This window comes from Helicoverpa armigera, chromosome 1 (assembly GCF_030705265.1).
Source record: "Helicoverpa armigera isolate CAAS_96S chromosome 1, ASM3070526v1, whole genome shotgun sequence".
Taxonomy (NCBI): Eukaryota; Metazoa; Arthropoda; class Insecta; order Lepidoptera; family Noctuidae; genus Helicoverpa; species Helicoverpa armigera.
Genome location: NC_087120.1, coordinates 10,025,259 through 10,082,354, shown reverse-complemented (window position 1 = coordinate 10,082,354; position 57,096 = coordinate 10,025,259). Strand labels below are relative to the sequence as shown.

Genomic DNA, 57,096 nt, shown 5'->3' with positions numbered 1-57,096 from the left:
AATATTTTTGGGCGGCTCCCATACAACAAACGTGATTTTTTTGCTCGATATTGATAAAGGCAACAGGTAGATGTTTGAAATATTCACAGAAGATGGAATGTATTATAATTATGGAACGTTTTATAAATAATAGTACGGAACCCTTCGTGCGATTATTTTTGGTATATAGGTACAGCTGTATGAAAATAATACAAAAAAAAACAGTTATTAAAATCCTATTTTTTATGAGTGGTGTATTTACGCTATGTCTAACATACACAGAACTATGACAGTGTCTTAGGCACTTAAGAGATACACGTGGTGCGAGACTAACACGCTAAAGCCCTTTGAAGGCACGATGCTATAATGAAATGTTATGGTGACAGATCATTGGCGATTCTCCCTGCATAATCTATTGAAATGTAGGGACAATCCCTGACATATGCCAGACGATTGCCAATAATGGAAAAAAACTACTTGGGATGATTAAGATTGTATGTTGGATACTTAGAACCTACCAATTGCAAAAAAAATATTTGTAAAAAAATTAAATTGAACATAAATCAAGCGATTCCTGCAAGTCCTAGCATTGCTACGTATTTACTTTTGAAGGAACAGAACTTTTGATTTTTTTAAAGTAGTTACTTAATTCTGAATGTCTGAGGTAATGTTAAGTGTAGCCGAACCGTCTTTCATTGTGTTTTTCTCTATTTGAGAGAAAGTTTCTTCTCTTTGCAGCACTTTAAATATAAGCACACGGGTCGCTACTCTCGAGCATCCAGCTTACTTGCCCTGCAGCCTTATTAAATGTTCCTTTATTTAATCCGATCAAGATGAAAAACGAAAACAAAATCTAAGTGGATGGTAAATCATGAGGCAGGCCTTACATTGTTCAAAAGGAGAACCTAGTTGATATTGAGTTTACCCATAAAACTCATACATCTAAACTGTTATACATAGACCAGGGCTGACGCTGTTAAAAAAAGTAACAAGAAAAAAAGTGGGACGCAGCCTATTGGAAAAAGAAGAGAATTTAAATAGGTATCGAGATTAACTGATTTTAAACCCAGATCATGCGAAAATTATTTTTTTACTTTTGTTTTTGCTACTTTTTCCTCCTGTTCCAATGGTTTTCATCCAACTGTCAATTATATCGACACTGCTAACAAACCAAATGACAAATCGAAGTCGTGTTTTCTTCTTAATAATGAATAAAGAATTATTTTGTGGTTTCCAATCTTCGTTTACGCTACAGTTAGCCATTACAATAAGATTTTCTTTAATATTATTTCAGGAAAAAATCTCTCAAGGAATATATTTTAGAATTTTGGCTTGAATGAAATAAAATACAGATTTAATTTAAGATAGAATCGTGATAATTGAATATAAAATATTGAGTTGTTTCTATCTCTATTCAGAAGTTGGAACTCAAACACAATAAATGAGTATTAAATAAAACAGTTCGCCTTGTCTCCAAAAAAATTGTTGCGTGATTCTGATCACAATTTTGTTCGTTTTAACTCTATTTTTTACTCTAATTTTAGCCAAATCAATCGGTTTGCTTAAATATGTATATTTAAGTTCTATTACATAATACGCTAATAAATTTAATTTGAAGTGAATATGAAGTGATAAGCCGGATCAATGTCTGCGAAACGTGCTTCCGAACCAAGCTTCTAAGCTGACAGTTCGCTTAAAGTTCACTAATCTAAACTATTGTATTCATACGCATAACTTATTAAGTCTGACTACTAACTCTCTATATTTTACCAGAGTCAATTCATTTTTAAATAACTTCCTATGAAAAGAATAGGCATGTTTACAACAATACCTTCAGTCTACCTGAAGCATAGACACATTATACTTTGTCAATAGGTATGACATGAGCTAATGTGCCCATGTTGACGCCGTATTGTCCTAATAGATTTCTTATAATCGGTACAGACTTACATAAACCTTTTAAAATATCAGATTACTGTTTTAAAGGCATGTTTACTTACATACTGTCTTGTTGTTGTTGTTGTTTACCAACAAGTCATTGCAAGCTCTTTTTAACATTATATTACACAATATTACATTAATTCTTTTGTATATCTTCGTTTTCAAAAATTGTACACAATTTTTAAGAATGGTCGCTCGCTTAATATAAGCAATCAATGTAGTCAATTGCTTAGGGCTCTCATGCGTGTTCACTATAATCAGCATTCATTCAGCTCGTCTAATTCATCCTCCTCAGCCTCATCCTCCGAGCCTTTTCCCAATCATGTTGGGGTCGGCTTCCAGTCTAACCGGATTCAGCTGAGTACCAGTGCTTTACAAGAAGCGACTGCCTATCTGACCTCCTCAACCCAGTTGCCCGGGCAACCCGATACCCCTTGGTTAGACTGGTGTCAGACTTACTGGCTTCTGACTACCCGTAACGACTGCCAAGGATGTTCAATTACATCCGGGACCTACAGTTTAACGTGCCATCCGAAACACAGTCAATGGTGTCTAAGATATACTTAGAAATCAGCTCGTCTAATTTTTTTTAAGCAATTCTAAACTCTGGAATCGTTTACACCAAAAGACCAGGAAATAATGCTTTTGTTACATGTTCGTTGAAGCCGAAAATCGATCTCAGTGGCGTGCACTTGGAGAGGCCTATGTCCCGGAGTGGACTGCGATAGGCTGATGATGATGATAAATATGTTCGTTAGATCTACTCACACCCTCACACATTCGCATCATCTAACTTCAAATTTTATTTCCCGTAATATTAGGTACCCGTTTGGTAAGCAAACTATCATTTTCATGATCCTGGTGATTTGATGAATCTTTCTTAATGCCTGATCTAGTATTTTATAAAATAATATATCCTTATAATGTACTCGTATAATATAGAAAAAATTATATGAGTTTTCTTTCAAAGCCCTAAGTAAATCTTTGTTTCCCCTAAATGCTTAAAAATATTACTTTATGAATGTATCTTTATGTCAGCAAAGCTCTACTTAGTCAAGAATATTTATGCGATTATACGGATTATATCTATTTTTAGTCGGCCTTTTCAGTGCCCTTTTGAAGTTTTTACATAGTAACTACGTACCTATTATATCGTTTAAAAAGTAGACTCATCGCCTCTCAGTTTAAGATACTCGTCACTAGTGAAGAGTATTTTAATTAGTCAGATAACTATATTATGTACTAACTACAAGTTATAATTATAACATAGTGCATACTACAGTAGATCGGGTGTGTCGTACCTAATCACATTAAATCCTGTCACATATACGTTATGATATTCTATGGCGAATTGTAAAAAAAATAACTTAATTCATTCAGTGGTTTGGCCACAGGAGTCATGTTTCGTTTTCATAATTTACATTATGTAAAGCAAAGATAAAGTTAGGTGTATCGAATGTTTTTTTTATTTGTAATGACTGACTCTTATATGGTGTTCTAATTCTCGCACATTTTTATTATATTTACTTTGTTTGAAAAAATCACTTTGTTTTTACGTATTTTATTTTTTTCTTTGTGCTATTCAACATATATTAACCAGTACCTACCTATATTAACCTATTTTATTTAATGTGATTAGGTACGACACACTCTGTATACATATGTTACAGTTCCTGAGTATTTATTTATTACTATAGTAACACATTTTCTGTAAAAGAAAGTAATAACAAAAATAATTATATAAGAGCCATGTGTATTTCAGTTGAAAAGGTAAAAATACATAATTATGTGACACCAACGAGAACTACTGTCAACATATCATTTTAAATAATTACACCTATTAGCAATTAATACGGACAGTTTACAGCTAACAAGGTTACTCTTGTATAAGCTAATATTTTCCAACAATGTTTATACGCCAGCCATAAATATTGAACAATTTGTAGGGCTTTGTAAGGCTATAACAAAATAATCCGCTACATTAATGTGTTCTACAACAATTATAGCAGGCTAATTGTGAAATGTTATTTATCTGCATTGACCATAATAACAAGAAATAGTGTTGTTATCTAGACACACGGCAGTGTGTCCGCCAAGTTCGAGCAAAAAAGACACACCGGCCGTGGGTTATATTACACGAACCATTTCGGGCCAAATTCGACCCCCCCGTAACTCAAAATCTATTTTATTTACGCATATCAAATTTCTAGTATCTGTTGAGACCCCCTCACTTATCTAAAATACAAAATTTCATTAATATACCTATTGTAGGTCTTGAGATATTGACGTCAGAAAATCGCTATTTTTACTATACACTCACTGACTGACTGATTCACTGACTCACTCATCAAAAACCTAGACCACTTCCAATGGTCGTATTGACTTGAAATTTGGCATGGAGGTAGGTCTTTATGTCAAGGTAAAGGGAAAAATCTGAAAATGGCCAAGTGTGAGTCGGTTTCAAAATAATGAAGGTGTTTTATACCCGGTGTAAATTTATACCACTAAGGAACTAAAACGAACTAAATTTATCTATATATTTATATAATATATCTTCGAATGGTACAAAGGTTTGTATTTAGTCAAAGTAAAGTAAAAATCTGAAAACGGCCAAGTGTGAATCACTTTCGAAAATAACGAATGTGTAACTTTGATCCACGAACATAATATATGATAACATGTCATGTTAGTCAGTTGGTAAATCTAGTCCATTTAGTTAATCTAGTTCATTTCTTTGTAAGAAACATAGTGCATATTAAAAAATCTAAAAGATAGTATAAATGAGACATTTCTTTAACTAACTTCATCATAAGAAAAAAATAAAATAAACAACCTTACAAAAATAAATGAAATCCCACCCAAAACAAAAATGTGAAAGACTGCCAAGTTCGATAATATGGGAATGCTTCGCCTATAAAAGAAGTGAGATCTGAATAAGTACCAAGTTCCATACACATACCTCAGTTAAAAATAGTTACTTTTTAATGATGATTACTTGGCAAGTTTTAATAGAAAATTAAATACTTGATTCATTGCGTTTAGTAGGTTTATAACAAGGTGTATGAAAACTTGCCAAGTAACATCATTAAAAAGTAACTATTTTTAACTGAGGTATGTGTATGGAACTTGGTACTTATTCAGATCTCACTTCTTTTATAGGCGAAGCATTCCCATATTATCGAACTTGGCAGTCTTTCACATTTTTGTTTTGGGTGGGTTAAAACGTTTACGGCACACAAAATTAGACTTCTTCATATAAAACAATTTATTTAGATAGGTTTACACAATGATCTTATTATAAGGAAATATTAAAACTAAGTATCAAAATATTCATCCGCATCGCTGTCAGCTGGGATCGTGCCCAAAAGGCTGGCCGCATTGCCACGCTGGATGGCAATGCATATCCTTTGACCGAAGTATAGGCCAGCCCTTTGGTCACGAGTGGACTCCACTAATCGCTTACTAATTTCTCGAAAGAGTCTATGGGCACTTTTTATATTGTGTTCACATCTTACTTATTTTTTTGACGACAACCTTAATTATTGCTCTAAAATCTGATAGATATTTTTATTTTCTAAAATAAATTATACATTTAGAATATCTTTTAATTAACAATTTTGTGTAATTCTTCAGCTGGTTATAAGTACCAGTCCTCAAAAGGATGCAGAGGGTCTGGCTTTCCTACGTAAGTATGAACTTATTATTAAAAGCTACAGGATTACCGAACAATATTTATGTGGGTTATCCATCAAACCTTCTTGGTTCTTGATGGCATTTTTGTCGATTGATTAAGTCGCAGCAATTTTTCAAAGTTGTGTCGCTTACAATATTTGTTATGTTTTCTCAAAGTAGGTAGTCTATCATTATAAATTAGATTTGTATAGCTTTCGTTTAGGCTTCTTATCCATTAATCAAATGATAACATTATGTTTATTCGGGGAAAGGTAAGGTTGTAGTAGATCGAGAGTCACTGCAAGACCTTTCTTTTTAGGTTGTTCTGGTTAATCACTTTCTGAAGAAAATATATGTGAAAGGTTGGCAATAAAGTTAGCCTTTTTCAGCAATCAAACCCATCTTGAACAAAACACGATGTACTTGGGCACTTAAGGTAATACCTGCTTATAACGGGTGATTTTTTAAGAGGTATAGGATTTGATTTTCAAAAAAAGCACACAAAACTTGAAAAATTTGATGAAATCTTTATTGGAATCGATGGAACGATCAATATAATTTAATGTTTGAAGATGATTTCATGCAAATGCTGGCCGCGGCTCCGGTTTAGATGGCCCATTCGCAAGGCCCAATTTCGGCACTCTCTCCAACATATCAGCCGGTATATTACGAATAAATGCTTCAATATTGGCTCCCAGTGCGTCAATCGTTGCTGGCTCCACAAGAAATAGTCCAAAGGCGTTAGATCACACGACCTAGGCGGCCAATTGACGAGCCCAAAACGTGAGTTAAACTGTTCACCGAAGCCTGCTCTCAATTAGGCCATTGTTTCGCGTGCCGTGTGGCATGTGGCACCGTCTTGTTGGTACCACATGTCAGGCATGTCCAATTCTTCCATTTTGGGCAAAAAAAAATCGCCAATCATCACACGGTAACGCCCGCCATTCACAGTAACGTTTGACCATTGTCGTCTTTGATAGTAAAATTCAATAATTTGCAAGCGTTATTCGTTCGTAAGTTGATTCATGGTTAAATTATAGACCATACTGAACAAGTTTCACAATGACACAAGACACGATTCACGCGTGATCTACCAAAAACAGTGTTGCCAAAAAGATACCAGCAAAAAAATCACCCTTTACACAGCTTCCGTCTCACTTAAAAAGACTGGCAGTCACCAGCACTCACTACAGTTTTATCATTAAGCATATTGTATACCTACTCAAGCTTACAACAATGTATGATACCCTACACATGTTAGGTGACACGTGTCAGTTATACATACGTATCTACTTATATAGTGTAACCTATATCTAGGTACTTGTCTAACATTCCATTCCTCAACACCCACGGCGAGGAGACATTTAATAAATTTCCCATTTAAAACGCCTTGCTTGTAGGTACTATTTCAGCATTATTGAATGCTAATCAGTCTTCGTAATAACAATCTCCAAGAATAAAATGAACCTCGAAACAAAATAAAATGAATGATCAGCAACAAGAAAAACGGTCCCAGAAATCAAAGCTTAAAGCTACCAAGTATCCGTCACGATGACAGAACATAAAAACCTGGTCATCAGATAATTTCAAGACACTGCTTTCCTGTTTGACATTTTAGTGATCAGCTGTTTTGTAATTTTGACTGTAGTATACATTCGTTGCTGACTGTCCCTTTACGTCTATAGAGAGAGGTCATTGCCCAGCAATATGACCAGATATTAAAATATATTATACTTCCCACTTCCCAGACACGTATACTCCATGTCTGAAGCTCATTCAATATTCACTATAACAAACTTGTTTATCTAGCTATAAGAGTTATTTTCATACACGAGGAAGCACTGCAGCCGTTTTTATTTACCCGACTTGTTTTTTATCACTTAGCACTTATAACTTCTGTTGTTTATTTTATTTTATTCTGTACTAATACATGACACAACTTTTGTCGGTCCACATACGTATTTTAGTAGTAGGAAAGTGTGTCAAAAATTTATAACGATGAATTAAGTACCTCGTATTGGTCTAGTGGTCGCAAGCGCCGCTGCTGTGCTCGAGGTCTCGGGTTCGATTCCCGGGTCGGGCCGAAATCGCTTTGTGGGTTTTCTTAAACTTTCATGAAGCAGCCCGTAGTCTGGAAGTTGGTAATTGATTCACCCGTGCATCGGAGAGCAAGTAAATGTCGGTCCTGCGCCTGTTCTCTTTCCGGTCACGTCGGATTGCCGTCCCATCGGGTTATGAGAGTGAAGGAATAGGGAGTGCACCTGTGTTTGTGCAAATGCTCGTGCACTATAATATGTCCTGCGCAGCTGGCTGATCTCCTTAAGTGAGAACAGCCACCGTGGCCGAAATCGGCCGTGATTTTATTAGTATCTTATTTCCGTGAGCCCTGTAATAGTACTCTAAGTAAAATTATTCTGTACTTATAAGATTTTCCATTGGACAATTACACCGACCTTTTACGTAATTTTAGGTTGTAGATTTCCTATTATGTAGTAAACAAATGACTGTAATGGGCATCCAACACATCACTCTTGTCTTTACACTGGCGCTCGTCTCCGCGCCGTCACCGCGTCGTCGCCGCACCGCCACCACAAGCCAGTTGATACCAAAATAAATGATTTATATTGGTACCTTGCAAAAATCATTATAAAAAAATGGACACAAAAATATTCCCCAATATTTAAATAGTTTACGTTCTAAATTTAAAAATTAAATTATTATTTGAATTTAAAAGATGAAGAAGTGATCAACTATAGCATGGAAAATTCTTTAGTGACACTCCCATGCTCCACGTGGATATGTAAAGGACGAATTATCAATATCACTGTCGGTAGGTCGACCTGTCGCAGGGGGTTGTTGCCGTTGCCTCCGAATTCGATTTACTATAACATCGATAAAATAATAGTACCGATAATATCGGGTGTGTCATTCATAATCACATTAAATGAAATGCGTTAATATACTGGTTGATATATGTCGATTAACACAAAGAAAAAAGAAAAATACGTAAAAATAAAAAATACATTTTTCAAACAAAGTAAATAGAATAAAAATATGCGAAAACTAGAACACCATATAGAAGTCAGTCATTACAAACAGCTGAAATTCTCCCTTGAAAACTGACAGCAGTCAACTGATCAAAACATTCGACACTCCTAACTTTATCTCTGCTTTACACATGATGTTGTAAATTATGAAAACGAAAAATGAGTCCTGTGGCTAAACCACTGAATGGATTATGTTATTTTTTTACAATTCGCTATAGAATATCATGAAGTACATGTGATAGAATGTAATGTGATTATGAACGACACACCCGATATATCGTAACATTCAAAATTATAATAAAAATATTTTCATTCTTATCTACGATCTCAAAACAGTACAATCTAGAATGATCTCGAAAATGATGTTCTCCTTGCAAAAGTTGAACTCAGAACTATAAAATTAGGCGTAAGTCACACCACTGACAGTTCTGTCAGTCGGACTAACGCTGCCTGCGGACCATGGGAGTGCCACTCACGAATCCGACAAACTATCGCAAACAGAACGCGGCAAAAAAAAAAAAAAAATATTTTTTGCATTTTTTATTGCATGGAACCATCATTCGGCCATCAGACATTCGGCCATAGATATTTTCACATTTTGTTGATTTGTCTAAAATGATATCATTATATGATCTTATCTCAGTTGTGCTCAGATCTGGTACAACACCTTTTTTTTCGAATAAGAAGATTTCTTTTTCCTTAAAAAAAAACCATTTTTACATTCTTTATTATTCCTGTCAAAAAAATATCGTACTTGAATAAAAACTTTTTGTGTGACCGTTTATAACTGGTTGGATTTAAATTATCTATGGTCCTCAGTCAGCTTAAAAAAAAAACAAATAAATAAAATAGCCATAGCCATGTCATTTTAGTCTTTGTTATTTTTTTCTGGGGATTGAAACCCAAATTGATAATTAGTTTAAATAATATATAAGTATTTGTAAAAACAGCAAAAATGTCGGCTTCACTCGATAACACTTTGGATCCTATGGAAGAAATCCGATTCCGAAAAAAACATGGTGCCAACTGGCTAGAAATACAAAAAGATACTCACTTCACCTTTAATGAATTAGAACGTAAGTATTATGTAAGTAATATTTATTTAGCCCTAATACTATGTAATGTATTTTTTGATTATTAAATGTTTAACAAAGTCTTATAAGTTAGAAGTAAGTACCTAGGTACTTATCGCTGGTGATTTTTTACTTTCAGATATTATGGTGATATTTTTCAAAATCCAAAAAAGAGACGAAAGATGCCCTGGTACAGATCTTATAACAAGGTGATGTAAATATTGGTACTTCTTTACGATTTTCAAGTTTGACGTGGTTATAGTCAATGGTCTTAGAGGGAATTCGTGTAAATAGTCTTTTCTGCATATTATGTGCGATGTTGCGTGTGAAAAATCTTACGCGCGTAACTATGTGCGTGTTCGCTAGTTTTGGTACTATTCTATTTTAAGTTCTTTTTTGTAATGTGGTACTTCCACCCACCTACATAAACATTCTTGCCGTCATACCAGTCGTGGCCATCTTGATTTCGGCGCGTCGCGTTGCCGGGATGTTGTATTTTGCTTCCTTGTAACATGTATGATGTGTAAATGTGTTATCTTTTCAACTAATTCGCAAAATAAATGTCATTTATTATTCTTCTTCCTAGCATTATTTCAATATCATGGTGGGGTCCGCTTTTCGCATCCTTTTCTTCCATTTTGCTCTTACCTAAACCAGACAGTTTTATTTTTTGTATTTGAGTACACCTATTAGCAACGAATAGTCAGACTTGAGTTTCGTCTTAGCACAGTTACCCATAACATGTAGTAGTGCAGCATTATAGTAATTGCGTGTGGACATGCAATGCATGTTTGATGTCAACGTTACAAATGTCAAGCTTGGCAGAGCACAGTGCTCTTGTCTAGAATTACCTGAAATTTTCTTCTAGTACTATGGAAGCCGCGTGGTTGTTTGAGGTTTTATTAAACAAACCCGAATGCAGTAATTAGTGGTCGCGCGCAACTCCTGCAATTCACCTGTTCTTAAATGACGACTTAAATGTGTATATGTGTTCAATCCTTGAATAAACGACTGAACTATTTTGTGTAGGTATATTCATACAATGGCGTTGTTCTTACCTAGATATCTTGATTCGCCTTTCAATAAATTGCTGTAGACTGTAATGGGTTCTTTAATAGTTTATTAACGATTATATTTTAGATTTAAACTCTGGTAGAATACAAAAGGTGAGTTGAAGATATGTAGATTTGCAATCATACTAGCAAGTCATAGTGGTGTTAGAGAAGTGACAGCAAAGCCAGACTTAGTGCTTTGTCTGGATACTGAATAATGTAATGTGTAACTACAGACTGAAATGGTTACACCTACCACATATATTCAATTACCTGTTCTCGTATAGATGTCGGGGCTGTCTCTCACCCTTGCATCAGCTATGTTGCTGTTATGGAGTCTCTGAAAGCACTAGCTTTGTTAGGTATATAGAACACCCTTTTGCTCAGTACTTATCGTAGCACAGCCCTGCGTATATTTAGAAGCGTCTACTATAGCTGGAAAGTCAAATTATATGTTATTTCAGCAGTCTTTATAAAAAAAATGTTTAATTCATTGTTTTTTGTTTAGCATCAATAGGTATATTGAACAGATTAAACAATAACAAAATCAATCTATAAGGAAATCAATTTTGTGTAACGTTATCCACTTCAAAGGATTAAATATTACTTTAGTATCGGCTTATATCGGCCCCACTATTGGCCTAAGGGTTCTCTTCTTAATCCCTTACATTGGGTTATAAGAAATATTGTTATGAGTTGGCTAAAATTGTTATTATGCCCACGGTTCATAATCATCTATCTGGCCTTTTCCCAACTAAGTTTAAGTCGGCTGCATCTGGACAGATTTTCCAGTCTAACTGGATGCAGCTGAGTACCAGTGTTTTACAAGAAGCGACTGCCTACCCTCCTTGACCCGGTTACCCAGGCTACCGGTAGGACTGGTTGTCAGACTTACTGACTTCCAACTACCCGTACCGACTGCCAAAGATTTTCAAATACGTGTAATAATTTAATATAATTTTGATACTACCTCTAGATAAATTTAATCATTTTCATAGACAAATATCGCAGTAGATAGGTACTTTTCATTACTGGGGTGCTGTGTGTAGCAAATGTTTATTAAAATCCTTTATTTTACTATTAATATGCTGAAGATATCGATATTAAATCAGACTGATCTTTAAACGTACTATTAATTTTGATATTCATATGCTAAATATTTGTCTGCCAACAGATTTGAAGTCAGTCTAAAGTATTTTGCAATTCAATTGATATGACCGACCACACATTACAAGCGTCTAGGTTATCGAACCTAGTAGTATTGTTAAGAAATGGCGGGCAAATGACAACAATTTGTGAATATTTACGTTCTGACCAAATCTGCTGATTACACGAGAAAGGTCACGGAGTTATCACATTTCACAAAACAAACATTAAGATTATTAATAGCAGATTAATATTCACGCTTATAGTAAATACACATTGAGGTTATGAATTGATTTTGTAAGATTCCGAAGTTTCTAAACTTGTCGTGTCTAAACTCTAATAGGTCACAATACATAGATAGGTACATATTCTTTTCTTTAGAAACACTATTATTATACAGATATACGAAAATTTCCAAATATAATCATCTACACGTGATTGTAAGAAAAACATTCCAGTAAGATCCATTAGATGTTATGACATTTCTCTAGGTCACATGAACTGCATGAAACACTGAAGTGAACTGTGGTATGCCCTAGACAGAGACTGAACTAGTTTTTCACTGCGCATCCTCCATTGCCCCCAATAACAGCAACGTGGAAGCGGGAAGGTAGCATTTTAAAATATTATAAGTAGGAGCGGGACAGAAAAATGCATTGCTTCTTATATCTCTTAGATATTCATGCTCGCCTAGTACTTCAAATGCAATCGTTGCACAATTTATGTGACATTGTTGCATATCCTTGCGTTTCAGTTGATGTGCGGGAAGAAACTTTGGTATTTTGTGATGTCCATGTTTATTTTAGTATATTTTAGTATGTTATATAAATAAAACAAACATCATTGAGTACTTAATATAAACTCGCAGTTTAAATAATAAGTACTGATACTCGCCTTTTTTTTACAAGGTGGAGGACCCAAATGGAACTTTTGTTAAAAAATAATTAGTATTATTATTTATTCTACAGCAGACATAATAAAATTAAAATTATAAAATATTCATTTAAACTGGTTTCACCAGGAGCACATTCAAACATTTGCTTTAGCAGAGTGAAACAACCATTACTGCGGGTCACGTGCATTGTTCACAGACTTTGTAGTTTTACTTTCTGCTTGCTTGCATTCGCTGCAAATACTTTTACACCTAATACCTAACCGGCTTTCGCCAGCGGTTTCACTCGATCGCAATACAACTTCAAAATCTTATGCGTTGAGAATTCTGGTGAAAATTTCTTTTCGATTCTAGATCTATTTTGCCATGAGAATTTCTTAGTATTCGCATGTCAAATTTTCAGGTCAATTGTTGTACCTGCTTTTAATTTGACTCCAAAAGACGCATCTTGACGAGCTAGGTTCAACTGTTCTTCACCTAGCGTTTCTAAGGCTGTAATAACACCGTCGTATAGAGTAAGTGACGTCAGTAGTAGGTAAATGTAATACTTTATCCATTTCAACCAATTTTGCACCGGCCGAGATTAACTCTTATTACATTATCAAAATTGTTAAAATGCTAGAATAATGTCGCATCTGGGCCCAATTTTAAGTTGAGTAATTGTTTACGCAGTGCTTTGATATTGTAGAATCTTTTGCAAAATTAAAAAACGCATCGCCTAAATACTCGACAGTTGTACTTTTTGCGAGCAGGTTTTTCTTCAACCGTTTTTCATCTGGGTTTGATGGCTGGACTTCGTCAATAACGCTTCGCACATATACCTGTAGTTCTCCTAATTGTTTAGGAATGTAAGTGATATATTATGGAACTTCCACGTGCTGTAACGGTTGCCATTAAACTGTTGAATATTTCTTTTGTGACCATTTCCATCCATTTTTGGAATTAATATTTTACATACTTTTAATGAAAGTCATATTATTATGACTGCACCTTATTTAAACTGAATAATACCTTATAGTTACGTGCCCTGGGCCCATAACCCATTGGAATATGACCGCTCAAGAGAGAAAAGAAAAACTTGTCTTCAGATCGACAGTCCGTTTTAAAGTTAAAAGATCCATGTCTGACATTCAGTACAATTGACAGTTAAAGAAAATATAAAAAGTATTAGTCGAATTCGTCACATACTTATTCGTGTAGATTTTTTGTTACATTTCAACAAACAGTACTATTATAAGTTTTGGGCTTAGTCTCTTATCCTCCTACTGAATATTTTAAATCCCTCGCTGGAATAACATAAATATGACTGGTTATAATTAACAGTTTGTCGAATAAGTTTTTTTTTACAGAAATCACTTCAGAGACGTGCTTCACAACGGCCTGGGGATGACAGACGCCTATATGATGGAGCGCGTGATGGTAGCTTTGGACCGAGGAACCTCGCCACATGTTACCATGGCAACCTTCGCTAAAGCAATGTCCCTTTATCTTCGAGGCGATCTAGAGGAACGGATCGCATATGCGTTCACTGTTAGTATTTTTAATCGATTTCCCAAAAAAAGAGGTTTTCAATTCGGATGTTTCTATTTTTTATGTTATTTCGCACATAACTCCGTCGTTTGTCAACCTATTTTAACAATTATTTTTTGTTAGAAAGGATATAAGTTTCCCAAATGGTCCCATAGTCACCAAAACCCTGAGAAATCGAAGACACCTCTCGAAAATTATAAGTTACACGAGTTTAACAAAATGTTTTTTCCATTTTTTTTCCTTACACCCAGTGACAATCGTATTTTTTTTTTTATAAACCCTGTTTGTTTCTAATATTATATTTGTTTAAACTACCTGGAAAAAAGAAATCAACTGGAACTATACTTGAAGTAAAACGTTCAAAAATCGTTCGTCGTCTTTTGAAAATGTGTTTTTGGTCTTTAATTCTTTTCGATAGGTTTTAAGAACAGATTTGAAGCGCTGTCTAGAAGTCGTTTTGCGTAAATTAGCTTTTCAACTTTTGATCGTTTCATTTACCTCGGCAACATCTTCAAATTCATCAAAAATAAGTATCATCACATCACATAATAATATCATCTCACAGAATAAGTATCATGTACGGTAAATATCGTCATCGGCTTTTTAAAACCATTAAATGAAATATGCACGTCAACATCTTCCTCATTACGCTCCGTACTTATCATTCTTTGGTGGCATCGTATTTAACTGTTTACAAGCATATCCCAGCTTAAACGGTTTTCTTTCCTTCCTCGTATTACAGGACAATCTTCTCCTTAAAATCATCATTCATGTGCATTGTAACTTGCAGGTACCTAAAGACTCGTTTCAGACACCTAATATTAATTAGTAGGTTGACTATTGTATCTGCTTAGTTAATTTACTACATTGGATGTTATTTCTGGTCGAGTGTGTTAAGTATAATAAGCAAACAATTATTATTTTAAAAGCAAAACGAACAGAACAATATAAATATGATTGTCTTATTAAAATATAATAAAAACTTAAAACGAATGAAGGTTGTCGAAAAATTGGTCCTCGCTGTCACCCGGCAGTTCTTTATGTTCATCCTATCCTTGTACATAGGTCTTTATTTCCGCCGAAACATAACGCTGTCGGTAATTATTTTGGCGATGGAGTAATTTAGCCTTTTTCTGTTTTATTCTTTTATTTGCATGCTTTACAGGATTATTTGCCTTTGCCTATAATCTGAAGGGAAATTCAGTGAAAGAAGGTTCTATGACAAATGGAATTTTATTATTTGCGTGTCTCAATCACAATATACACCATTTTCATAATATTAACAAAGGACACATTACTTCTACCTAAAATCAATACATATTGTAGACTAATTAACCATGTAGGTATTACATTGTACCAAGTAGTTACAACCTTTTCCAACAATATATTAGCATATATTAGTAAAACGTCGGTTGGATAGCGAATAAATTCATTTAGGTATTTATTATTTCTTCTTATATAAATGTCACATGTTTAACATGCCTATCAATCAACACATACATACATCCTACTTGCACTATTTTGATACAATCTCAACACATAAGTTTATGTGTTGTATCTTGTATCAATGTGTGATGCGTGAAGGGAGAGAATACATTTTTCACATTTATTTACACTGCTACATAGATCTAATATGAAACAGTCTGTCAGAATATTGACTATCCAAAATTGTATTGTATTCGGGTAGAGCATTATGAGAGTGTAGAAGAAATAAACTTTTGGTATTTACAACATTTATTGACATAAATTTAGTTGTGTTGTGTTTTTCTTCGTGATATCTTTGCGAATAAACGATAGTATATGTATATAATAAAATAAATATTTGGGCATATGAAAATATATGTAGAATTTTTCATCATCGTCATTCAAATGTCTAATATTCTTCCAGTATTCACGTTAGTCTTTCATTATGAAAACGTGCAAGTCCTAGGCGTGTGAGTTTGCGGTGACGGCAAGCTTACACCTCGCGGCCACCGCGCGGACTGTGAGCTTACACGTCGCGGCCGGCGCGCGGACGTCATGATTTCTTTGTTGTTAAATTTTTGAAAGCGGCCTGGAACGGGCGCGCAGTTGGATTATTATTAGTCCTCTCATGTCCCATGTGCTCCCATATTGCCAAGGAACAGTTTGAGACGATCTCAGCTAAATCTTTAAAGCAATTATTTTTATTTCTTTTCCAATTTGTTGTTTGTGCCGATTACGCTTTCGATGCAAACAATGATACCAAGGAATCCTGTTTTTCTTTGAAAAATTGATGATATTTGCGATTAACCTATTTAGGTATTAAAAATGAATAAGTTTTGTAAAAATTGCCTTTATGAAGCGCTTTCTTGTATTTGTATTGTACCATCAAATAAATCGTTGAATTTTTTTTTAATAGAATAGTTACGCCTCTCTTTGATTCTAAGGCTTTCGCAACACTTGTGTTAAAAAGGTTGACTAGCCGATTTTACTTTAGTTTTTTTTTCTATAAAAGTAGATATTAATTTGCCTATTTGTTAATTTCTTTCCCAAAGGACAATGGGCAGATTGGTATACCCCACCAATAGCAATGTCATATATATCATTGGATAGGCCTTTTTATGTAGAACAATATTTACTATGACAGCTTTGCTGAAATGTTTGTCCGTTCTGAGATATAGATCAAAAACTGTGCAAAAGTTAGAACTAAGTAATCTATTGATAACTCAAGTTTTTAAAGGAAAATCTAAGAACTACTAAGTGTAAGTCTTGTATGAAAGAAAATCAGATTACAGTATTGATTAGCATCAGTTTTAAGATTGTTTGTTATCTATATCTCAGAACGGACAAACAATAGAACAAAGCTGTCATAGTAAATGTTGTTCCAGTTAAAAAGACCTATCCAATGATATGTATGACTTTCCTATTGGTGCGGTTTCTCACTACGCCCAACATCCAGTTGGTACAATAAAAGGTTGAAATGCTACATAATAGTAACAATTTATGGATCCTAACGGGCACAGTAGTACTTACAAGACTTAAAGTTATTAGTACTTAGATTTTCCTTTAAAAACTTGAGGTATCAATAGATTACTTAATTCTAACTTTTGCACAGTTTTTGATCTATATCTCAGAACGGACAAACATTTCAGCAAAGCTGTCGTAGTAAATATTGTTCTACATAAAAAGGCCTATCCAATGATATATATGACATTTCTATTGGTGGGGTATACCAGGTCCCATATATTTGTGCCCATTGTCCTTTAGAATATGTATACAATTTAATCCTTCAATTCCTTGAAAATGGTGTGAAACTCCCTATGAATTAATCGATTCTTCGAAATATTTTTTTCCCATATTTGTTTTCGCTTGCGCTTTTTCATTATGTTGTGTTTTGCTTCTAACAATATTGCTAAAAAATATATTTATTCATCGGAACTATCTAAATCCATGTTCCGGAAAGCACACGACACCACCGAATACAAAACATGGCTTGCGTGGAATACTAGTACCTTTGTAGTGTAGGTATCTACCCGACTCCGAGCGCATTGGACCGGTTGCAAGTGCGTCCGATCGGCTCGGAGCGTATCCGCTTCCAGCCGGTCTATGTGAAAAAGTTGGCGACTCCGCTCCGACTATATACAATCCGGTCTATCTGAAAAGAAAATGCGCGCAGATGCTCACCGAGTCGGTTTGTCTGAACGGACCCTTAGTCCAGCATCTCATCTTCTACAGATTGGTTGGTTAACCATATATGATTTTAATTATTTATGTACTTATGTAAAGATTTTTAGTCATGTATCAAATATCAGTACCTACCTGTATTAGTTAAATGCAATTTAGGTAGCCCTCCGTAACGCAATTTCCTTAAACCTTTTTTTGTTTCGTAGAAATCATTCAAAATGTATGGGACATTTTTTGGAATATTTTGTTGGTGTCCAGTTAGGTTTATTAATAATGTGCATCCATGCAATGTTTCTTAAACCAGTTGTCGATGATTCTGGGAAAAAAATAATTCGATCGTTAGCTGGATATACATTTCTTGATCTACCGAAGCCCTACGTTTCTAAACGTTTATTGCATTTCCATAAAAAAATGATGGGACCTGGGCCCATAACCTAATTGAAGGAGAGTTTGGCAGCTACTTAATTTTCATTTATTTTAGTATTTCCTATTTAGGGATTCTATTCTTCTATTAGTAGGGATTAGATTGCCAACAGAAGCTACATAATAACCTACTTTTGATATTATAGGCGACCACATCATTCATACATAATCATTACATGCTAATAAAAATAAAACTATACCGCATTAGTGTCTGAAAATGTTCACATTTAAAAGTCACCCCGGATCAGGCCGGTCTCAATATCTGACAAAAGGATACATACATAATACGTTCCCAGGTTAGATTTAACGTTAACGAGTTGTCTGTAAAAATTATGTCTTAAAGCGAACAAGTGGAGTCGACCCCAATCGAATATGTGATTAAAAACAATTCTATTGATTTATCTAGGCCAAAAAGTATATCCGTGTCAAATATCATACAAATCCTTTTAGCCATCGTGCGTGATTGAGTTTCGTAACATCAAAAACAAGGCATTCATCGTACCTAGTATGTAATAATAAATCTATTTTGTTACACAAACCAACTTTTCGGGGACCGGATCAGTGTCCTTTTCAACTTTATGAACGTTCATACATCCATCCTTACATCAGTGTAATGTAGGCTGGTTTAGGAGGTGCCCTCATTTTTACGACTTGCAAACGTTCATATAACCTCAGATATTTTATGTATAAGAATTCCATAGAAAAAGTGCATAAGCATGTTTTTAAAATTCTTAAAGCGCACTGTCACATCCATAGAGGTAATGACAGTAAAAAAGCAACAAACCTGACAGAATTTTTGCGGCAGCCTACCATCTACCGTTACTTAGAGTCCCAATAAATCAATATCTACAGGAAATCAAAGGCATCGAAAAGCCGTAGTGAATACCTGTGTTCAAATACTTTACCCAAACAATGCGAGCAGCCAAAAGCCTGGAAATCTATTTCTGTGACATTCACTTCTGTTTTTGGTTTCATGCAATCAATAGAGAAATAATTGAGCCGTACTGAAGAATAGTTTTAGTTTTTAAACAAAAGACAGGTTCTATTGAGGATTTGAGAATGTAGAATATTTCCATTGATGTGAGGATTTATTTGAATGAAAGTGCCTGTCATTATTTTTGCCATCAAAAATTAGAAACCGTGTGAAATGAGAGCCATCAGTTTCTGGAATAAATGTTTGATTTCTTAATCTTAATAACAGTGACAATGGAAATGTATAGTGTACTATAATTGTTTGCCAATGTACTGAGGATCTTGTTCCTCACAAATATTTTATTGCAGTGCTACGATTTGCTGGGTGAAGGGCAGCTGAGGCGAGAGACTATGTACCAACTGATGAAGAAGAGTATCGCCAAGGCTTCTAGAGACGACGATGTAGAAGAAGCAGTTAAGGTATTATCCGTAATATTGATCATGGTCATGAGTCATTTCTATTTTTCCATGGCAGTATTTTGACTTTTTTTTTTTGGGTGGGTGGGAAATCTTCAAATTACCCCTTGAAGTGCTTTTACTGTCTTTGAAGTACATATGCATATAAACTTTTTAGAGGCCTATTCTATTAGGGTCATGATATCTCTTTCGAACATGAGAAGGGACTTGAAAATAGTAGGTAATTGGCACCAAAATTAAGATTTCTTATAAAAATATTGCAGTAAGTCGCAGTATTGTTGTAAAAGTGTTCTGGGATTGTTGTAGCGTGATTTGAAATCAGGATTTTGAAAATATTTCGTCATGTCATGTTCTCGGTCTAAATGAAAATGATTTGTTTTTTTTTACGATTCGGGTGTCATACGTAATTTATTTTATATTTCAGTTCATTTATTTAGCTTTGTACAAAAGTTTTTTCTCTTTTGAGTGGTGTAGGTAAATGTAATCATATAAATCTTGATCCGATTATTTTCTCTTTTGAGTGATGTAGGTGTTATCATATAAATATTGATCCGAAATATTTATCAAAACAACAAAAAACGAATGACAGATTATTATTATATATGTATCATTGCAGCGAAAGCTGAAAAGGGTTTTTTTACAAACAACTTATACACGGCAGTCGTCTATCAATAAAAGGTGAAATTATAGATTGTCGATAAGTTCGAAGTATATCAGTGGTGTTTTTGGTGTATGCTTTGCTAGTTGTCCTTAAAAAATAAATGAAATAGTGTTTCAGTAGGATTAAATACATTATCCTAACAGTTTTTATTACATCATTACCTACATGTAAACTTAACTAAACTTGGGATGCTTGTTTATTCGTTGTTAAGATTGTATGCAATATTCTGGTCATAATATTTTGTATACGCTTTAATTCAGTTATTGTTTTTTCTTCACCTCGTTATTATTATTATTTTGTTGAGTATATTTTAAGCTCCGTCGCTAATTATATGTTTGATCGCTATTGTTGTTTGTCTGTCTGTGGCAGGGTGGCTCATATTTTACAGGTAGCATCTTACTTGGTACTTGGTACTTGCATTGCAAATTAATTAAGAGAGATACCCAAATTCAAAAGAATTGAAGTGACGTTGAAGAGCTAGTTTGCTGTAAGTAAGCCGTATTTCGGAAGGTTTCAAGAGTCGCAAGTTTCATATCTCCCAGCATCGGTCAAATTGGTAAAAAAACTGTTAAAATGTTTGATTGTAGAAATAATAATTTGAAGCTTGGTTCTAGCGCCTGTAACTACAATAGCGCTTAAATAGACCCCTACTTCAGATTTATCTATCTGATTGATCTTGCAGAAAAGGCCTTAACTGATTAGTCAAGGCCTAGCTTGCATTTGTTGTTTTTTCTAAGACTTGGGGCTTGAATTGCAACTGTAAGTTATGATGATCATTTGATACAATTAAATAAAAGTTAAGAATACCTGCCTGTGCCTACATAAAAAAACGTTCTCTATGCAAACGTAGAGAAATCATTTACAACGGCTTTCTTTTTAGCCTTGCAAAGTAACAGCGCGCCAAGCGGAAAACTTTGGAATCTACATGTAAACTGAAAAGCAATAGCCTGCTAAATTTACTCTCGATTACGGTAGAGGGCACTACGGGACATACTGGAAAATTACAGATTGAAAAGATAATAAACCTATGTTCCTCGATATAAATGTTACTGGCAATACGAGGGAATTTATTGAATTGCATCGTACTCAATCCGAGTACCAATAGTACAAAATAGTCATTTTTTATTTCAGTAATCCGTGATTTTACATACTTTTAATGTCATATTATTGTTTGAATTAACTGATTGAAAATCTCACTTATAAGTTTCAAGCTTTTAGCTCAAAAAATTATATTACGATAAAATCTTTAGAACCTTTACAACTCCTATGTTCTTTTACAAGGCACTAGATTATTTGTGTAGATGTCTACGTTGCAAATTTATTTCGATAGCTTCAGAAGTTTTGGCGTAAAAGTACGACAGACAGCAAAGTTTCTTGCACATTTATAACTGAGGACTAATAATTATGATGTATATTGATGCAATTATTCACTCGGATTACTATCGATATTCCAGACAAACAGGCAAGCAAATAATTTGAGAATATTATCGTTTGTGATAACTATTTTGTCGTGTGGCACTTATATGAAACTCTCCACTGAATTTTTTTGGGATTAAGTTTGGAAAATTGTAATCTCTAAGTTCCTTCAAGATTGTAAAGAAAACTCCTTCGCCTTTTTCAACTTGTGTATTTACATCGTTGTTACATTGAAATAATAATATAAAACATAAAATTCGTATTAAAACATATGGAAAAGAAAAATCAATATTTTGAACAAAAAAACCTTTCTTTTTTTGACAACTGTCATATATCGGGTGTGTCGTTCATAATCACATTAAATTCTATCACATGTACTTCATGATATTCTATAGCGAATTGTAAAAAAAAATAACATAATCCATTCAGTGGTTTAGCCACAGGACTCATTTTTCGTTTTCATAATTTACAACATCATGTGTAAAGCAGAGATAAAGTTAGGAGTATCAAATGTTTTGATCAGTTCACAGCTGTCAGTTTTCAAGGGAGAATTTCAGCTGTTTGTAATGACTGAATTCTATATGGTGTTCTAATTTTCGCACATTTTTATTCTATTTACTTTGTTTGAAAAATCCATTTTTTTATTTTTACGTATTTTTCTTTTTTCTTTGTGTTGATCGACATATATCAACCAGTATATTAACGCATTTCATTTAATGTGATTATGAACGACACACCCGATATATATTCTTTTTATAATTATTTCTTAGAGCTAAAGAGGTTGCATACTACATACATATACTTATTTGGACAAAGTTCTTATTGGTCATATTAAGTGTTTTGGTACATATTTGATTCGCGTAACGTATAACGTTACGTTATAATAATAATGAACCAGGTTTCTCCTTTCAATAAATTGTCTCAAAGTCAATATTTTATTTTGCTTTTAAACAATGCGTGTCGATTCTTTTTCTCATCCGACCAGGTAATGCGTGTTTTGAGAATTTTCCTGTACCTTCTCTACCCACATATTTTTATCGAGACGAAAATAAATATTTCAATCTCTAAACATTTACGGATTTTTTGATCGAAAACTAACTTCTTCCTCGTTCCGATATCAAGTTGTAGAGAAGTAAATCCTTCTAATATCTGCATAGGGGCTCTCACATTTACCTACATAATAACAAACTTCGAGACTCCGTCTTCCGCATATGTTCCGATTGAGATTCAATTTAACATGGTACATTTGAACCTATGCAAGTATTTGCAATTTCAGATTTATGTATTTCCTTTTTTCTTGAGGCTAGCAGTGATTTCAAAACTGACTTGTTTTTGGCTCGCTTCGTACACGTATGACATAGTCCGAGTACAATCGACGATTTGGCAACAAAAAATGGTTCGGTTATCGTTATAGAAAAGGTGCATCTCACCGTTAAAGTTGATCAACCAACAAGACCTATAATAGGTTCTATATTGTCCACATTCAGTGTTTCCTTGGGACCTAAACTAGGTCACTCTATCTTATGAGGCGCCATCCACGCTGTGTCGTAATCACATTTTGCGCTAATTATTTCCAGTGTAGTGTGTCTTCTGCAAAATAGACCTTAATTAACCACTTTATCTATATTCTTAGAAGATCAGACGGGTTTTGACATTAACAGGATGATCAAAATAAGAAGTGTTATTTCAAATAAGGAAATTTGTAAAACAGAACAAGGAAACACATCCCATAACCCAACCAAGATAGAAAATACTAAAGAAAAGGGAAATTATGAGAATTTATTAATTAATTGTAATGCTATTAGAATTATTGACAAAACATCGTCCGTCGTAGTTTTATCTTCTATATGGCCGCAAGGAGGATCATCTAAAAATAAAAAAAACCGGTCATGTTAGTTACACTGTTTACTACTTAAGCGGTACAGAACCGTTAAAAATTTTAGGAGAGTAGCTCAGATCCAAGAGAAGGATATAGGATTTTTGTCACCGTCCGGCCACATGAAGCAGAAGCCGCAGGCAAAAGCTAGTTCTAAATATAACCTTGCTTGTGTAGGCAGGTTTTCTTTGCTACATAAAGTATTTTTAGTCCTAAAAAAGTTTTCAATTCAACACCCTTTTTATGCAAGATAAAAACCATAAAAAAATTTACTATTTAATAACTAGCTTCTGCCCGCGACTTCGTACGCGGATAAAGTCCCTTATGCCAGCGACTACGGGGTCAGCAAAATCAAAGATCTGAACCGTCTGATATTGAATTTTAAGGGTCCGTTGACTTGAAAACAACGGAATATGCATAGCCATTAGAAACGTTCCATATATTTAATTTTTGTACTTCAACGGCAAAAGCACAGCAGACTAAACAAAACGCTGAGAACTGAACCGCAAAAGACGTGACCATAGGGATAAAAGTAGTGATTCTAATTAGTCCGCATTTAAGTTGTGTGTGGCAAAAATATTTCACGTACCTATTAATACGTTAAAAAACATTAAACGTTTCTGAGATGACAAAGTCGTGATGACTTAGTGGAAGTCGTGGTAGTTTAGTGGGTAGAGAACCAATCTCTCAAGTATGAGCGTACGTCTTTGATTCCAGGTCTGGCAAGTACCTGCCAATGCAACTTTTCTAAGTTCGTATGTACTTTCTACGAATATTTTGGATACCAATGACCGTTATTTGAAGGGGATGTTAAACTGTAGGTTCCGGCTGTCATTGAACGTTCTTGTCAGTTGTTATGGGTAGTCAGATGCCAGTAAGTCTGACCAGTTTTACCAAGGAGTATTGGGTTGAGCGGGTAACTGGGTTGTGGAGCTCAGATCAGGCAGTCGCTCCTTGTAAAACACTGGTACTCAGTTGCATCGTGACTGGAAGTCGACTCTAACATAATTGGGACAAAGGCTCTTGAGATAATAACGACAATAATAATGAGATATAAGCACCGCAGGACATCTGAGGCTGATGACGGGGAGTAGCGACCCCGGTGGGCTAAATATACTGAGTTCTCCAGGGAGAGTATACTGTCCCCCATCTCCAGCCGGTCGGAGTGAACCATGACGGGGGTAGGTCTCACGCCTCTGGCTTGGCTTGGCCGTCCAGAGTGGAGTCGCTAGAGCAGGGTTAGTAGCCCTGCTCGGAGGATAGGTGCCTCGTGGTAAGTGACCCACAGGGAGCGCGTAATCTGCGTTTAAAATCCGCCGAGGTATCCTCACACTTCAGCCGCTCATGTCCCTGTTGCCCTCTTGTTGCTATTCAGTGACTGATTCCCGTAGTTTCCAAATTCCTAGTCCATTAGCATCCCATCACAATAGCCCAAGTAGTTTTCATCAACAGTTAGCAATGGTATAGCACAGAACCGGGGATTGTCTTTTTTTTAATGACGTTCACCGGAGATTGTCCTTGGGTTCATTTCTATAGTGTATAAAGGAATAATCGTCGGGTTTGTTTCACCATTTCAGGGCTTCAGAGTGTTGCCTCCCAAAAATTCGGAACTCAATACTCAGAACGTCAATAGAGATTGCTTCTCAGGTTGAACCACTTTTGCTAAAACGTCATATCTTTATATGCTATAGTCTAGCTGGGCTCCTGGCGTTCCACATCAGGTGTTTTACATCTTCAATTTTTATAAGTCAACAGAGAGTGCTTATCGGATTGAACAACTTTTGCTAAAACGTCACACCTCTATATGCTATAGTCTAGCTGGGCCCCTGGAGTTCCACATCAGGTGTTTTAGATCTTCAATTTGTATAAGGCAATAGAAAGTGCTTATCAAATTGAACAACTTTTGCTAAAACGTCATACCTGTATATGGTACAGAGAAGCTGGGCTCTTGGGGTTCCACATCAGGTGTTCAAGGTTCAGGTGTTCCAGATCTTAAAATGTATTATCTCAGCTGAAAATGCTCATCATATAAAACAATTTTTGCCATGGCACCATTTTTGTATCTCTTATAGTTTTGTTGGTCTGTTGGTGTTCTGCATCAGGTCTTCAAGTTTCGAAGATAAATTATAGCCTATATGTTGACCAGGCTTAATACTGATACAACAAAGAAAAAATCATTGAAATCCGTTCAGTAGTTCCGAAGATTAGCGTGTACAAACAAACAGATATACAGATATACAGACAGAATTTTTTTTTTGGATTTGTGCTCCATGACTGTTCCTAAACCCCACCCAATTATTATTTTTTAAATATATTCAATGTACAGACACAGTTTTTTACAGATTTATTATATGTATAGATAAACTCTCAATGAAAGAAATTATCAACTCACCTATTTTAGCTTCACTAGCTACTTTATAACTAACAAACGATGTAATTAAATCTTAAGAGCTAATATTATCAAAGGAAATATGAAGGTGTAGAATCAGTCACTTAGCGTGCTTCGCGAAGTCCATTTCAACGGGCCAAGCAAATATGCACTTTGCGAAACATACGTGAATAATTAACCTGACACGTAAATGTAGCTCTTTGTTGTGAGGCCAACTCCGGGGAGTAATTAAAGCAAAGACTTTAAACTAAAAGCACCTTAAGTTGGTACTGTTGTATATAGTCCACCCATTCAACTCTTCCTACTCACAAGTTTGGTACAGACACAATCTGCAAACTTCTCAACGTTAGCTAAATAGTTCACTGACCGAAAGGGTCATTGATGTCTTCGTGTTTAGAATAAGAGGCAATGACTTCAATACTGTTATATTGTATCTCTTATTCTAGGATTTGTAATAACACAATTGGTTAATTATAGGTACCTTATAGTTTCGAAGCGCCACGTGAATAGATACACGTGTATTAAGGAGTTCATTAAATGTTTAATGTGATGTCATTGTCTGGTACAGTTGGTGTTATTGGTGTTATTCTAATCTGGTTTTTGTTATAGTCAAATGAAAAAGAATGCTGGCGCTACTCATATAAAATACCAAACTTTTAACGTACCTACGCTACGTGCGAAATTCATGATTAATTTCTTCTAAATTCCAATATCAAAATGTGCATATGACAAATGCATTTTTTTATGAAGAAAGGAATCATAGGTTTAACGAAAGAGGTGAACGTGCGTCGCCTAAAAGGCGGTTTACATGCGTCGCCTATACATATTATATGTATGTATATATGTAGCTGATTTTCCTTCGAGTAGATTAGAGACCTAACCCACGGGTTATTGACGCATAACAATATGATAATGTTATGCGAATAAAATATAACGTTAAAACAAAACAATATATACGCTTTTATTTAGACGTGCGCGCTGATAAAGCTTCAGCATAGGTCCTGCTATCATAAGAAATACCTTTTCCAGTTAATAATGATACCTTGTTTTTTTTTCGAGAGTTAAAATTTTGTGGTGGAGTCTCTTAACTCGTTGTGACAGCGTACATTTTCTATCACAATTATTGAATATAAGAGAAAAAAATGCGATGGTCCGCGGCTACACATCCAAATCCTTAGCAGCGCCTTAGAATTGTTATCGCATATTTCATTAACATCAAATAACTAAATCTCTTTTTTTAGGAGCTAACTAAACTTCAAATTGGAAATACCATTTCTATTAAACCCAACCGAGTTGATCTACTTTTCACTATTATTTTGGAATGTACTAAAAATAACCATTCAATAAAATATTATTTGTCTCGTACTCAATGCTGGCATGTCAACGGACAATGCATGTTTGTTCCTAATGAATTTTATAAAAATCTATTGACAGAGTGAAAAATTTTGGAAGTCTGAATGGTTTGTACTTGAATATAAAATACTATTTTTTTGGTAGAAGAATGTAGGTGGATGACTCGCAAATTAATAATGTGAGTTCAACAATTGGAAATAATTCAGGCGAAATTCGAAGTGAATAAAATTTTAATTTTTGGGAAAGTTGTTCCTGCTGATTTGCCATGATCTTACTGACCATTTTCTGTCTTACTGAGCTTGTACTGTGATCTTACTGATCTTCAATTTCATTTTTTCTCCATAACCAAAAAGTCTTGAAACTTCTTAAAACAGGATTAAGAAAATACAAAAATGTAGCTGCCTCCATTTATTGGGTTATATAGGGTTTGTGATCACGGGCTTAAAAACATTTTCTTCATTCCGAATTCATAGGAAAATCTTTCTTGGTATGGTCAACACTAAAGTATCGATTATAGATTTGTCATAACGGCGTTCCTGCTACAAAAGATTCGTTCGTTTTTATATTTTAGCTGGTTAGTGATATGATGTTTCAATATTCTGAATTTCTGATGCCATCGTCAGCAAATCAAATGCGAATTCAAACTAAGCAACAAGCATGGTAAATCCTTTGAATGCATATTCTAAGTGCTGCCCAAGTTCCGTGGTTTTCCTATATGTTCGCCTTGTCACTAAGCTTCTTATCAAACAATGAACTCAGTAAATGGATGCGAACCCTTGTCTTCGACAGCACGTTGCAACTAAGTTACAGCTGTTCTGTTGTACTGGTCGCGGCCCGTGGGAACTACTACGTGCACCCGTATAAAAAGTATCTTATAACCTTGTAGCTTTCATAGATAAATGGGACTTTTTGATTTGAACAATCTTAAATTGAAAGATTTTTTCTAAGATGCTAAGATTTTGCGCATTCAAACAAACGACTATTCAGATTATTAGCCGTAGATTGTGATAAAAAATGTATACTGTACCATACTTATTTGGCAATCGTCTCGGTGTGATGTTCATTGTCTGGGTGTTGTGCGCAGCTGAAACATCACCACAGTTCATAAATGTAATGGAGGGTTTATTTTTAACCCAATTATTTTTAATTTCATTATCAGCCTCGCTTCAATCTCACGGGATTTTGTTCCCGCTTCAGATTAACACTTCGTATGGGTTATCCGAGCAATCGAGTGGTAGGTTCTATATTAAACCGTTAAATTATACTTGGCTGCAATTTTATGTTTTCATTTGGAGATAGTTTCATGTCTTGATAAAAACTATTCGTCTTCTATGAATTATGTTGTTTTTTTACGATAACACAAACCAAATATAAAAGTTATTTAAGTAATTTCGCGTAAAAAACAGTGTTGCTGTAATTACTATTACAGTCCAATATGTCCCTTGTATGCGCCGGTGCGCGGATCCAAGCGAGTCACAATTGATTTTCTAACGTTCTCTAATTTAAGCAGTTAATGTACAAAAAATAATATGGACCACATAAATGAGACATGATGGAAAACTTGAAATGGACGCAGAAGAAAATGTGAGCAAATTATTATCTTTGTGGTAATCTAAGACCTGGTTAGCAAAATTAGCAAGAACTTGCAAGCAGGCTATAGTGCCCGCTCCCAATATTACATCCTATTTACTAACGGATTATTGGCCATGTGGGAGGCACTTTATTCGTGTAGCTAGTATTCCCGTTAACTAAATAAGATAAACTCGTTTATAAAGAGAGAGGGGTTACGCTCACGTCGCTTCGTTCCAGGGTCAATTCGAGTTTACGACCAGTCGTTCATCAGTCTTACAATTAAGCCGTTGTTGGATTATTCTTTTCTTAAAAAGACTGCTTATTTTGTGAGAAATTCTTGTCTGTCGCAGTTGTGCATTATTACAAATGCCGTGGTGGTATGACGGTTTAGATCTTATTACGTTTTTCATACACTAGAGTATAGAATAGAGTATAGAACTAATTAGTAGTTCGACAGCGTGTGGATTTCTTGGTTTTAGTATGACTACCTTTATCTTTACCAATATTATAAAACTGAAGAGATTGTTTGTTTGAACGTTATTGTCTCAACTAGAGGACAGCAGGATTTTTTTTGAAAAATGCTATCAGTGCAACAATTGTCCATTTAGCGAGTAAGATTTCTTGTTCACACAAGTACGTTATTGAAAATAGCATTGTAAAGACAAACTCTTTTTTTTTGTTTCTGATAGAGAGTTCGGGTATTTTTGGGCGTCTGTGAATAAAAATTCACGACGAGTATTTTCGGTCTTGCTGTAGCTCGCCTCGTTATAATTTTTTTCTCATACACGAAAAAATCTATCTCTGAATCGTGAAATGTTCTCTAAAAGGTGGAATTGGAATTCCTTTGCAGTCGGCTTGAAATGTTTGTGGGCGGTCATATGGACAAATTGGTAGAAGATAAAAGGGGGACGTTCGCTCTATAAATTCCTTTCATAAATCGTAAGTTACTATGCAGTTGTGAACACTCCAAGTGAAATGGACGCATATTTCGCCGTACAACTGAACGACTGATGTCTATATTTTCAACTTTGTCTTTCAAAAAGTACTGTAAAGCTCTATTTTTTCTCTTCGTCAATTACTGACACATCAAGGTAAAATTTCAAGGCTTTTTTTTACTCAATGTCATTCTGCTGATTTGATAATAATTAGGTGAGGTTTTTTAAACGCCAAAACCTTCTGAAACCGTTAAGAGCGCAACGGCCGGGGAATTCTTTTGCAAAGATCATCGACGAAACTAAGTTGGTTGTAGTAGATCTTTCAGCTCACAAATCATTACATACGTCATATATTATGTTCACTAACTATTAATATCGCATTATAGTGATTGGGCTATTGCCATACTGTTCCTTGTAACAACACTTCATTAGTGATTACATTGTTAGCTAGGCTTCGTGAGGTTGTAGTTTGCGTAACAATGGGTTGAACAATATTGGAATAGTCTGATTCGTAAAAAGGTTTAAAAGGGAACGTACGGAAGAAAACTCAGCTCTATGTAAGGCTGCTAAGAATCGGCGTAATCTGATGATATGGAACGTTAAACGCCGCTATATACTAAACAATGTCTCATAATCGACTTCTGCCGATATCTGGTTCTTGGAAGTTTGCTTTGAACAGTAATTTCAGTACTTCTTCTGATTTGGACTATTTAACATTTTCTTATGAAATCGTAGATTTCTTCCATTGCTGCGCTGATTTTGTCAAAGTAAGGGGTTTGCGAACCTCTCGAAAAAGTTCATATTATTTTTGTACGCAATCCTCGTGGTATTTGGCCTCTGTTAGAATGACATGATTTTCCGCGCCTTGAATGCGCTTCAAAATCTCTCGATGTTCGTCGTCTTTGAATATAATAAGCATTTTTGCTAAATTTTGTATAAAATCTAAAGACGGAACTTTCGAAGTTTTCGTTTTCATTGCAGACGCTTTCTTTTTTCTTAACGGCTTGTGGTCGATGAATATCGTGAGGTCATTGCAGTCTTCGGAGATGTTGAACAGCGTGGTACATTGCTAATAATAATTTGCTATCGTACAAGCTGTATCTTCGCTGCGTTGTCGCGACGATGACGGATAGACAAAAAGGGAGGGAGGGCGGTGGCGCGGCGGTGTGCTGCTAACTGTTGGCTTGTGCGTAGCTCAGCGACTTCAAGTGCTAGTTTCTCCATTTGCTTCGAAAGAATTTTGATCTGCACCAGTTTGGGAGTGTGTAGCGGAGATCATTTAAACTGGAGTGTTTACGGTTGAATGATAATTGACTTAGACCTACTGCCATATTTGTATCCCCGCACCGCGTGACGCTGCGGTAGCGGGGTGCGGGTGGGGGAATCTGATTTTGAAATTTTGAATTTGTTTTTTTTATGATTTTCTTCATAAGTGTCAAAGGTTGTATTTCATGTCGCTCACACACACATGACAAAACTCATAACATAACAAAATCTCTTACCTGTAAGAACAAAAAAACAACATTTAAAGGCTTTATTTACTTCCTTAAAATATATTCCTGTAAAATCTGCCGTTATTATATAAAAACTTAACCTGACATTCTCATCATTTTTTAGTAAAATTTTTGTTACACACACATTACACTTATAATGTCATTAACACAGTTTTGCAATGGCTCTTGGTTCATTAACGCAATAGTTCTGATTTTCAGCGTATGTCTCATAATAGGTGGTTAATTGTTCCAATAAATATTTAGTCAGAACCTACAAACAATACTCAATACTTTGAAGTGACCCGTTATACGAAGTCATTATAAATCCCATACAATGAAAACAGTTAGCTGTTTAAACAGCCATGTTCCCAGGCCCCGACACAATCCCGCTAACTTTTCCATTTAGCATGATTCAGTGTTGGCACTAATTATTATTCACAACTTCTCGCTTCATGCCAGCATTTAATCTAAGTTGAAATAGGATTGAATTTGAATTTGAGCGGCCGTTTAACTAGGTACTTCATTTGCAGGCTCGAAGTCGTTACAATCCTACTTAGATTTCTACTGAGAAAGTTTGTTTTTTTTTATATTAATCATCATACAAACATAATATTTTCCTAGTAAGAAGCCCGGTCCTATACTCAATTCTAAGTTCCCGGAAGGAATACAATATTCTATAGATCACATGGCTTTTATCTGGATGAGGGTCGACGATGAAATGAAATAATTGCCGATTTACTTACTGATGAAAATGCTGGCAGAGCTAGTAGCTTTGATAAAGACCTGCGACACAAAGGCTGCATGTTTCTGAAACATAGTGCCTGCGTGCATTCACCACAGTGCAGCTCACAGCAGCAGAGTTTAGGTAACTGCTCCGATGGCGATCGATGTATGTGGTTAAAGAGTTGCTGGAACTACCAATTAATTCATAATCAAAATGTGTTTTCCGCGAAATAATTAAATCACTAACTACTACTTCATCCTCATACTTTCAGCCTCAGCCCGGGTAACTAATTCCCGCATCCGGATTAAATATAGTCTGTGAATCAGGGACTATATAAAAGGTGGAAGATGTTTTGAAATCAGTCCAAGTAAACAAACCTTGCCTCTTTATTAATAGTGTAGATGACGGCAGGTACCTTCACGATTTGTCTTATTGACTTTACCTTCCCACTGTGAACATATCATGTTACATATTGTGTCTACAGATTCGCCATTCGAAGTTATTTGTGTCGCAACTTTTATAAAAAGCTTTGTTCTTTAATTACATTGGGTTTGAACGTCAAAACATTTTCACTTCTAAGTTACCTTCGTAGAACAGTTTCACCTTTTTATTTTTCGTCAAAGAATAAACAATATTCTCATATAAATAACTTTACCTGTAAGTAATTATGTTAAGGCTAGATAAATAGTTTGATAAGAGAAAAGCCTGTACGTTATTCTGATTACTGCCAAGTTTCATCAAGTAGTTTCTGATGCTGATGCGTCAATAGTGGAATAAAAATCTTCAAACGTGTAATGGTTAGTAATAAATTGCTCCTCGTCGCTGTCACTGGGTAATCTACCCAAAAGGCTGGCAGCATTGCCACGTTGGATGGCAATGCTCAACCTCTGTGCGAAATAAAAGCCAGCCTTTGGGTCCCGGGAATTACATACAGTATAATACTTTCCCCAATTGATTAGAAGTATTTGGTTGCCTAATACATCCCAATGTTTTGTCGCAAATCCACGAGAAGTTCTGGGAACTGCCTTTGTAATGACATCAGCCAGCTGATCTGTTGAAGCTGTCTTCAAAACCGTCAGTGTACCTTCCTGCACCATTTCCCTCACAAAGAAATGTCTAATCTGGATATGTTTTACCCCTTTGTGGAAATCTGGATTTCTTTTGATTCTAAATATCCATTTGCATGGTAGTTCTTTTCTGTTGCTTCCCAAGGCTTCCTTATAAGGCTCAGGAAAGTGATCAGTGTCAATCAGGCAAATATACTCCTTCATCCACTGTGGAAGTCTAAGGGTTGAATTGTCTCTTAAATTGTACTTGTGAGATTCAGATTCCCTAATCTCTTCTTGAGCATCAATAAACTCTTCTGCTTCAGAAGCATCTTAAACGAGGTCTTCTGATATAATATCATCGTCATTGTTAGCTGTATTATATTCTCTCTAGAATCGTCAATGGTGGAATAAAACTCCTCAACCGTCTAATACACTTTCACATTTTAATTAGTAGGAAATAGCAATTGTGAGAATCAATAAAGCGACTTCGGGAAACTTAAATATAAAATACGTTAATTATACCGATTACATTGTTTAAAGTAGCAACACAATGAATCAATTGATTTGAAAGCAAAAACTTGCGAGTTTTTGAACTACAATCAGTCGATACAAAGATTGAAAAGTCTTTCATTGATTGAAACAATAGTCTAACCTTTAAGGCCTAGCAGTTTTAATTATAGTAATATTTATTTTAAGACTTTCAAAGTTACCGTTAGGATTACATTATCTACTTTCGGAATTAAGTTTTTGAACGTAACTTCGGTTGTTATGTAGATGCTAGGAATCATTACAGAGACGTTTACAGACACTTATGTATATTTCGGGTAGAAGTTAGAACAGATTATTTAAATGATTTATAAATATAATTTATAAAAAAGGAAAATGAATTATAAAGCACAAAATTTGGTACTTTGTATTTTATCGATCCCGATTTTTGGCTCAATAACATTCTCGTACTCGTATGTATATTACATAAATTTAAAATTTCTCGATGTTTGTACCTCTCTGTGACGGTGATATCTCTAGTGTCCTTTCCCTCAAGCGAGTAAACTTGTAATTGGGTTTGAAAAACTTTCTGAAGCGAATACTTACGCTTGTCTGTATGTAAAAATATTTTTCTAAATTAGCTCCCAGTCCTTTGCAGTTAGAGTTTATTTCTTTTTGTAGCAATTTTTGCTAAAGTAGTTGGAGTTAGCCAAAGTATTTTTATTAAAATATGTGGGCATCAGAAAGGCTGCTATTTAAGTGAAAAAAAAATGTCCAAAGAAAGGTTATGTACTCGTATAATGATATAATTTTTTAACTTTTTCCATGCATATTTATTGTGACACCTTTTTGTGTGCTTTTTGTTCGCAGTATTTTATTTCAGTTTAGGTACATATAATACATAAAAATTGATATAATAGTGAATTGTATCCCAGTGTGAGAAGTAAAAGAAACTGCCTTTTTCTGCAAGTTACAAAAATATTTTATTTACGCAACATGTGCAAACGTAAACCAATAAACTCATTATAAAACTGATACGATAACAAAAGCTCTTACCAGCAAGTAACAAAAAAACAACATTTAATGCCTTTACTTCAAGCTTTTAAATTAAAATTATACTTGTAAAAACTGGGGTTATAGTCTAAGATCCGAACTTAAATCGACCTTCACCGGCTTGATAATAGAATAAAATATACTTTATGAGTTTCATATATTAGAAAATATATTAAAAATAGGTTGTCTAAAAAAATCCTGGACAGACTATTTTTAATTATTTTTTTTTAATAATTTTTAACTAAAGGACAATGGGCGATTCCGGTCCAAATGTCCACCACGAACGAGACCTATATGGCTAGATAGCCCGTTAAATATAGAACATTTTTTGTTATGAAAGTAAAAAAAAATATAATGCCAGAAAAAAGTTATAGCAAAATCAAATAAAACATTTAAGTAATAGATTTTTTCAATTTCATTTTTTTATTTTCGTACTTTCTGTAACTTCTAACAAAATAGAATTGTTCATTATTAGAGAGAAGACACCGCCAGTTACATAGAACTTTCTTAGATCCAGGCACCGCTGGGTATATTCAAGTACTTCTGGCGCCTCAATTGGGTAGCGATTCGTACATCCATCGGGCAAAAAAATATGGGCTGTTTTTATACAAATGTGTCTTACTCACCTTAGTTTTAGATAAAGTGCGGAAATGGAAGTGGAATAAAATAAAAAATAATAATGATAACATACAAAAACTACCGAAAATAAAGAATACATTTTTGGCTATAACTTTTTTTTGGCATTGTTTTTTTTGTTACTTTCTTAGTAAAAGTTACTCTAAATTAAGTGGACTATTTAATTATATAGGTCTTGTTCGTGGTGGACATTTGGACCAAACTTCATAGATTCTTGCCCAATCTCCTTTTGTGACGTTAAGATAATAAGAAAATTTTTATTCTCACTTAAAGTATAAAGCTTATAGAATGTGCAGCCATTGGGTTGTCTATTATTTACCTGGACAAACTGCTCGGTTGTCAGGTATAAAGAGGTATGTTTATAGTAGTTACCTTCACTTGAAATGATAATAGAAAAAAAAATATACCAATAGAAGCGCTGCTTTATTACGAACGCGTTGATATAGGGTTGTCTGTGAAAAATTTGGGCCCAATAGGGGTTTTCGATTTTTAAAGCTGTTAATTTTCACTTGAGTGGAAATGTAGGTAATAATAATTTATTAATTGGTAAATAATTAGTAATAAAATTGATTGATAATAGAAAAATTTTTGTAACTTGAAATATGATGACTTAAATAAGGAAAATATTTATACTAAGATTTTTTTTTCTCTTTCCAGAGAAAATAAAAGAGATACAAAGTGGACAGCTAAAAATTCAAATGAAAAAATAACAAAAAATATAGGCTAAAGATCTTGCATTACGTTTGAAAGTTTTATTACTGAAAAGCATGTGTACAAAAACAATGAAAATTACATTATAATAAATATTTTTTATTCAATATCTGATTCATCAGAACTTAAACTTTGACTCTCGGGATCGTCGGATTCATTAGATTCTTCCTCTTTTTCTTCTATTTCAACAATATCCTGGATTTTCAAGGGAGTTTGATCTCCGATAAAGCCTGTTCCTTTTAAGAAACCATCGAAATGCCAACCGTAGGTTTAATTTTGCACATGTAGGATCAGTCGCATTTAGCCACATCGAATTTACGTATATAGTTTGTAAAATGTTTTGTAGTAGGGAAATCCAACATGGCGGTATGAAGTTAGAATCAAAGTTTTTTAACTTCTTTAAAAATTGTTCGTTGTCTTCTTTTGCGCCGTTTTTATGAAAAAGAAATACGAATTCGTGCATCATTAACTGACTGGCAGTGATTCACGTCATACATTTTTGCTGTAACTCTTGAACAGCTGTCATATTTCATTAAGGAAAATATCGGCTTCATCAGTTAATGAAGCAAAAATAGTCTGATACAGCTGATTTTTGGATTTTTTTTTAAATGGTCTAACTTTTCCTTTATTATAAAATGCCGCAGTGTAATCACAACCTGTAAATGCATGGAAAGCAGGTAGACTTTACATAGCTTCGGTCCCAATTTTAATGCTAAATCGATGCAGTTGATGCAATCGAGATGATTTGACTGCTTCTTAGTCGCAGAAGTAGCCTGAAAAATTGTAGAATCCGATAGTTTGTGCAGATTTCCAAGTAAAATTATTAGAACATCAGTATCAGAAGCTTTTATTAGAATTCTGGAACCTCATCATCTGCCTAGCCTTTTCCCAACTATGTTGGGGTCGGCTTCCAGTCTAACCGGATGCAGCTGAGTACCAGGGTTTTACAAGAAGCGACTGCCTATCTGACCTCCTCAACCCAGTTACCTGGGCAACCCGATACCCCTTGGTAAGACTGGTTGTCAGACTTTCTGGCTTCTGACTACCCATAACGACTACCAAAGATGTTCAAATGGCAGCCGGGACCTACAGTTTATCGTGCCATCCGAAACACGGAAGAACTCATTATGACAAGATGGTCACCCATCCACGGACCGACCGCGCCAATCGTTGCTTAACCTTATGATCGATCGATCCGCGCGGCTTTGACTTAGCCACGAGCTCTTCGATTAGAATTCTGGAACCTGGTGTTACTTTATGAGCGTGAAAAACAATTCTGGTATCTGCCTCTTCATGGTGGCATGTATAATCAACTTCTTCGACTTTTTTAATACAATTTTCCTGAGCTTGGTACGAGTAACACAAATGTTCAACAGTTAAAAATATATTTTTCTTGTGTATTATACAATATACAGGATACAAAAATACACGTGTTGTCACTCCAAAATAACGCTCACTATTACTATTTTCTATTATCATTTCAAGTGAAGGTAACTACTATAAACATACCTCTTTATACCTGACAACCGAGCAGTTTGTCCAGGTAAATAATAGACAACCCAATGGCTGCACATTCTATAAGCTTTATACTTTAAGTGAGAATAAAAATTTTCTTATTATCTTATCGTCACAAAAGGACAATGCCGGATTTTGTATGGACCCTGTCCCCACCCACCAACAGACTTGAAACTAGTGTCATCGGAAGCGCATCCTTCGATAGATCATGATTATCAAAACGATTTACTCCAAATGTATGGGGTTTTGGAAATACACGACATTTTAATATCCTTAATAATCAATAAACGTCAAGTTTGTTAACCAATTACTCGGAGTTGCGTGGACCGATTTTGATTATTTTTGTTTTAATGCAAAGAAGGTGTCTCAACGTTAGTCCGATATAATTTTCATCGGGATCTTTTTAGCAACTTTTGAGTTATCACCGGTTAGAATGATAATTGATTTAATGATTTTGTATGGACCTTTACTGACTCCAACAGAGTTGAACCTAGTGTCATCAGAAGCGCATTATCCGATAGATATTTTTTTACTGTGACAACATACTCTAAATGTTTGGGGTTTAATGAATTATTTTTTATATTTAAATAATTCAAATCTCATAATTGTTTTTTTTTTAATATGAACGTTTACTAGTCATTGGATACATGAAGTGGGCTGCCGTTGTAAGACGACTAAAAAGTCACGGTGTATACCTACTAACCTAACCTAACGTTACGTTAATTGTGGATACTAAAATGTCGAATATTTCCAAAACCCCATACATTTGGCGTAAATCGTTATGATAGTCATGATCTATCAAAGGAGGCGCTTCCGATGACACTAGTTTCAAGTCTGTTGGTGGTGGTGAAGATGTCCTCGCGACATCCTACATTGCCTCTTCAAACCGATTACTTTAACCGATGATAGCTAAAAAACTGCTTAAAAGATCTTGATGAAAATTACATTAGACTAACTTTGAGATAGATTCTTTAAAATAAAAATAAAAACATCAAAATCGGTCCACCCAACTCTGAGTAATTGGTTAACAAACTTGAAGTTAATTGATTATTAAGGATACTAAATTGTCTTATAGTTCCTAAACCCCATACTTTTGGAATGTGTCTCCATAATAAGAAATGATCTATTTAATGAGGCGCATCCAATGACACTACTTTCAAGTCTGTTGGTGGGTGGGGACGTTTTTAGGCATTGTCCTTTAGTTAAACATTATTTTTTTAAAAGTAGTTTGTCCAGGATTTTTTTAGACAACCTATTTTTAATATATTTTCTTATACATGAAATTTGTCATAAATTATATTTTATTCTATTATCAAGTCGGTGAAGGTCGATTTAAGTTCGGATCTTCCACCATTATTAATTCAAACGTAACTTCACATTCTTGTAATTTTTTATCAAATGTCAAAATCAATTCAAATGTCATCATGTCTATGAAGTACCGTTAAGTAGTATTCAAGTTCTTCTTATAAAGTACTTGGTAAGGGCCTTACTTAAGTTTTGGTGTTTTCTATGATCTCTATAATCGCTCTTGAGATTGAAGCTTGGCCTCAGTGCATTGAATTCCTTTCTGGGAATGTATTTATATTTATCAAACATCGCAACCAGCTCATAGACAAGAGTGGCGTTGCATAGTTTTCTGTTTGCACGTCGCCAAACAATGTACCCCTTGTAGTTGTCATCCTCGTAATGTATAGCGTACCGCCATATGGTATGGCAATAACGTACCTATATACTTTTTTTCTTTTTAACCATAACCATTTGTAATATTTAGAAAACGGCTAATGGTTCTTAGTTTTTTTATTTCCTGCTGCAGAAAACTTTTCAAAGGTATTTTTATTATTATTTATTTACAAGGCACACCAAAAGCTTATTTACAATTGCTTATGCATATATAAGTTTATAATTGTTGGTCCTGTGTAAATAAGTCAGTTACCTACATGAAAAATACATATCTTATAATCATACAGTGCCATGAACACATACTCAAATAAATTAAGATCTAGAACTCCAAACTACAGAGAATATTATTAATATTTTTTGTTATAAATAGTTATTCTATTAGGGTTGAATTGTAATTTAACATTCCTGTTGTTGAGTTGTGTCAGTAGATTAGTAATTAATACAGTTACCAGACCTTCGTCACAGATTGGCGACAGATTTTTTTGATGATACAACTCAGTTGACAGATGTCGGCTCCAAAAGGAATATTATTTGAAAAACCCTAATCCAACTCTTTTAATACAGCATATCAATATTTGTGCACATCTTTTTTCTGTAGGAGGCCTAGTTCATATCTTTTTTCTGTAGGAGACCATCGTTCAGTCGTTTATACTCGCTAATATAAGATGCTTCTTTGTTAACTTTACCTATATACTGTAAAGAAGAAGTTCTGGCAGCCACGGGCCCGACGTCTACATAACGCTTCTCAAGATAGTCTTCGTTTTGTTTGAAGGTGTTTTTGGCTAAGCTTTTTTTTATCCTAGGTTGTTCTAGCTGATATCAAAGTTTATGCAAATCATGTCAAATAACGTGTGGTGTTTATGCTATTGAGATAATACTATTGGAGTCGTTAATTTGCATTGAAAATCCATGTCTCGCTATGAATTAGAAATAAGGGTTTGTTTGATTGAATTGGCCTGCCAGTCGAGTTGTCGATTCAAGTCTGAGATTTTTAAGACAATTCGTCATTATGATGTCGGCTAGGAATCTAGGCTAACTCCGAACCCACGTTAACTTCTGGTTTTTATCCAGGTAGAAACAACTTTGAGGACGAGGTGAATAGGAGAATTCAGTTGGGTTGGGCTGCATTTGGGAAGCTACGTCGAGTCCTAACATCGTCGATTCCACAGTGCCTAAAGACAAAAGTCTTCAATCAGTGCGTCCTACCTGTCATGACTTACGGAGCCGAAACGTGGACACTGACGGTACGGCTGGTCCACAAGTTTAAAGTCGCTCAGCGGGCTATGGAAAGAGCTATGCTCGGCGTTTCTCTGAGGGATCGCATCAGAAATGAGGTAATCCGTCAGAGAACCAAGGTCATCGACATAGCCTACCGAATCAGCAAGCTGAAGTGGCAGTGGGCTGGCCATATTAGCCGAAGAACCGATAACCGTTGGGGTAAACGAGTTCTAGAGTGGAGACCGCGCCTCGGCAAACGTAGTGTAGGACGTCCTCAGGCACGGTGGAGTGATGACTTGCGCAAGACGGCTGGCAGGAGCTGGATGCGAGAAGCCGAAAATCGATCTCAGTGGCGTGCACTTGGAGAGGCCTATGTCCAGCAGTGGACTGCGATAGGCTGATGATGATGATGACGGGAAGTAGTTCCTATTTGGTCACGGCTGAAACCGAGCACAGCTACATCTAGTTACCGAATAAACTCATTGTAGTTTGGATTTATAAAATACAAAAGTAAAAATAGGGCCAGCGTATTTAAGTTAATTGGAGCGGTAAACAACGTCAACAATTATTTACGGCCAGTATCGACCTGGCCAGTATGACGTTATCGCTATTACATCAGCAAACTACTTTAGAAATGTAAACAAACCGTAGAGATATTATAATCAAATCTGTGGCCTCGTCAAAGCTCGGCCTACCGAATTCCGTTTATATCAAACAGTTCGCCGCTGTTCAAGATCAACAATTAAGCTCAATCCAAATGAAAATACTATTCCGTTCGTCCTCCATGTGACGTTCACCGCAGATGAAAACTCGATCAATGCAAAAATAACTAGGCATATCTCTGTCTGACCGTTTGTCGGGCTTTCCAAAACTACTAAACCGATCTAAGTACAATTTGTACATATTGTCTGAGTCTTAGAAATAATCAGGCTATTTTTATCTGGGTTTAAGTATAGAAGTTCCCTGAGAACAGCTAGTATTTCTGTTGCCTAATTTCCGACACTGAAGTAAACCACTTTTCCTCGACACAAAAATTATTCGTCCCATTTACTACATTACTACATCAGCCGTGCTCTTAAACAAATGGTCTGTAAGTACCTTACGTTACTCACTATAAAGTTTCACGAGTTTATGTATTACAGGCCCGCATAGTATAGCTCGCCTAGGACCGCTACGAGTAAATGCGTAGGGTAGTGCTTACGGCGTAGCACAGGATTTCCCCGCGGGAAGCCTCAATGTGTTTGCACGTAGCCCCAAGTGAATGTTTCATGTTGTATATCGCTAAGGTTACTACGTTTGAGTGCATGAGTAACAACCATGTTACAGTTTGGTACTTTGTTTGAACGTAGAAGATCGGTCGAGGAAAGAGCGTTTATTACTGCAGTGTAAAAGTATCACAAATAATTTCTAAACTATCCATTTAGTGTCGCTATTCCGTACCTAAATTAACTCTTTTCGCAGGAACTGGTAGATATAATGCTGAAGCGAATGGATCCAGATTTGGATGGAGTGATCAATTTCCAAGATTTTCACGATAGTGTTTTAAAGACGCCATCTTTGCTGGAGAGCCTCGGCTACTGTTTTCCGGAGAGACCCGCGGTATTTGCCTTTATAGCGACCTGGTGCCCAGTCTGGGGAAAAATGTGAAATATTTTGTAACAGGTTATAAAGTTAATTCTGTAATCATTTTTATATAGGTAAAAAATCTTAATCAAATATTGTAATGAAATCAATATTGAAATAATGATAATTATATATGTACAATGATTTAATGTCAGTGTTTTTACTTTGAGTAGTACAAAGCAAGTTCGATAGCATAGTTGATACGAGAGGCATGAATTGATCGTAGCCAGAATCAACGGCCTGTATACATATGACGGGAAGGGACAAAAGCAAGCAAGTTGAGCGTGACTTAATAAACAGTATCACAAAATAAAAATATATTTCCCAAGGGTGCAACTCGCAATTTTGGTTAATATTACCTTATCTTATCTGTTGAGTTCATGGCCTAATATTTCGTTTATAACACAAAGAATACTGTAATAGCTCTGCGGTAATATCTCTCTTGATTGCTGAATGCGGATGATGAGCTTCCTAATGAAGCCCCACTGCTAATCAAGGATTCGATAGGTACGTAATTGTATCATATTGTTATTACTACAGGGTCGGCGAACTGAATATAGACAACACGGTCAGACTATCAAATATTACATATTTTATATTAGCTCTTATTTCGGTGAGTGTAAAAACTTATGTGAATCAGAAATTGTTAGGTGAAATGTACCTATTCGATAGGACGAAAAGTATGGTTTTAAAAATTATATATGATTTTACCAGGTTATTCGTCAACTGGACACACGCAACTCGCCACACGTGTGTCCAGTTAGTAAAAATCTTTGATTATATATATATGTCTAGATGGAGTGTCACCATACAATCCCAACAAAGAAGCTGTGACAAAATTGTTATGCATGTGTGCGTGTAGATGTCATTTTACATTGCGCGTTGACGTAAATAATGATACCAGCTTCTAAGATTCTCCCATAAATAATGAAAAAAAAATAGACTAATTAAATAAGTTTGTATACATAGTGTTATTCGGTTTAATTATAACTTTATAGAAAATTGAACCTTGCTTGTCACTGCTCCTTCTTAAGTCTTCGGCGCCCTATCTTGACAGTACTCATGTCCTTGCTGCGAAAGTTGATCGGAACACACTACGGTATTTTTTGTTGGTGTCCACATCGCATCTCCGCGGCTTTTTTTTAATGCGGTCTATCAACTGACTCCTAACAATAGGATTACTTGGAATTCAAAAAAAAAATGATGTTACGTTGATGACCATAATTTACTAATCAAATAATAGTACATAATATTTTGGAGAATCAGAAAATGTCTATCCGAGCAATAAAAATAGAAATTATACGTATTATTTTTTTTGCGCAATGCTTAAAAAAATATCCTTTAGATATACATAACATAAACACGTGAAGTTGGGAAAATGAAAAACAGAAACTGGCAACACTGATACAATATGGCGTGATTTAGTAAACATAATTACAAAAAACAAATATTTATTTTCTGGGTCAGTTACCGATGATAGGTGATGTTATTGGCACTTTTTAGCCTTCCTCTATAATTCCGGCAGACTTTAATTGCACATGTCGTCATTTTACCTCTGTTATTTGTATTTTAGTTAGCGCGCGTAATACGTTTTGACAGTTAGGCGGCACGATCTGTTCTGATTGACGGGAAAGCTCCTGTCGATGAACAGTACATCGACATTTTTTTTTTTGCGCGCACTCGACGCTACATCTAGACAAATATAGTATTATCAAAGGTAAAAATGAAAATTTTAACATTTATCATTTCGTCAACCGGACACGTCAAGATCTTCATTCGTGTCCAGCTGTTCAGTTAGTAATAATAAATAATAATAAAAACGTTTACTGTTCAAACATTTGTCTTTTCAATTTAGTTACACTGTCACTTAAACTAGGTAATCCTGCTGCTGCTAAGTAGCTGTTCGACACTTAAGTATGATCAAACATAGTACTACAAATAGTCTGTATTTAAGCTGCGTAGGTATATCGGGTGTGTCGTTCACAATCACATTAAATTCTATCGCATATACTTTATGATATTCTATGGCGAATTGTAAAAAAAATAACCTAATCCATTCAGTGGTTTAGCCACAGGAGTCATTTTTCGTTTTTATAATTTACAACATCATGTGTAAAGCAGAAATAAAGTTAGGAATATCGAATGTTTTGATCAGTTGACAGCTGTCAGTTTTCAAGGGAGAATTACAGTTGTTTGTAATGACTGACTTTTATATGGTGTTCTAATTTTCGCACATTTTTATTCTATTTACTTTGTTTGAAAAATGCATTTTTTTATTTTTACGTATTTTTCTTTTTTCTTTGTGTTAATGGACATATATTAACCAGTATATTAACGCATTTCATTTAATGTGATTATGAACGACACACCCGATATAATATCTGTAGCTTGTTGTCGTAGCACATCAGTGCCGGCCCCAGCGTGGAACCAAACGGACTGCATCAATTATGATGTCGAATGAAAATAAATATTTGAAAGTTCTGACATCGAAATGATTACTTTATTATTTAATTTTTTCTTTACCCTAACTGTCCCACAACTGTGCAAATGCCTCCCCATTTTGTCTCCAGACTCCTCTCGATCTTTTCAAATGTTCCTATCAATCAGGTTTTGTAGGCTTCCAGGTCGTGCCGCCAACTTTGTCGGAGCCTATCACGTCTGCGGTGGCCATCCTGTGGTATCCGCTGACTGACGACATTGGCCCACCTGTCTGGATGCGTTCTCGCTTTTTTGAAGAATCATCGTGTCGAAACCACTGGCTGACTTCGGCGAATTCTTTGAATTTCTTATTTCACGCAAGAAAAACCGCCGAGAACAGCTAGTATTAAAACAAATTACATAGAATCATCGCAGTCCTTAATAAGTTGCGTGACAATTATGATAGATATTTAAAGGAAACAATTCATTTCACACACAAAATCACAATTTATTAAATAAAAGTTGTTTCGTTGTATTTGTTTATCAATTTAATTTTAAAATAAAGAAGGTTTTTTGTTTGTACATTATTATTTTAAATATTCGAATAGTCGTGACTTCTTGCGATGATTACTTGTTTGTCATTTTTTACTGCGTGTTCAATACGAAAATTGGTTTCTTGAGTCAACAGCGAAATCAAACTGTCGATATATGCCAGGGTGTCACCGTTGACGAAAATGTCGCGACGGACATCATCAAATCGCTAGGAATGTCGGTAGCAGGAAGATTCTCGCCGTGAATTTAATCTTCTTTCTCATATTTGCATACGACTGTGCAAAGTTCTTTAAACCTTAAACAATTTTATCCCGATGCACGGAGTAGTTCCCTCGAGATACATTTATCATCCCTCATACAAACGTTTTTCAGATACAAACACAACAAAAAAGAGTCACAAATATATGTCGGAGCTTAATGTTTTATTTATATAGATTCAATCAGCTTTAAAAACCTTAATTTAAATGACGTGACTGTGCACTCACGTTAATAAAATATTTCCGTCACTACCCAAAAGGTTTTATTTCCTTTATCTGCATTGTCATAAAAAAAGGAATTTACAGAGCAAACACTTTTAACGGAACGCTATTCATGAACATAGTATGTATAAATAAAACGATCAATATGTGAGAGCTCACGCTTATGAGGCTTATCTAGTTTATTATTAAAATAGGATGATTTTTCTGCATTAACATTTTGGTATTTCAGTAACAATCCTTTTTAGGGATAATAATGATAAAGTATTAAATATTTACACCGCCGATTCGATAACCTCTAAAATTATCAGTATTTCTCTACTTTATTATACAAGTATCATAAATACATTCACCTTCACATAAACCTTTCTTCTGAAACATTATATCTGGTAAAAAACCGCACGAAAATCGGTTGCGTAGTTCTGAAGATTTAAGCGTACAAAGGGACATATGGATATGTAGTGACTTTAAGGAACTTTTACTTACAAATTAAGGATTATAAACATTGAATCTATGTAATGAAAACATGATCCGCATCTGTCAGCGGGATCGTGCCCAAACAGATAGGTACTATATGATAGGTACTATATGAAATTTATTATTTGACTCTCAGAATACCATGTTTTTTTAAATATATAACAAAGACATTACTTCTATGTAAAGATAGCAGTCATAGACCATACAGCCTTAAAATAAAATAAGATATTGTACAAGTATAAGTGCAGTTATAACTGTATAAGTGCAGTTTATAAGGTACCAAAAACGTAATATGGACGAGGTGTGTTTTACGTTAGAAACTCGCCGATTTAACCGTTGATACTTGGTTCACTGTTTCTCTTTGTTTATATTCTGAAACCACCAAACTTTAAATGTAAAGTGATATTGATACGATAGAAACTGCAACAGAACAACTATCAGTCACCCTTTTTTTACAGAACGAATAAAAAATCTAGTCTGAAAAAAATATTGGAATATCCAATATTCAATGCAGAATGAATTTTGATCGGAACATTTCAAGGCCGCTCCCATTCGCCGTCACTAGACGTCAAAGTGAAAAGCTATAATTTGTATGTATCAAGTTTCGAATAAATTCGTTCTCCGCAATTTACCAGTAGTGAAAGCAATATTCAGTTTAATAGTGAAAACAAAGTTCGATTCTAATCAAATTAAATTGCCCATATCATGAAATACGAACAATTCATGAAGTGGCCAAATGTGGCTACGACAAGACACTATTTAGGCTCTGTAGGGTGTGAGGGTGTAGGGGTGTAAGCGCTATGTTAATGACCAATAACATCTTATTTATTATATAACAATTACAAACGTATCATAAGAATAGTGACCTAGTTTTAATGGCCTCGACTTGGATGTCGCGCGTCATCGGTTCAAACGCTGCGAGTACAATTTGCACTGTACAATTGTTTCATAACCACAATGAGGAATTCAATTGATAAAATGTTCCGTTTCTACCACTTTTTAATTTCAATGTGTATTTTTCTCTGCTTTGCTGGCTTTTATATATTGGCTTACAAGTATATAATGTAGTTTTTGTGTCTGTTAAGTTTTATACAATCAGTATTTTGGTTGACGTTTCTATGTAAATTCGAATATATTCGTATGATTTTTTCTTGTCTATCTACGTACGCATAGATTGAATTTTCCTAAAGAAATCTTTTAAATGACGTTCCCTTATTTAATTCTAGCTTTGCATCGTAAAAACATAAAGACATACGCTGGCAAATACTCTTATCAAGTTATGGACTTTTTTCGAATATCGATAATATCTAAATAATAATATTTAGATAAACATCCCGCTCTTTCGAATTCTTTAGAAAGTATAAGTATAAAGGACGGTATATGTTACTGCTTCGACGCTTCCTTTGTTATTTCCATTTAGGTACGTTTACGATACTGCGCAGAAAATACTTTTTTCTTGTGAAGAATATTTTTTTGCTTGTGTTAGTCATGCTTGCAATGTGTTACAATGATGGGTCGAGTTCTTTTATACATTTTTAGTGTCATTGTATGACAGTAAGTTTCAATCTGTCTGGATTATATTTAACTTTGATTCGTAAATAAACGGGGAATACATGGGGTAGGTATACTATACACATCTGTATAATGTGGTTGTAAGTTTCACTGTTTGTTACGACTTATTTATTTATATGACACACCACATAGGACACCACATCAATCACACATCATCGTTACCAACTAAAAAAAATAAAACTGTATTGACTAATAATAAAACTGTAGATACTCAATAAGGTTAGTTTCCTCCTCTGTGTATCCGTAAAATGCGCGCATGATGTTCTCGTTCATTTTCTGAGTCCATCTCATGCGCTGCACACAACCACTGGTTGCGGGGACCCTGCTAATGATCTGTAGGTCCCCTGAACCCAAGCCCGACGGTGACCGGCGTCTCCCCTGCAGATGCACAAGTGGTGACGTCGGCGGAGAGAAGTATTCGTCGCTCGAGCTCGACGCAGCTGCAGCCTCTAGTATGACTGGTGGTCCAGGGTCCGGCGGCAGCGAGGCGGAGCTGAGTGACGATTCCGGGGGTGGTGGACATGCATTCCGTTTCGAGGCTGCTCTAGTAATCATTTCAGTCCTGTTTGTCTATTCATGTGCGTATTTTGACAGATGATACAGATAGACTTTATGATTATTTATGAAATGTTGGCAAAAATTGTTCAATTTAGTAATTTTATATTTTTTACATGTTACGGAAATGGTTTATATCTTGTCTGACAGCCCGTTTTTATTTGTTTTTAGTTAAGTTGTGATGTCTAGCTTTTATTTTAACTTGATATAAAATTTTAATTTTGAAATGCTTCAAGGAAGATAATTAACCCTATCACCGGAATTGTGGCATTAACAGTAAATAAGGGAAGAAAGTAAATTGATAGTATCTGCCTACACAATCAACCTACGCTTTGACAGTATTATTAATGGATACGTACAGTGGGGTATATTAATAGCAACGATAATAATGAAATAAAAAAAATTGTCACCATTTCATTAAAGTTGTCTGAAAAGGGCTTCAGCGTGCTGGCTTCGGCCCCACGTTCGCCTCCCAAAAATCCGGGACTCTGTAGTCCCGAGGTCTGGAAGAGACATACAAAATGATAATAGAAATGTTCTACCAATAGTAGTACCACGGGTAAAAATTTCTTGCCGTAGTACTACCAAGCTGTCTGGTAGTACAATGGGCAAGAAAAAACTACCCGTGGTACTACTATCAATATTTTTGGTTTTATTCAACCCTTTTGTTGTCACAGTTGATACTCACCATGAAAGAAAGAGAATTGGAATAACATTTTTTTTAATATGAAATACATTTTGGTATCTACTATTTAAACCTTCGTAGGTTGATAGGTAAGTATCTATTTCCTTTATTTTCTAGTTTTCATTGCACTTGAGATAAAACCGTTTAACTTTAAACTTTTTTACCGATGTTTTATTTATAATTGAAAAAATACCAAAACAAATTAAATACCTAAATTAATCATTCATAATTATTTCTGTATTTTAGTACATAGGTTGCTCTTCATCTAAGTACCTTCTGATACACGACATTTTTTGTTTTATTAACAGGCGCAAAAACAAACAACGCAGATGGTCTTCCGACCCGTGAACATGCCACGTATAATTGACCATGGGAAAAACATGAGTGTTCTAGATTTAAAGCACAACTTTTAAAGATTTGTTGATGGTCATGGCAAATGCAAGACGTATCGGAAATTGAAGTCTTTTAAATTCAAACGGCATATCGGTTGGGATCATCGGTATCCTCGGAATGAGAACTTCCTCACCTTTGAATTTTCCTAGCATTATTGTAGCGTAAATTACCTTGTTCATCAATTTTCTAACCACCAAACGCGTACCGTTGCACAGTTTTGGTTGGTTTATTTTCGAAGCATGATTACTACGGAGCCAACCTGAAGGCGTAAATTGTGCGGTGGTAAGCCAGGCACGTCGAAAGAGTTTAAAAATTCAATTGGATAGTTGGTGGCTTCATCTTCATTTGTGAAGCAGTCAATAGATTTGAATGAATGCATTGTTCCAATGATCTTATTTTGAATTATGTAGTTTAGGTCATCTACATCTTTATTCTTAGCCGCCAAAATTGCTCGCTCACTCAACCTCAACATTATAATTGTTGTTTTGTTATTCCAAGTATGATTCTTTTTTGTTATACACGTTTATATTACCTGAAACATTGTAGTAACGACATGATACAAACAATTACCACAATTATGATATTCTGTACAAGTCTGAGGCCCTCTGCTTCCATGGGCCGAGGAAGAAGCCACCTCCGGGGTTTAGCATCGTAGTAGGAGGGGTCACCATCGCTGTCGAATCGACGATGAAATACCTCGGTCTCGTTCTCGACAGTCGGTGGGACTTCGGGCCGCATTTCCAACGTCTCGCTCCCCGATTGTTGGCCGCAGCTTCTGCGCTCTCACGCCTGTTGCCTAACCTCAGGGGACCCAATACATCCTGCCGGAGGCTCTATATGGGTCGTGCGGGCGATGGCGCTCTACGCAGCGCCAGTGTGGGCGAACACCCTATGGCCCGCAATCTTGCAGTGCTGCGAAGACCTCAGCGAGCGATGGCCATCAGGGTCATAAGGGGATACCGTACGATATCCTTTGAAGCGGCATGCCTCCTAGCCTTATCCCCACCATGGGACCTAGATGGGAAAGTCCTCGCGTCACTCTATACATGGCGCGAGGAAGCAGTGCAGCGGGGTGAGTGCCTCGTGCCTCGACAAGTTGAGGCGCGCAGGGCAGAGCTCCGCCAGGTGTTAATGGTGGAGTGGGAGCAGCGACTTGCGCGACCCACGACAGGGCACGCCGTTGTCGCGGCGGTCAGGCCCGTTATGAAGGAGTGGCTGGAGAGAAGCCACGGCGCCCTCAGCTTCCGCCTGACACAGGTTCTTACCGGACATGGGTGTTTCGGAAAGTTCCTGTGTCGCATAGGCCGGGAGCCCACGCCCGAATGCCACCACTGTGGGATCTGCAACGAGGACTCGGCGCTGCACACGTTGGTGGAGTGCCCAGCATGGGCAACGCAGCGCCGTGACCTCGCGGCAGCAGTAGATGCTGCGGGAAGTCTTTCGCTGCCGGCTGTTGTGTCCTGCATGGTCGGCAGCGAAGAAGGGTGGAACGCGGTCGCCTCCTTTTGTGAGGATGTGATGGTTTTAAAGGAGGCGGCGGAAAGGGAGAGAGAAACTGCTTCCTCTCTCCCCGCCCGCAGCAGACGTGGTGGGCGTCGCAGGGTGGCTGATCTCCGGCCACCATAGGGCGCGGCCTGCGGGCGACAGACTAGGGGCGTCTGTCGTCCGATCAGAAACAGGCCTCGAGACGGTGGCGTTGTGTTGCGCGCGCCTCTCTTAGTGGAGTTTGCTGTGGCCGCTGGGTGACGGCCACAGAGGTTGACGGGGCCCGCCTTTGAACATCTGGCGGGCCAATACCTGTCGGGGGTGCGGAAGAATGCTTTGGCGATACCCGTGCCCTCGACAATAGGTAAGGTAGAAGGCAACACTGGGTGGGTTTTTAGCCGGTAAGAGTCCGGCACACCCCCTCCACCGACCCCAGGGGGAGGGAAGTCCATGAGGATTTTACCCTGCCAAAAAAAAAAAAAAAAATTATGATATTCTGTATTTTATATAGTATTTCGCTTTTATAAAATAACATTTCATAGAGAAGAAATTTAATACTGGGTGTAAGGTCAGCCGATTGTCGAAACTGCATGTAGCAGACAGAAAAATATTGTTCATATCTATAGTTCCTGGTAAAAGCGAAATGGTTAGATTTCGCAAAATGGAATATGAGATTTTTTACATAAAGGTGGCTGCAGTCTACGCTATAATTACCATAGAATGCGCAATAGATTGTATAGCAATGAAGACCGGAGCCTAGCCTTAAATACTTTTATTTCATTATTAATATCGTTCTTTTTTGCTGCTGCTGAATAAACGTTTTATCGATCAATGCTATTAGACCAATAATTTAGTGCCCACAGTACAGTGTGAACGTGCCAACAATGCATGGTGCGGCAGTATTGTTGTGCTATTATACTATACGCTGTTATATTGTAGCCTATTCTGAATTGAACATTAATTTGATTGTAAGGTACAATTCAAAATATCAATTGTTAATTGTAAGGATTTTAAATAACAATTACTCAATTGTTATCTGTTTCTGTAATTGTACCTTTATTGATCACGCTAAATCATTGCTCATGGGTGCAAACCACAATACTTATATTATTCTGTTTTACAGCTGATCTGATAACGATGTGCATAAGTTTTTTAATTTAATATATTATTTTTTAATTTAATTCAAAATTATTGATTTGAATAAAATAATGTTTTGACTTACCAAATAAACATTATAGTTTCTTAAACAATAACCCAAACTTAAGGTTCCAAAACCTCAACTTTAGGTTATTTTAGGTCTTTGAGAAAAAAGATTAAAAGTACTTAGAATTTTTTAATCGAACTAAGACACAAGACCACAAGCAGTGTTTAAAATGCCCCGGACAGGGTTTAAGTCAAATGGAATAGTCTTCTAATAAGCCTTTAATCATAGTAAAAAAGAATTAGTTACAATTTCTTCGCTTCAATAACTTAATACCAATTCTTAATGTCTCACAAAATTAAAAATAAAACTTGCAAATAATAATACGGGAATACAACAAGTTAAAGTATACAAATAAGAGTACCTACCTAATATACTGTCTGATACTAACTTACATTAGTGAAAACTTAACCGAAAACCTAAAATAACCCTTAAAGATGTATTACAATAATCACTATGTTCATAACACACTAGTTTCTGCTTAGTTTAGCACTGAAGTTAGTTAACTGCAGATAAATTAATTATCTGGTTACAACAGCCTAAATAAATAAATAGGTAGTACTAACCTTAACAATTTTCACTTAGCCGAAATACCTATTACCTTACCTATATATTTAGAGCACTGGGTACCTTTGCCTACAATGAATAAGATTATCAATGAACACCACTGTATGCATATCCGCGTCCAGTTTCTCCAAATTACATAGATTTCTACGTAGGCCGTAATAAGTTCTTCTTTTTTATCCGGCTCGAAGGACCAATGAATAGGACTGTATATAAAATTTCCTCGTGACAGTTCTAACAAAAAAAAACACAAAAATAAACAAAGAAGAAAAAAGTAAAAAAGGTTCCATTTCCCGTCCATGTAGTTTTAATGTTAAACATCTTCCCCCCCCCCTCTTGGAGACATGTTCCCCAAGGAGCTCATGGGAATTTAGTAGATCTAGTCGAGAGACGGGCCTATGAATGACGCCGTTCTCTGTCTTGACGTCGACTACCCTGCAAACACCGTCAGTTCCTGGATAGAGCTTCTGAATGCGGCCCATAAGCCATTTCATGGGTAGCTGGTCGTTCAATACGATGACCATGTCGCCGACACGAACTGGCTGCTGTTCTCGCTGCCATTTAACGCGCTGCTGTAGAGTGGCTAGATAGCCCTTTGTCCAACCACCAGAAGTGTTGTCTTAAGCGCTTAATGAGTTGGTACCGGTTGATACCGAACTTCTCAGTCATGAGTGATGGCAGCGAGGTTAACGGTCTACCCACAAGAAAGTGCCCAGGAGTAAGTGCGGAAAGATCGGATGGATCAGCTGACATTGCAGTAATGGGACGCGAATTCATAATAGCCTCAATTTGTGCAAAGAGTGTAGATAACTCCTCGAAGGTCAAACTAGAATTTGGCCGTTTTGTCACCGGCCTCCCAGATTCCCCCGAAGTACGGTGCATATGCGGGTGAGATTTTAAATTGCCTTCTCCGCCCGCGTAGACGCTAATCAAACGCTCATTTTTCCTGAACAGTCTTTTCAGTTCGTTATTAGCACCTACAAAGTTTTTACCATTGTCACACCAAATGGTGTGAGATTTTCCTCGTCGAGATATAAACCTCCGCAAGCATAAAATGAATGCATTGGTACTTACATCTCTTACTATCTAGGTAGGTTTACAGATTTAGGAAAGTTTAAATCAGAGGTGTCAATAAATGAACTAGGCAATGTGCCAGTAATCTCAGGCACAACAAGACATTTTATAATGGCTAATGAGGTTGGCAATTAGGGCCGAACGATGTTGGCTTGCCCCCTTACATACCAAAAGTTTTATTAGATTACTACTGTATCTATTGCTCCAATGCAAACAAAGGCGGGTCGAGAGCACTATTTTTTAAATTTTTTTATTAGCCTATGCTGTCCCACTGCTAGGCAAAGGCCTCTCCCAAAGCATTCCACTTTTCTCTATCCATTATTACTAATTTACTTATCAGAGAATAATACGCCCCGCTCTATCCTACTTCCTTCTAATATTATAAATGTGAAAGTTTGAAAGAATGTATGGATGTATGTATGTTATTCTTTCACGCAAAAACGGCTGGACCGGTTTGGTTAAGATTTGGTATGTAGATACCCAGCATTAACACATAGGCTACTTTTTATCAACACACCACGTGGGTGAAGCCACGGGCGGAAGCTAGTATTGTATCTATTGTAGTCTCGCAACAAATTCATAGAATATACTTTTAAAAATTGCTTTTACTTCTACCTTTTATTTTTTACCGTCGATGAGCATAATTGAATGATAGATGAACAACAATTTATTAGCTGAATAACATTGGGTAATTTTCACTGATAAATACTAGTTTAAAAACTACCAGACCTTTAAAAAAGTTTTTATCGTAATGGAGAAAACTAACGCTATTCAGGTGAAAACGGTCAACTGGTATACCGTAATAAAACAAAGAACAGTGCGCTCAAGGTTGTGTATCGCCAACAGAGAATTCTCGGAACCTGTTATTGGTCCTCGAGGAAACTGGAGGCGATTTTTTCATTAAAATGCCATTGTAATTATTATCAAAGTTCCATTCGATATTCTAACTAAGTCAACGGACAGTTATGCATTCCATTTTATCAGTTTATTTTATTTGCGGACAAAGTCGCAGCGTTTTTTGTATAAATTATTATTTTGGTCTGTATACTTGAAGTCAGTTTTTGAAGGGGAGAAAAAATCATTTGAACTTTTGCACACAATTTTATTTGGTGCTCGTAGTTTTTATTCTATTTTATCCATAGATATAATATTACTAAACAAGATTGCGCACGCTCAAAATATATATTTACGAAAATGAACTCTATTCTAACGCAATAAGGTACTAAATTGGTTGCATAATACACAGAGGCAAATCCGAGCCGAAAGGGATAGTTCGAACGGAGGCTGTTTGTCTCTTTCTAACACCTTGCCAGCATAAAAAAATGTTGTGATCAAAAGTTTTGTCTTCCCAAAAAACAATTGAATCACTTATATTTTTATCTTATTTTAACAATTGTAAGTCAACAAATTAATAACAATCGCATTAATTTATTCGTATTTATTATTAAAACATAAACAACATAAATTTTTATTTTGCTTTTTTTTATTTTCTAGCGGTAACCCTGAACATTCTTGGCGCGTAATCAGCATTTAAAATTTTGTTTACATTTTTTGTATTAAATCAATTTAAACTATTAAAATAGTGAAAAAGTGTTGCGTTTATACTTGTAAAAGTGAATCCTATGGGGGTTGCAGTATATCGTTCCACAGGTTAGCTAATATTAACATTTTCGTAAATCAAACAACTAGGGTGCCCATGAATTCTTGTAATGAGTCAAAATATGGGTGATGGATTTTAAAACTGTTGTACTATTGTTACCCACCCAAAACAAAAATGTGAAAGACTGCCAAGTTCGATAATATGGGAATGCTTCGCCTATAAAAGAAGTGAGATCTGAATAAGTACCAAGTTCCATACACATACCTCAGTTAAAAATAGTTACTTTTTAATGATGTTACTTGGCAAGTTTTCATACACCTTGTTATAAACCTACTAAACGCAATGAATCAAGTATTTAATTTTCTATTAAAACTTGCCAAGTAATCATCATTAAAAAGTAACTATTTTTAACTGAGGTATGTGTATGGAACTTGGTACTTATTCAGATCTCACTTCTTTTATAGGCGAAGCATTCCCATATTATCGAACTTGGCAGTCTTTCACATTTTTGTTTTGGGTGGGATTTCATTTATTTTTGTAAGGTTGTTTATTTTATTTTTTTTCTTATGATGAAGTTAGTTAAAGAAATGTCTCATTTATACTATCTTTTAGATTTTTTAATATGCACTATGTTTCTTACAAAGAAATGAACTAGATTAACTATGACTAGATTTACCAATTGACTGACATGACATGTTATCATATATTATGTTCGTGGATCAAAGTTACACATTCGTTATTTTCGAAAGTGATTCACACTTGGCCGTTTTCAGATTTTTACTTTACTTTGACTTAATACAAACCTTTGTACCATTCGAAGATATATTATATAAATATAGATAAATTTAGTTCGTTTTAGTTCCTTAGGGGTATTAATTTACACCGGGTATAAAACACCTTCATTATTTTGAAACCGACTCACACTTGGCCATTTTCAGATTTTTCCCTTTACCTTGACATAAAGACCTACCTCCATGCCAAATTTCAAGTCAATACGACCATTGGAAGTGGTCTAGGTTTTTGATGAGTGAGTCAGTGAATCAGTGAATCAGTGAATAAGTGAATAAGTGAAATTTTGTATTTTAGATAAGTGAGGGGGTCTCAACAGATACTAGAAATTTGATATGCGTAAATAAAATAGATTTTGAGTTACAGGGGGGTCGAATTTGGCCCGAAATGGTTCGTGTAATATAACCCACGGCCGGTGTGTCGCCTTTTTTGCTCGAACTTGGCGGACACACTGCCGTGTGTCTAGATAACTTCCCAAAAAATGAAGGAAGGCGACATAAATGGCTTAGCAGTCTATATGTGAAGCGAAAATACAGACAAATCAGTCTTCACTTCGAATCTCCCTGCTTTTATACGGCTAATTCCCGCTTATTTTTAAAAGCAGATATTAGTATCTTAAGGTCACAAACTGAGTAAGTTAAAACTTCAATACCAATCTGTGTTTAATAATCTTAGCAAATTCGGATTTGTCTCACATAGCTTAATCTCATAGTCACCCTATTAGAAAGGGACAAACAGCCTCGGTACTAACTGTTTCACTCGGCTCGTTTTTTGGGTATAGGTGCGCAGTCCTGTTTACTAATATTATGTCTATGATTTTATCTAAAAACAGGGTTTTTTGGAAATTGCAATTGGCAATGGTATGAAGGCGACTAAAATCCTAAAAGTGATTTTAAATTCATTTCTATCGTTTTATTTGGCCTTATTTTTGTAAGACTTGTCTATACTTAAATTTATAAAGAGGAAAACTTTGTTTGTTTGTTTGTTTGGTTGTAATGGATAAACTTAAAAACTAAAAACTACTGGACCGATTTTAAATATTCTTTCACCATTAGAAAGCTATATTATCTGCGAGT

At 35.6% G+C, this 57,096-nt stretch overlaps 1 protein-coding gene and 1 pseudogene across 1 annotated transcript; both read left to right on the top strand.

Annotated features, from left to right (window-relative positions):
- Nucleotides 1–9,487: 9,487 nt before the first annotated feature.
- LOC110374602 (calaxin) lies at nucleotides 9,488–43,483 on the top strand. Its single transcript, XM_021332374.3, has 5 exons — nucleotides 9,488–9,715; nucleotides 9,852–9,921; nucleotides 14,152–14,332; nucleotides 19,682–19,792; nucleotides 42,018–43,483. The coding sequence occupies exons 1-5, from the start codon at nucleotides 9,595–9,597 to the stop codon at nucleotides 42,201–42,203; spliced, it is 669 nt and encodes a 222-aa protein (XP_021188049.2). The 5' UTR covers nucleotides 9,488–9,594; the 3' UTR covers nucleotides 42,204–43,483.
- Nucleotides 43,484–48,002: 4,519 nt separating this feature from the next.
- On the top strand, nucleotides 48,003–51,250 carry LOC135117518 (uncharacterized; annotated as a pseudogene).
- The last annotated feature ends 5,846 nt before the right edge of the window (nucleotides 51,251–57,096 follow it).

Bases quoted from the DNA above. Each gene is read 5' to 3' on its own strand.
- LOC110374602 (XM_021332374.3), top strand. From the start codon at position 9,595: ATGTCGGCTTCACTCGATAACACTTTGGATCCTATGGAAGAAATCCGA. The intron at 9,716-9,851 runs GTAAGTATTATG...TTTTACTTTCAG, and splicing joins CACCTTTAATGAATTAGAAC to ATATTATGGTGATATTTTTC. The intron at 19,793-42,017 runs GTATTATCCGTA...CTCTTTTCGCAG, and splicing joins ATGTAGAAGAAGCAGTTAAG to GAACTGGTAGATATAATGCT.